Consider the following 72,089-nt stretch of genomic DNA (forward strand, 5'->3'; position numbering starts at 1 on the left):
TGCTCACGGACAAGTATTCGGGGGTTTTGATGTAGCAGTTGAATAAAGTACGAGTAAGTAAAGTGCGAGAGTAACAATTGCAGCGAGTGGCCCAATCCTTTTTAGCACAAAGGACAAGCCGGTTTGTTTACTTATAATGACCAAACGTTCTCGAGGACACACGGGATTTTAGTCTAGTGCTTTCGCTACATACGGCTAATTAATCTTCATTGTTTTGATAAGTGTTGTGTGGGTGAACCTGTGCTAATGTACCGCCCTTCCTAGGAATAATACATACTTGTGATTATACCCCTTGCAAGCATCCGCAACTACAAGAAAGTAATTAAGATAAATCTAACCACAGCCTTAAACTCTGAGATCCTGCTATCCCTCCTGCATCGATATACCAACGGGGGCTTAGGTTTTTGTCACTCCGGCAACCCCGCAATTGGCAAACGAGTACAAGATGCATTCCCCTAGGCCCATAAAGGTGAAGTGTCGTGTAGTCGACGTTCACACGACACCACTAGAAGAATAACACCACAACTTAAATATCATAACATTGAATATTACTCAACCATACTTCACTACTAACATTTAGACTTCACCCATGTCCTCAAGAACTAAACGAACTACTCACGAGACATCATATGGAACATGATCAGAGGTGATATGATGATGATTAACAATCTAAACATAAACCTTGGTTCAACGGTTTCACACAATAGCATCAATAACAAGTAGAAATCAATACCGGGAGAGTTTCCCCTATCAAACAATCAAGATCAAACCCAAATTGCTACGGCGGTGACGATGTCCAGCGGTGGAGACGACGGTGATGATGGTGAAGATGATGATGATGGTGATGGAGATGATGTCCAGCTCGATGACGGTGACGATGGCGTCGATTTCCCCCTCCCGGAGGGAATTTCCCCGGCGGATTTCAGCCCGCCGGAGAGCTCTTTTCTCTCTGGTGTTCTCCGCCCCGCAGAGGCGGCTGTAACTCTTCGCGAGGTATCCTCTGTGGCTTAGGTCTTCGGGACGAAGGATTTCGCGAAGAAAAGGAGGCGAGAGGGGCTGTGGGGCCCCCTCCTCATAGGGCGGCGCGGCCAGGCCTTGGGCCGCGCCGGCCTATGGGGTGGGCCCACCTCGGGTCCCCTCAGCTCCCCTTTCTGGCTCTCTTCATCATCTGGAAAATAGGATTTTTGGTATAATTTCCGTCAACTGTTGATCTTCCGAAATATTGCATTCTGACGGTGCTTTTTCCAGCAGAATCCTGGCTCCGGTGCTTGATCCTCCAATAATCATGAAACATGCAAAATAGATGAAATAACATAAGTATTATGTCCAAATATGAAATATATCAATGAATAACAGCAAATTATGATATAAAATAGTGATGCAAATTGGACGTATCAGTAAAGCACTCGTCCGTTGGGAACCCCAAGAGGAAGGTGTGATGCGTACATCGACGAGTTTTCCCTCAGAAAGAAACCAAGGTTATCGAACCAGTAGGAGTCAAGAAGCACGTTGAAGGTTGATGGTGGCGGAGTGTAGTGCGGCGTAACACCAGGGATTCCGGCGCCAACGTGGAACCTGCACAACACAACCAAAATACTTTGCCCCAACTTAACAGTGAAGTTGTCAATCACACCGGCTTGCTGTAACAAAGGATTAGATGTATAGTGTGGAAGATGATGTTTGCGAAGAACAGTAGAAACAAGTATTGCAGTAGATTGTATTCGATGTAAAGAATGGACCGGGGTCCACAGTTCACTAGTGGTGTCTCTCCGATAAGAATAAGCATGTTGGGTGAACAAATTACAGCTTGGGCAATTGACAAATAAAGATGGCATGACAATGCACATACATGTTATGATGAGTAGTGTGAGATTTAATTGGGCATTACGACAAAGTACATAGACCGCTATCCAGCATGCTTCTATGCCTAAAAAGTCCACCTTCAGGTTAGCGTCCGCACCCCTTCCAGTATTAAGTTGCAAACAACAGACAATTGCATTAAGTATGGTGCGTAATGTAATCAACACAAATATCCTTAGACAAAGCATTGATGTTTTATCCCTAGTGGCAACAACACATCCACAACCTTAGAACTTTACGTCACCTGTCCTCGGATTTAATGGAGGCATGAACCCACTATCGAGCATAAATACTCCCTCTTGGAGTTAAGTAACGACTTGGCCAGAGCCTCTACTAGCAACGGAGAGCATGCAAGATCTTAAACAACACATATATGATAGATTGATAATCAACATAACATAGTATTCCATATTCATCGGATCCCAACAAACGCAACATGTAGCATTACAAATAGATGATCTTGATCATGTTAGGCAGCTCACAAGATCCAACAATGATAGCACAATGAGGAGAAGACGACCATCTAGCTACTGCTATGGACCCATAGTCCAGGGGTGAACTACTCACACATCAATCCGGAGGCGATCATGGCGATGAAGAGTCCTCCGGGAGATGATTCCCCTCTCCGGCAGGGTGCCGGAGGCGATCTCCTGAATCCCCCGAGATGGGATTGGCGGCGGCGTCTCTGGAAGGTTTTCCGTATCGTGGCTCTCGGTACTGGGGTTTTCTCGATGAAGGCTATATGTAGGCGGAAGGGTAGGTCAGGGGGCGCCTCGTGGCCCCACTTCATATCTCTTCCAATCTTCTGGAAGCTTCGTTGAAAAATAAGACCCTGGGCGTTGATTTCGTCCAATTCCGAGAATATTTCCTTACTAGGATTTCTGAAACCAAAAACAACAGAAAACAGCAACTGGCACTTCGGCATCTTGTCAATAGGTTTGTGCCGGAAAATGCATAAATATGACATAAAGTGTGTATAAAACATGTGAGTATCATCAATAAAGTAGCATGGAACATAAGAAATTATAGATACGTTTGAGACGTATCAAGCATCCCCAAGCTTAGCTCCTGCTCGTCCTCGAGTAGGTAAACGATAACAAAGATAATTTCATAAGTGACATGCTATCATAATCTTTATGAATGAAGTGATTCGAAGCAATGGTAAATACAATGATTAAACAACTGAATCGTATAGCAAATACTTTTCATGAATAGTACTTTCAAGACAAGCATCAATAAGTCTTGCATAAGAGTTAACTCATAAAGCAATAAATTCTTAGTAAAGGCATTGAAGCAACACAAAGGAAGATATAAGTTTCAGCAGTTGTTTTCAACTTTCAACATGTATATCTCATGGATAATTGTCAACGCAAAGTAATATGATGAAAGCAAATAAGCAAGTATCTAAGAATCAATGCACAGTTAACACAAGTGTTTGCTTCTAAGATGGAAGGAAATAGGTAAACTGACTCAACATAAAAGTAGAAGAAAGGCCCTTCGCAGCGGGAAGCAGGGATAAATCATGTGCTAGAGCTTTTCAAGTTTTGAAATCATAAAGAGAGCATAAAAGTAAAGTTTTGAGAGGTGTTTGTTGTTGTCAACGAATGGTAGTGGGCACTCTAACCCCCTTGCCAGAAAGACTTTCAAAGAGCGGCTCCCATGATTATTTTATTTTTGGGTGACACTCCTTCCAACCTTTGCTTTCACAAACCATGGCTAACCGAATCCTCGGGTGCCTTCCAACAATCACATACCATGAAGGAGTGTCTATTTATTTTAGTTTTATTTTTGAGATGACACTCCTTCCACCTTTACTTCCTCAAGCCATGGCTAACCGAATCCTCGGGTGCCTTCCAACAATCACATACCATGGAGGAGTGTCTTTTTTGTAAAATTATGAAGGTTAATTAATTGGGGCTGGGAACCCCATTGCCAGCTCTTTTTGCAAATTATTGGATAAGAGGATGAAGCCACTAGTCCATTGGTGAAAGTTGCCCAACAAGATTGAAAGATAAACACCACATACTTCCTCATGAGCTATAAAACATTGACACAAATAAGAGATAATACATTTTGAATTGTTTAAAGGTAGCTATACGCGTACAGCACGCGTCCGTTGGGAACCCCAAGAGGAAGGTGTGATGCGTACAACGGCAAGTTTTCCCTCAGTAAGAAACCAAGGTTTATCGAACCAGTAGGAGCCAAGAAGCACGTTGAAGGTTGATGGCGGCGGGATGTAGTGCGGCGCAACACCAGGGATTCCGGCGCCAACGTGGAACCTCGCACAACACAACCAAAGTACTTTGTCCCAACGAAACAGTGAGGTTGTCAATCTCACCGGCTTGCTGTAACAAAGGATTAGATGTATAGTGTGGATGATGATGTTTGCGAGAAAACAGTAGAACAATTGCGATGAGATTGTATTTCGGATGTAAAGTATAGGACCGGGGTCCACAGTTCACTAGCGGTGTCTCTCCCATAAGAATTAGCATGTTGGGTGAACAAATTACAGTTGGGCAATTGACAAATAATGAAGGCATAACAATGCACATACATGATATGAAGAGTATTGTGAGATTTAATTGGGCATTACGACAAAGTACATAGACCGCTATCCAGCATGCATCTATGCCTAAAAAGTCCACCTTCAGGTTATCATCCGAACCCCTTCCAGTATTAAGTTGTAAACAACAGACAATTGCATTAAGTATGGTGCGTAATGTAACCGACAACTACATCCTCGGACATAGCATCGATGTTTTATCCCTAGTGGCAACAAGCACATCCACAACCTTAGAACTTTCTATCACCGTACTGCATTTAATGGAGGCATGAACCCACTATCGAGCATAAATACTCCCTCTTGGAGTTACAAGCAAAAACTTGGCCAGAGCCTCTACTAGCAACGGAGAGCATGCAAGATCATAAATAACACATGATAGATTGATAATCAACATAACATAGCATTCACTATCCATCGGATCCCAACAAACACAACATATAGTATTACAGATAGATGAACTTGATCATGTTAGGCAGCTCACAAGATCCGACAATGATAGCACAATGAGGAGAAGACAACCATCTAGCTACTGCTATGGACCCATAGTCCAGGGGTGAACTACTCACACATCACTCCGGAGGCGACCATGGCGGTGTAGAGTCCTCCGGGAGATGATTCCCCTCCCAGGCGGGGTGCCGGAGGCGATCTCCTGAATCCCCCGAGATGGGATTGGCGGCGGCGGTGTCTCTGGAAGGTTTTCCGTATCGTGGCTCTCGGTACTGGGGGTTTCGCGACGAAGGCTATAAGTAGGCGGAGGAGATAGGTCAGGGGCCACACGAGGGCCCCACACCACAGGCCGGCGCGGCCAAGGGCCAGGCCGCGCCGCCCTTCGTAAGTCCTCCGGTCTTCTGGAAGCTTCGTGGAAAAATAGGCCCCTGGGCATTGATTTCGTCCAATTCCGAGAATATTTCCTTACTAGGATTTCTGAAACCAAAAATAGCGAGAAAACGACAAGCTGGCTCTTCGGCATCTTGTTAATAGGTTAGTGTCGGAAAATGCATAAATATGACATAAAGTATGCATAAAACATGTAGGTATCATCAATAAAGTAGCATGGAACATAAGAAATTATCGATACGTCGGAGACGTATCAGCATCCCCAAGCTTAGTTCCTACTCGTCCCGAGTAGGTAAACGATAACAAAGATAATTTCTGGAGTGACATGCCATCATAATCTTGATCATACTATTGTAAACATATGTAATGAATGCAGCGATCCAAGACAATGGTAAAGACAATGAGTAAACAACTGAATCATATAGCAAAGACTTTTCATGAATAGTACTTTCAAGACAAGCATCAATAAGCTTTGCATAAGAGTTAACTCATAAAGCAATAAATTCGTAGTAAAGGTATTGAAGCAACACAAAGGAAGATTAAGTTTCAGCGGTTGCTTTCAACTTGTAATATGTATATCTGATGGATAGGTGTCAACATAAAGTCGTACGATGAATGCAAATATGCAAGTATGTAAGAATCAATGCACGGTTAACACAAGTGTTTGCTTCTTGAGGTGGGAGGAAATAGGTAATCTGACTCAACATAAAAGTAAAAGAAAGGTCCTTCAAAGAGGAAAGCATCGATTGCTATATTTGTGCTAGAGCTTTTATTTTGAAAACATGAAACAATTTTGTCAACGGTAGTAATAAAGCATATGTGTTATGTAAATTATATCCTACAAGTTGCAAGCCTCATGCATAGTATGCTAATAGTGCCCGCACCTTGTCCTAATTAGCTCGGATTACCTAGATTATCACCGCAATACATATGTTTTAACCAAGTGTCACAAAGGGGTACCTCTATGCCGCCTGTACAAAGGTCTAAGGAGAAATCTCGCATTGGATTTCTCGCTTTTGATTATTCTCAACTTAGACATCCATACCGGGATAACATAGACAACAGATAATGGACTCCTCTTTAATGCTTAAGCATTCAACAACAATTAATTTTCTCATTAGAGATTTGAGGATTGTTGTCCAAAACTGAAACTTCCACCATGAATCATGGCTTTAGTTAGCGGCCCAATGTTCTTCTCTAACAGTATGCATGCTCAAACCTTTCAACTCATGGTAAATCGCCCTTACTTCAGACAAGACGAACATGCATAGCAACTCACATGATATTCAACAAAGAGTAGTTGATGGCGTCCCCATGAACATGGTTATCGCACAACAAGCAACTTATAAGAAATAAAATGCATAAGTACATATTCAATACCACAATAGTTTTTAGGCTATTTGTCCCATGAGCTATATATTGCAAAGATAAAGGATAGAAATTTAAAGGTAGCACTCAAGCAATTTACTTTGGAATGGCGGAGAAATACCATATAGTAGGTAGGTATGGTGGACACAAATGGCATAGTTATTGGCTCAAGGATTTTGATGCACGAGAAGTAATCCTTCTCAATACAAGGCTTAGGCTAGCAAGGTTATTTGAAGCAAACACAAGTATGAACCGGTACAGCAAGACTCACATAAAAACATATTGCAAGCATTATAAGACTCTACACTGTCATCCTTGTTGCTCAAACCTTACTAGAAAATATCTAGACTTAAGAGAGACCAATCGTGCAAACCAAATTTCAACAAGCTCTATGTATATCTTCACTAATAGGTGCCAAGTACATGATGCAAGAGCTTAAACATGATCTATAACAATTGCCAAGTGTCAAATTATCCAAGACATTTTACCAATTACCACATGTAGCATTTTTCGTTTCCAACCATATAACAATTAACGAAGCAGATTATCCTTCGCCATGAACATTATGAGTAAAAGCCAAGGACATATTTGTCCATATGCAACAGCGGAGCGTGTCTCTCTCCCACAAGATGAATGCTAGGATCCATTTTATTAAAACAAAACAAAAACAAAAAACAAATAGACGCTCCAAGCAAAGTACATAAGATGTGACGGAATAAAAATATAGTTTCACTAGAGGAACCTGATAATGTTGTCGATGAAGAAGGGGATGCCTTGGGCATCCCCAAGCTTAGATGCTTGAGTCTTCTTGAAATATGCAGGGATGAACCACCGGGGCATCCCCAAGTTTAGATCTTTCACTCTCCTTGATCATATTGTATCATCTTCCTCTCTTGATCCTTGAAAACTTCCTCCACACCAAACTCAAAGCAACTCATTAGAGGGTTAGTGTACAATTAAAATTTACATGTTCAGAGGTGACACAATCATTCTTAACACTTCTGGCATTGCACAAAGCTACTGAAAGTTAATGGAACAAAGAAATCCATCAAGTATAGCAAAACAGGTAATGCGAAATAAAAGGCAGAATCTGTCAAAACAGAACAGTTCGTAAAGAAGAATTTCTAACAGGCACCAGACTTGCTCAAATGAAAATTCTCAAATTGAATGAAAGTTGCGTACATATCTGAGGATCACACACGTAAATTGGCATAATTTTCTGAGTTACCTACAGAAAAATAGGCCCAGATTCGTGACAGCAAGAAATCTGTTTCTGCGCAGTAATCCAAATCTAGTATGAACCTTACTGTCAAAGACTTTACTTGGCACAACAATGCAACAAAACTAAGATAAGGATAGGTTGCTACAGTAGTAACAACTTCCAAGACTCAAATATAAAACAAAAGTACTGTAGTAAAATCATGGGTTGTCTCCCATAAGCGCTTTTCTTTAACGCCTTTCAGCTAGGCGCAGAAAGTGTGTGTCAAGTATTATCAAGAGATGAATCATAAACATCATAATTTGTTCTAATGATAGAATCAAAAGGTAACTTCATTCTCTTTCTAGGGAAGTGTTCCATACCTTTCTTGAGAGGAAATTGATATTTAATATTACCTTCCTTCATATCAATAATAGCACCAACAGTTCGAATAAAAGGTCTTCCCAATATAATGGGACAAGATGCATTGCATTCAATATCCAAGACAACAAAATCAACGGGGACAAGGTTATTGTTAACGGTAATGCAAACATTATCAACTCTCCCCAACGGTTTCTTTGTAGAATTATCAGCAAGATTAACATCCAAATAACAATTTTGCAATGGTGGCAAGTCAAGCATATTATAGATCTTCTTAGGCATAACGGAAATACTTGCACCAAGATCACATAAAGCATTACAATCAAAGTCATTGACCTTCATCTTAATGATGGGCTCCCAACCATCCTCTAGCTTCCTAGGAATAGAAGCTTCAATATTTAATTTCTCTTCTCTAGCTTTTATGAGAGCATTTGTAATATGTTTTGTGAAAGCCAAATTTATAGCACTAGCATTAGGACTTTTAGCAAGTTTTTGTAAGAACTTTATAACTTCAGAGATGTGACAATCATCAAAATCTAAACCCATTATGATCTAAAGCAATGGGATCATTATCCCCAACATTAGAAAAAATTTCAGCAGTTTTATCACAGGCAGTTTCAGCAGTTTCAGGCAGTTTTTCACGCTTTGCATTAGAAGTGGAAACATTGCCAACACCAATTCTTTTACCATTAATAGTAGGAGGTGCAGCAACATGTGGAGCATTAGCATTACTAGTGGTGGTAATAGTCCAAACTTTAGCTATATTATCTTCTTTTTCATTTTCTTCTCTTTCCCACCTAGCACGCAATTCGGCCATCAATCTTATATTCTTATTAATTCTAACTTGGATGGCATTTGCTGTAGTAACAATTTTATTATCTATATCCTCAGGTTTAGCAGCCATTTTATTAATTAAAGAAGATTGTGACGCTGAGACATGTATGAGATTCGGTTTTCAGCATTTGCAAGTTTAGTTTGCAACCCAGAGATCTCCATATTCAGATTTTCAAGTTGATTTCCTATATTCTTCAACAAGGTAGATTGTTCATTCATAGTTTTAGTAAACAATTTATTTTGCTCATATTGTGATTGCATAAAGCTCTTGGTGGATCTTTCAATTTCTAACATCTTTTCCTCATTAGGTGAAGCATTTCTATCATAAGAGTTACCATTAGCAGGATATGGTCTAGAATTTTTATAATTGTTATTTTTAATGAAATTCACATCAACATGTTCTTTTTGAGCAACCAATGAAGCTAACGGAACATTATTAGGATAAAAATTAGTCCTACCATTCACAAGCATAGACATAATAGCATCAATCTTATCACTCAAGGAAGAGGTTTCTTCGACAGAATTTACCTTCTTACCTTGTGGAGCTCTTTCCGTGTGCCATTCAGAGTAATTAATCATCATATTATCAAGAAGCTTTGTTGCGTCGCCTAGAGTGATGGACATAAAGGTACCTCCAGCAGCTGAATCCAATAAGTTCCGTGAAGAAAAGTTCAGTCCTGCATAAAAGGTTTGGATGATCATCCAAGTAGTCAGTCCATGGGTTGGGCAATTCTTAACCAAAGATTTCATTCTTTCCCAAGCTTGGGCAACATGCTCATTATCCAATTGTTTAAAATTCATTATGCTACTTCTCAAAGATATAATTTTAGCAGGGGGATAATATCTACCAATAAAAGCATCCTTGCATTTAGTCCATGAATCAATACTATTCTTAGGCCAGAGATAGCAACCAATCTTTAGCTCTTCCTCTTAATGAGAAAGGAAACAATTTTAATTTTATAATGTCACCATCTACATCCTTATACTTTTGCATTTCACATAATTCAACAAAATTATTGAGATGGGCACCAGCATCATCAGAACTAACACCAGAAAATTGCTCTCTCATAACAAGATTCAGTAAAGCAGGTTTAATTTCAAAGAATTCTGCTGTATTAGCAGGTGGAGCAATAGGTGTGCATAAGAAATCATTATTATTTGTGGTTGTGAAGTCACACAACTTAGTATTTTCAGGAGTACCCATTTTAGCAACAGTAAATAAAGCAAACTAGATAAAGTAGATGCAAGTAACTAATTTTTTTGTGTTTTTAATATAGAGAATGCAAACAAGACAGTAAATAAAGTAAAGCTAGCAACTAATTTTTTTGTGTTTTGTTTTAGTGCAGCAAACAAAGTAGTAAATAAAGTAAAGCAAGACAAAAACAAAGTAAAGAGATTGGATGTGGAGACTCCCCTTGCAGCGTGTCTTGATCTCCCCGGCAACGGCGCCAGAAAAGTGTCTTGATACGCGTACAGCACGCGTCCGTTCGGAACCCCAAGAGGAAGGTGTGATGCGTACAGCGGCAAGTTTTTCCTCAGTAAGAAACCAAGGTTTATCGAACCAGTAGGAGCCAAGAAGCACGTTGAAGGTTGATGGCGGCGGGATGTAGTGCGGCGCAACACCACGGATTCCAGCGCCAATGTGGAACCTGCACAACACAACCAAAGTACTTTGTCCCAACGAAACAGTGAGGTTGTCAATCTCACCGGCTTGCTGTAACAAAGGATTAGATGTATAGTGTGGATGATGATGTTTGCAGAAAACAGTAGAACAATTGCAGTAGATTGTATTTCAGATGTAAAGAATAGGACCGGGGTCCACAGTTCACTAGAGGTGTCTCTCCCATAAGAATTAGCATGTTGGGTGAACAAATTACAGTTGGGCAATTGACAAATAATGAGGGCATAACAATGCACATACATGATATGAAGAGTATTGTGAGATTTAATTGGGCATTACGACAAAGTACATAGACCGCTATCCAGCATGCATCTATGCCTAAAAAGTCCACCTTCAGGTTATCATCCGAACCCCTTCCAGTATTAAGTTGTAAACAACAGACAATTGCATTAAGTATGGTGCGTAATTTAACCGACAACTACATCCTCGGACATAGCATCGATGTTTTATCCCTAGTGGCAACAGCACATCCACAACCTTAGAACTTTCTGTCACTGTCCCATATTTAATGGAGGCATGAACCCACTATCGAGCATAAATACTCCCTCTTGGAGTTACAAGCAAAAACTTGGCCAGAGCCTCTACTAGCAATGGAGAGCATGCAAGATCATAAACAACACATGATAGATTGATAATCAACATAACATAGCATTCACTATCCATCGGATCCCAACAAACACAACATATAGTATTACAGATAGATGATCTTGATCATGTTAGGCAGCTCACAAGATCCGACAATGATAGCACAATGAGGAGAAGACAACCATCTAGCTACTGCTATGGACCCATAGTCCAGGGGTGAACTACTCACACATCACTCCGGAGGCGACCATGGCGGTGTAGAGTCCTCCGGGAGATGATTCCCCTCTCCGGTAGGGTGCCGGAGGCGATCTCCTGAATCCCCCGAGATGGGATTGGCGGCAGCGGCATCTCTGGAAGGTTTTCCGTATCGTGGCTCTCGATACTGGGGGTTTCGTGACGAAGGCTATAAGTAGGCGGAGGAGATAGGCCAGGGGCCACACGAGGGCCCCACACCACAGGCCGGCGCGGCCAAGGGCCAGGCCGCGCCGCCCTAGTGTGTCGTCGCCTCGTCGCCCCACTTCGTAAGTCCTCCGGTCTTCTGGAAGCTTCGTGGAAAAATAGGCCCCTGGGCGTTGTTTTCGTCCAATTCCGAGAATATTTCCTTACTAGGATTTCTGAAACCAAAAACAGCAGAAAACAACAACTGGCTCTTCGGCATCTTGTTAATAGGTTAGTGTCGGAAAATGCATAAATATGACATAAAGTATGCATAAAACATGTAGGTATCATCAATAAAGTAGCATGGAACATAAGAAATTATCGATACGTCAGAGACGTATCAGTAGCACACGAAATATTTACTTGGAATGGCAGAAAATACCATGTAGTAGGTAGGTATGGTGGACACAAATGGCATAGTTTTTGGCTCAAGGATTTGGATGCACGAGAAGTATTCCCTCTCAATACAAGGCTTAGGCTAGCAAGGTTATTTGAAACAAACACAAGTATGAACCGGTACAGCAAAACTCACATAAGAACATCTTGCAAGCATTATAAAACTCTACACTGTCTTCCTTGTTGTTCAAACCCTTACCAGAAAATATCTAGACTTTAGAGAGACCAATCATGCAATCCAAATTTTAACAAGCTCTACAGTATTTCTTCACTAATAGGTGCAAAGTATATGATGCAAGAGCTTAAACATGAGCACAAAAATTGCCAAGTATCAAATTATTCAAGACATTATACCAATTACCACATGTAGCATTTTCTGTTTCCAACCATATAACAATTAACGAAGCAGTTTCAACCTTCGCCACGAACATTAAGAATAAAGCTAAGAACATATGTGTTCATATGCAACAGCGGAGCATGTCTCTCTCCCACACATTGAATGCTAGGATCCAATTTATTCAAACAAAACAAAAACAAGAACATAAAGACACTCCAAGTAAAGCACATAAGATGTGACGGAATAAAAATATAGTTTCACTAGAGGTGACCTGATAATTTGTCGATGAAGAAGGGGATGCCTTGGGCATCCCCAAGCTTAGATGCTTGAGTCTTCTTGAAATATGCAGGGATGAACCACGGGGACATCCTCAAGCTTAGAGCTTTCACTCTCCTTGATCATATTGTATCATCCTCCTCTCTTGATCCTTGAAAACTTCCTCCACACCAAACTCAAAACAAACTCATTAGAGGGTTAGTGCATAATCAAAAATTCACATGTTCAGAGGTGACATAATCATTCTTAACACTTCTGGACATTGCACAAAGCTACTGAAAGTTAATGGAATAAAGAAATCCATCAAACATAGCAAAACAGGCAATGCGAAATAAAAGGCAGAATCTGTCAAAACAGAATAGTCTTTAAAGACAAATTTTTCTGGGGCACCAGACTTGCTCAAATGAAAATGCTAAAATTGAATGAAAGTTGCGTACATATCTGAGGATCACTCACGTAAATTGGCAGATTTTTCTGAGTTACCTACAGAGAACACTTCCCAAATTTGTGACAGCAAGAAATCTGTTTCTGCGCAGTAATCCAAATCTAGTATGAACCTTACTATCAAAGACTTTACTTAGCACAACAATGCAACAAAATAAAGATAAGGAGAGGTTTCTACAGTAGTAACAACTTCCAAGACTCAAATATAAAACAAAAGTGCAGAAGTAAAATCATGGGTTGTCTCCCATAAGCGCTTTTCTTTAACGCCTTTCAGCTAGGTGCAGAAAGTGTGAATCAAGTATTATCAAGAGATGAAGCATCAACATCATAATTTTCACAACTTGTCACAATAGGTTTCTTAGATGCTCCATTATCTATAGTGGTATTAAGAGCTTTATCAATTTTATTCCTATAATAGTTTTTTGGTTTAGGCACCTTAGAGACATACATGAACTTTTGCTCCTTACCCACATAAGCTTTCTCCTTAAACTTAATAGAAGAAAAAGTTGAACCCAAGGTTCCCATAGCTTCTTCAAGTTCACTAATCCTTTGGGTTTGATTATCATGAATAGCACAAGCTTCTAAAATGGCAATTCTCTCATTAATTCCACCTAGAGATTTGTCAAGTTTATCAGTGCTATTAAGTAATTCTCCCAATTTAGTCTCAATACTTGGAAGATTTTGCTCTATGCATGGTCTCCAACTTTTTCATGACATCTTTAAGAGAGATATAAATTTTAACTTCATTAATAGGTGGTATTCCAAATAGACTCTCAATAATGCAACTAGCTTCTAAAGCAGGAGTGCCTAGGAAATTACCTCCCGCGAGACAGTCAAGAACATACCTATTCCAGCTAGAGATACCAATATAAAAATTCCTGAGTAGGATAATGGTGGAGTGTTTCTTAGTGCACCTATTATGAGCATCACTAATTCTATACCAAGCATCTTTTAAACATTCTCCCCCGTGTTGCTTAAACGATCGAACTTCATCTTCAGGATTACTCATTTTAGCAATAAAGCAAACTAGATAAAGTAAATGCAAGTAACTAATTTTTTGTGTTTTTAATATGGAGAACGCAAACAAGATAGTAAATAAAGTAAAACAAGTAACTAATTTTTATGAGCACCTAAAATCTTTTAAACATTCTCCCCCTTGTTGCTTAAACGATCGAACTTCATCTTCATGATTACTCATTTAGCAATAAAGCAAACTAGATAAAGTAAATGCAAGTAACTAATTTTTTTGTATTTTTAATATGGAGAACGCAAACAAGATAGTAAATAAAGTAAAACAAGTAACTAATTTTTTTGTGTTTTTGATATAATGCAGCAAACAAAGCAGTAAATAAAATAAAGCAAGACAAAAACAAAGTAAAGAGATTGGAAGTGGAGACTCCCCTTGCAGCGTGTCTTGATCTCCCCGGCAACGGCGCCAGAAAAAGCGCTGGCGTGTAGTTGACGTGGGAGTTAGAAATCTCTGTGGTGTATCTTTTCTTCAGGTCCCCGGCAATGGCGCCAGAAAAAGCGCTGCTTGTGACGGTAAAGCACTCGTCCGTTGGAAACCCCAAGAGGAAGGTGTGATGCATATAGCGGCGAGTTTTCCCTCAGAAAGAAACTAAGGTTATCGAACCAGTAGGAGTCAAGAAGCACGTTGAAGGTTGATGGTGGCGGAGTGTAGTGCGGCGTAACACCAGGGATTCCGGCGCCAATGTGGAACCTGCACAACACAACCAAAATACTTTGCCTCAACTTAACAGTGAGGTTGTCAATCTCACCGGCTTGCTGTAACAAAGGATTAGATGTATAGTGTGGAAGATGATGTTTGCGAAGAACAGTAGAAACAAGTATTGCAGTAGATTGCATTCGATGTAAAGTATGGACCGGGGTCCACAGTTCACTAGTGGTGTCTCTCCGATAAGAATAAGCATGTTGGGTGAACAAATTACAGTTGGGCAATTGACAAATAAAGATGGCATGACAATGCACATACATGTTATGATGAGTAGTGTGAGATTTAATTGGGCATTACGACAAAGTATATAGACCGCTATCCAGCATGCATCTATGCCTAAAAAGTCCACCTTCAGGTTAGCGTCCGCACCCCTTGCAGTATTAAGTTGCAAACAACAGACAATTGCATTAAGTATGGTGCGTAATGTAATCAACACAAATATCCTTAGACAAAGCATTGATGTTTTATCCCTAGTGGCAACAACACATCCACAACCTTAGAACTTTCTGTCACTGTCCCAGATTTAATGGAGGCATGAACCCACTATCAAGCATAAATACTCCCTCTTGGAGTTACAAGTAACGACTTGGCCAGAGCCTCTACTAGCAACGGAGAGCATGCAAGATCTTAAACAACACATATATGATAGATTGATAATCAACATAACATAGTATTCCATATTCATCGGATCCCAACAAACGCAACATGTAGCATTACAAATAGATGATCTTGATCATGTTAGGCAGCTCACAAGATCCAACAATGATAGCACAATGAGGAGAAGACGACCATCTAGCTACTACTATGGACCCATAGTCCAGGGGTGAACTACTCACACATCAATCCGGAGGCGATCATGGCGATGAAGAGTCCTCCGGGAGATGATTCCCCTCTCCGGTAGGGTGCTGGAGGCGATCTGCCGAATCCCCCGAGATGGGATTGGCGGCGGCGGCGTCTCTGGAAGGTTTTCCGTATCGTGGCTCTCGGTACTGGGGTTTTCTCGACGAAGGCTATATGTAGGCGGAAGGGTAGGTCAGGGGGCGTCGCGAGGGCCCCACACGCTAGGGACATGCGACCCCAGCCCTGGCCGCGCCGCCCTGTTGTGTCGGCGCCTCGTGGCCCCACCTCGTATCTCCTCCGGTCTTCTGGAAGCTTCGTGGAAAAATAAGACCCTGGGCGTTGATTTCGTCCAATTCCGAGAATATTTCCTTACTAGGATTTCTGAAACCAAAAACAGCAGAAAACAACAACTTGCTCTTCGGCATCTTATCAATAGGTTAGTGCCGGAAAATGCATAAATATGACATCAATTGTGTATAAAACATGTGAGTATCATCAATAAAGTAGCATGGAACATAATAAATTATAGATACGTTTGAGACATATCATAGCACAATGAGGAGTGTCTATTTATTTTAGTTTTATTTTGGAGATGACACTCCTCCCCACCTTTACTTCCTCAAGCCATGGCTAACCGAATCCTCGGGTGCCTTCCAACAATCACATACCATGGAGGAGTGTCTTTTTTGTAAAATTATGAAGGTTAATTCATTGGGGCTGGGAACCCCATTGCCAGCTCTTTTTGCAAATTATTGGATAAGCGGATGAAGCCACTAGTCCATTGGTGAAAGTTGCCCAACAAGAGATAAACACCACATACTTCCTCATGAGCTATAAAACATTGACACAAATAAGAGATAATACATTTTGAATTGTTTAAAGGTAGCGCACGAAATATTTACTTGGAATGGCAGAAAATACCATGTAGTAGGTAGGTATGGTGGACACAAATGGCATAGTTTTTGGCTCAAGGATTTGGATGCACGCGAAGTATTCCCTCTCAATACAAGGCTTAGGCTAGCAAGGTTATTTGAAACAAACACAAGTATGAACCGGTATAGCAAAACTCACATAAGAACATGTTGCAAGCATTATAAAATTCTACACTGTCTTCCTTGTTGTTCAAACCCTTACCAGAAAATATCTAGACTTTAGAGAGACCAATCATGCAATCCAAATTTTAACAAGCTCTACAGTATTTCTTCACTAATAGGTGCAAAGTATATGATGCAAGATCTTAAACATGAGCACAACAATTGCCAAGTATCAAATTATTCAAGACATTATACCAATTACCACATGTAGCATTTTCTGTTTCCAACCATATAACAATTAACGAAGCAGTTTCAACCTTCGCCATGAACCTTAAGAATAAAGCTAAGAACATATGTGTTCATATGCAACAGCGGAGCGTGTCTCTCTCCCACAAAATGAATGCTAGGATCCAATTTATTCAAACAAAACAAAAACAAGAACATAAAGACACTCCAAGTAAAGCACATAAGATGTGACGGAATAAAAATATAGTTTCACTAGAGGTGACCTGATAATTTGTCGATGAAGAAGGGGATGCCTTGGGCATCCCCAAGCTTAGATGCTTGAGTCTTCTTGAAATATGCAGGGATGAACCACGGGGGCATCCCCAAGCTTAGAGCTTTCACTCTACTTGATCATATTGTATCATCCTCCTCTCTTGATCCTTGAAAACTTCCTCCACACCAAACTCAAAACAAACTCATTAGAGGGTTAGTGCATAATCAAAAATTCACATGTTCAGAGGTGACATAATCATTCTTAACACTTCTGGACATTGCACAAAGCTACTAAAAGTTAATGGAATAAAGAAATCCATCAAACATAGCAAAACAGGCAATGCGAAATAAAAGGCAGAATCTGTCAAAACAGAACAGTCTGTAAAGACAAATTTTTCTGGGGCACCAGACTTGCTCAAATGAAAATGCTCAAATTGAATGAAAGTTGCGTACATATCTGAGGATCACTCACGTAAATTGGCAGATTTTTCTGAGTTACCTACAGAGAACACTGCCCAAATTCGTGACAGCAATAAATCTGTTTCTGCGCAGTAATCCAAATCTAGTATGAACCTTACTATCAAAGACTTTACTTAGCACAACAATGCAACAAAATAAAGATAAGGAGAGGTTGCTACAGTAGTAACAACTTCCAAGACTCAAATATAAAACAAAAGTGCAGAAGTAAAATCATGGGTTGTCTCCCATAAGCGCTTTTCTTTAACGCCTTTCAGCTAGGTGCAGAAAGTGTGAATCAAGTATTATCAAGAGATGAAGCATCAACATCATAATTTTCACAACTTGTCACAATAGGTATCTTAGATGCTCCATTATCTATAGTGGTATTAAGAGCTTTATCAATTTTATTCCTATAATAGTTTTTTGGTTTAGGCACCTTAGAGACATACATGAACTTTTGCTCCTTACCCACATAAGCTTTCTCCTTAAACTTAATAGAAGAAAAAGATGAACCCAAGGTTCCCATAGCTTCTTCAACTTCACTAATCCTTTGGGTTTGATTATCATGAATAGCACAAGCTTCTAAAATGGCAATTCTCTCATTAATTCCACCTAGAGATTTGTCAAGTTTATCAGTGCTATTAAGTAATTCTCCCAATTTAGTCTAAATACTTGGAAGATTTTGCTCTATGGTCTCCAACTTTTTCATGACATCTTCAAGAGAGATTTCAATTTTAACTTCATTAATAGGTGGTATTCCAAATAGACTCTCAATAATGCAACTAGCTTCTAAAGCAGGAGTGCCTAGGAAATTATCTCCCGCGAGACAGTCAAGAACATACCTATTCCAGCTAGAGATACCAACATAAAAATTCCTGAGTAGGATAATGGTGGAGTGTTTCTTAGTGCACCTATTATGAGCATCACTAATTCTATACCAAGCATCTTTTAAACATTCTCCCCCTTGTTGCTTAAATGATCGAACTTCATCTTCAGGATTACTCATTTTAGCAATAAAGCAAACTAGATAAAGTAAATGAAAGTAACTAATTTTTTTGTGTTTTTAATATGGAGAACGCAAACAAGATAGTAAATAAAGTAAAACAAGTAACTAATTTTTATGAGCACCTAAAATATTTTAAACATCTTTTAAACATTCTCCCCCTTGTTGCTTAAACGATCGAACTTCATCTTCAGGATTACTCATTTTAGCAATAAAGCAAACTAGATAAAGTAAATGCAAGTAACTATTTTTTTTGTGTTTTTAATATGGAGAACGCAAACAAGATAGTAAATAAAGTAAAACAAGTAACTAATTTTTTTGTGTTTTTGATATAATGCAGCAAACAAAGCAGTAAATAAAATAAAGCAAGACAAAAACAAAGTAAAGAGATTGGAAGTGGAGACTCCCCTTGCAGCGTGTCTTGATCTTCCCGGCAACAACGCCAGAAAAAGCGCTGGCGTGTAGTTGACGTGGGAGTTAGAAATCTCTGTGGTGTAACTTTTCTTCAGGTCCCCGGCAACAGCGCCAGAAAAAGCGCTGCTTGTGATGGTAAAGCACTCGTCCGTTGGGAACCCCAAGAGGAAGGTGTGATGCGTATAGCGGCGAGTTTTCCCTCAAAAAGAAACTAAGGTTATCGAACCAGTAGGAGTCAAGAAGCACGTTGAAGGTTGATGGTGGCGGAGTGAAGTGCGGCGTAACACCAGGGATTCCGGCGCCAACGTGGAACCTACACAACACAACCAAAATACTTTGCCCCAACTTAATAGTGAGGTTGTCAATCTCACCGGCTTGCTGCAACAAAGGATTAGATGTATAGTGTGGAAGATGATGTTTGCGAAGAACAGTAGAAACAAGTATTGCAGTAGATTGTATTCGATGTAAAGAATGGACCGGGGTCCACAGTTCACTAGTGGTGTCTCTCCGATAAGAATAAGCATGTTGGGTGAACAAATTACAGTTGGGCAATTGACAAATAAAGATGGCATGACAATGCACATACATGTTACGATGAGTAGTGTGAGATTCAATTGGGCATTACGACAAAGTACATAGACCGCTATCCAGCATGCATCTATGCCTAAAAAGTCAACCTTTAGGTTAGCGTCCGCACCCCTTCCAGTATTAAGTTGCAAACAACAGACAATTGCATTAAGTATGGTGCGTAATGTAATCAACACAAATATCCTTAGACAAAGCATTGATGTTTTATCCCTAGTGGCAACAGCACATCCACAACCTTAGAACTTTCTGTCACCGTCCCAGATTTAATGGAGGCATGAACCCACTATCAAGCATAAATACTCCCTCTTGGAGTTACAAGTAACGACTTGGCCAGAGCCTCTACTAGCAACGGAGAGCATGCAAGATCTTAAACAACACATATATGATAGATTGATAATCAACATAACATAGTATTCCATATTCATCGGATCCCAACAAACGCAACATGTAGCATTACAAATAGATGATCTTGATCATGTTAGGCAGCTCACAAGATCCAACAATGATAGCACAATGAGGAGAAGACGACCATCTAGCTACTGCTATGGACCCATAGTCCAGGGGTGAACTACTCACACATCAATCCGGAGGCGATCATGGCGATGAAGAGTCCTCCGGGAGATGATTCCCCTCTCTGGTAGGGTGCCGGAGGCGATCTCCTGAATCCCCCGAGATGGGATTGGCGGCGGCGGCGTCTCTGGAAGGTTTTCCGTATCGTGGCTCTCGGTACTGGGGTTTTCTCGACGAAGGCTATATGTAGGCGGAAGGGTAGGTCAGGGGCATCGCGAGGACCCCACACGCTAGGGCCGTACGGCCCCAGCCCTGGCCGCGTCGCCCTGTTGTGTCAGCGCCTTGTGGCCCCACCTCGTATCTCCTCCGGTCTTCTGGAAGCTTCGTGGAAAAATAAGACCCTGGGCGTTGATTTCGTCCAATTCCGAGAATATTTCCTTACTAGGATTTCTGAAACCAAAAACAGCAGAAAACAGCAACTGGCTCTTCCGCTTCTTATCAATAGGTTAGTGCCGGAAAATGCATAAATATGACATAAATTGTGTATAAAACATGTGAGTATCATCAATAAAGTAGCATGGAACATAAGGAATTATAGATACGTTTGAGACGTATCATAGCACAATGAGGAGAAGACAACCATCTAGCTACTGCTATGGACCCATAGTCCAGGGGTGAACTACTCACACATCAGTCCGGAGGCGATCATGGTGATGTAGAGTCCTCCAGGAGATGATTCCCCTCTCCGGCAGGGTGCCGGAGGCGATCTCCTAAATCCCCCGAGATGGGATTGGCGGCGGCGGTGTCTCTGGAAGGTTTTCCGTATCGTGGCTCTCGGTACAGGGGTTTTCGTGACGAAGGCTATAAGTAGGCGGAAGGGCAGGGTTGGAGGCGGCACGAGGGGCCCACCCCATAGGGCGGCGCGGGCCCCACCCAGGCCACGCGGCCCTATGGTGGCGGCGCCTCGTCGCCCCACTTCGTAATCCCTTCGGTCTTCTGGAAGCTTCGTGGAAAAATAAGACCCTGGGCGTTGATTTCGTCCAATTCCGAGAATATTTCCTTTGTAGGATTTCTGAAACCGAAACAGCCAGAAAACAGCAACTGGCTCTTCGGCATCTCGTTAATAGGTTAGTGCCGGAAAATGCATAATAATGACATAAAGTGTGTATAAAACATGTGAGTATCATCATAAAAGTAGCATGGAACATAAGAAATTATAGATACGTTTGAGACGTATCATGGAGCGGAACCCAAGCTGGTGCAGGAAGCTGGCGATGCGCTGGTACCAGGCGCGGGGCGCCTGCTTCAGTCCATACAAGGACCGAGAGAGGAAGCACACGTCATCGGGGCGCTCGGTGTCGACGAAGCCGATGGGCTGCTGGCAGTATACCTGCTCCTGTAGATGGCCATGAAGGAAGGCGTTGGAGACGTCCATCTGATGCACCGGCCACACGCGAGAGGCGGCAAGGTGCAACACCGTGCGGATCGTACCCGGTTTGACAACCGGGGCAAACGTATCCGTGAAGTCGATGCCAGCACGTTGCCGAAAGCCACGCACGACCCAGCGCTTTGTAGTGCTCGAGAGTACCGTCAGAGCCGAGCTTGTGCTTTAAGACCCATTTGCCGGTGATGACGTTGGCGCGAGGGGGCCGGGGAACCAGCTCCCATGTCTGGTTACGCTGCAGCGCATCGTACTCCTCCTGCATGGCAGCGCGCCAATGCGGGTTGCGCAAGGCGAGAGGGCGGAGGTAGGCGCACCAGCGGCGGGCGGGCCGGTCGCGGAGCCGGTTGGACCGGCCTGCTGGCTGGGTGGGCCGGCCGGGGAGCTGGTCTGACCGGGCGGCTGGCTAGGTGGTCCGGCCGGGGAGCCGGTTTGACCGGGCGGACGATCGGGCGAGGGAGCGGAGGCCACAGGACACCACCCCGGTTGGCACCGGTCTGAGAACCGGTTTCGACCGGGCCGGCCGGTCCGACCGGGTTCTGGGTCGGGGCAACGGCTGGGAGGCACTCCGCCGTCGTGCGGCAGGACGCTGTTGCCGCCAGCACAGAAGGCGGACGGGGACGCCGTGCAGACGTACTGGTCGGCGGGGTAGTGTGTAGACGGCCGCCGCACACCCGCACGTGCACGGATGAGCATGGGCCCAGGGGCCGCAGCGACGGGCAGCGAGGCGGGCGACGAAGCGGCCGATGAAGAGGCGGTCGAGGGAGATGCTGCGGGCGACGGGGGCGCCGGAGGCTCGTGTGTCGCGGGCGACTGGGGCGCTGCGGGCGACGGAGATGCCGAGGGACCAGGCGGGGCCGGCGCAGAGGGGCTGCCGTTGTTAGTCGTCAGTGCGCGGCCGCAGGAGGGCCAGCGGGCACCGGGGGCGTCGTCGGAGGTGTCACCAAAAGTCCCTGCTGAAACGGAAAAACCAACTCGTCAAAGCACACATGCCGGGAGGTGAGGACACGGTGGGAGACTGGGTCGTAACAGCGGTAGCCCTTGGTGTTGGCGGGGTAGCCGAGAAACACACAAGGGAGAGAGCGCGGCGCAAGCTTATGTGCGGCGGTGGCAGCAGTGTTAGGATAACACCGACAGCCGAAGATGCGAAGGTCATCATAGGCGGGCGGCGCACCATAGAGTAGGTGATGCGGCGTGTATGACCAACTCACATGAAACGGGCGGATGTTGACGAGGAGAGTCGCCGTGGCAAGAGCATCTGGCCAGAATCGTGGGGGCATGTATGCATGGAACAGAAGGGTGCGGACGCAGTCGTTGAGGGTACTAAGCATCAGTTCGGCACGACCGTTCTATGGAGAGGTGACAAGGTATTAACTTGTCAATGCCTATGGATTGTAGGCTAGGGTTTAGTTGGAAGTAGAGGGCAAGTAGATCTCGAAGGTTTCAGCCGAAAAGTACTCGATGATTATGAAAACTAGGGTTTGTCAACAATGATTCAATGATCTCTGTGTCCCTCGACTCCCCTTACATAGGAGACGGAGCCGAGGGATTCGTGTAATACAAGTTACATAGTCCGGGAAGGTTTCTAACTCATCCCGCAAGATTACAAATAACACTTCCTAATACAACTCTAGCTTTCCTTAAATATATCTTGGGCTCCCAAATCTTCTTATTCTTCGGGTAGTGGGCCTTCAATAAATCCCGGGTACTATCTTCGGCAGGCCCATTTGGGATGCCTATGTCAGTAGCCCCCGAGATTTTGCTTGAATCGTAGAGTCAGGGAAAATCTCCACTGTTTATTTTTATTCGACAATTTCAACTTTTTCTATATTTCTTCACATAAAATTCTATATTGTACAGGGATAATGGTAGTTGGGGCTAGTTCATCTGACGGATCAGGTACTAGTTAACTGCTCTCGTGGCAATCCTCAAAAACCTACTTCGAGATCACGTCCCTCGACATGACCTCGGGATACTGGTGTAAACTTCGACAGGCGCCGCTTAAGGTCTGACCATTCTGTCGAGTCCCAGTAAAATTTATCGGGTACCTAACGCGTCCGTTAGGATTTTTCTTCGTATCTGTTGATACGGATAAAAGTAGCAGAGCGCAGTCTTCGGCGATGCCACGCCCAGCAGAATAGATTCTGGGGTCTTACCTTCGCAAATTTACGGCATTCAGAAATTGATCGCAACTTTGGCGTTCTGAGGATATATTGTCGAGTACTCTTTCGGCTGTTGGAATAGCACATTTTATCGAGTCAAAAAATGACTTATAATGTTCTCCCGATGGGAGTATATGTAGAGTTAATTATAACTCGAAATATACTCGAAATATTGTCGAAATATACTCTTTTGCTCTTCTATCTTTCTTTTTTCTTTTCCTTTCTTTCTTTTATAATTTCATCGGGCACGCGAACAGCGTTCCCGATGGGAGTAGCCCCCAAGGCTACAGCCAAGGATTTGTTCTTGGTTGTAGGCTCCACGCCTCATGCCGTTATATTCTTTTTTTTATCTCCCGAAGTTTTATAATTCCTCGGGTGCGTGAACAGCGCTCCCGATGGGAGTAGCCCCCGAGGCTATGAACAAATATTTGTATTTGGTCATAGGCTCATGCCACTTCTATCTTGTCTGTCTAGATCTTTTTCCTTTTTCCAAAGTAGCCCCCGAGCATTTGATCAGAAACTTGTATTTGATCAAAGGCTCAATCATTATTCTTCCGTGTCACCTTTTATGAAGCTGTTGAGTCGAATTTTTCCTTCTGTCAAGATGACGTTGTTGCTGACGATAGCCACGATTGCCTGTCAAAAATTTGCGACAAGCCTTTTCTCGCCGCCATGCGGGCCCAATTAATCCACTATCTTGACACGTCGTGCAAGTGGGGAACACACGTCCTCCGCTTTTTCTAGCACGCACACCGTAACTTCCGCGACGTTGAATTACTTATTTACCCTTGATGCCACGTGGCTATCATCTGTCACACATTTTCCTTATCCAACGGTTCGTCGTTTCACCGCACCCCTATATAAATTCATCTTCTTCCTCCTTGGACACTTCCGCCCGCGCCGTCTTCCTTCTCTCATCTGCAAATTTTCCCCTTGCAAACCACAACCTCCTGAGCTCCTCGCCTCCAAACTGCGAATCCTGCGCCATTGTTGATGCCACCTCGTCGCTTGACAAGGCATAGCACGCCGGAGTCCTCCATGGCTGCCGTGGATCTTGGAACAGCGGAGTGGGAAAGATCCAAAATTTCCGCTCAGGACATCAACATGCTGAGGAAGCTGGGGATCAGCAAGAAACACCAGGCATTGCGCTTCCCCTGTGAGGAAAGCTACCCAACCCCTCCAATGGGGTACCGGGTAAGTTTTGTCGACCACCTCATCCGCGGTCTTTCCGCCCCCATTCATCCTTTTCTCCGTGGACTTCTTTTTGTCTATGGTTTGCAACTCCACCACCTTACGCCAAATTCAATCCTCCATATTTCCATTTTCATCACTCTGTGCGAGGCCTTCCTTGGCGTCCAGCCTAACTGGGCGCTTTGGAAGCGCATTTTCTTCTGCCGCCGTAATGGCTCGCCCAATGTCGCCTATAATATAGGCGGCGTTGTGATTTCTGTTCGACCCACTGTCAACTACTTCGACGTTAAGCTTCCTGACTCAGTTCAAGGATGGCGCAAGAAGTGGTTGTACATTCAGGAGGAAAACCATGGATGTGCAGAGGACAACATCCCGCCTTTTGATGGTGCCGAGAAAATTTACCGCCGCCGCTCCTGGGACGCGGAGGCCACCGAAGAAGAACGGGTGTCGACAGAAGCCCTCATGACTCGCATCCACGAGTTGCAAAATACTCGCGGCAAGGAGTTATCGGGTATCCAAATTACTGCATATTTTCTTAGGACTAGAGTACAGCCGCTTCAGGCTCGCAAATATCCTCTATGGAGATATGCTGGCAGCGAGGATGTAGATCGGCTGTCGGTGGATTTGGAGGTCAAAGACTTGGAAAAGCTTGTCCGAAAAATCTCATCTCTCAATAAAAAAGATCCTGTCCCTGCTTCTTGTCGTGTAAAACCTTTCAGTGCCGCCAATCCACTCCCCCAGGTAATCTTTGCCTATTGTCTTGTTGTTGCTTTGCTAACTGTTTTGTAACTCCCTTTCTGACGTCTCTCCCTATATTTTTTTTTTGTGCACAGGATCATCCAGATCTTGTCTCGCTTCCTCCTCTCCCTGAAGGTGGAGAAGTCGAAGAAAGGGCGATTGTCACTGATGACAATCAAGAAGCCCCATCTTTTGTGAATGAACCCGTAGATTCTCGAAAATCTGCGGGTTCTTCCGAAGGCACTGCGTCGGCACAATCTCCTCCTCCCGCTGTTTCTCCAAAAAACAAAAGGAAGAGGAAAGATGTCGAAGATTCCGGCACTTCCAAAGCCGAAGAAGTTGATCCTTTACGTCAGAAGGCAGCTTACGATACTTATCTTGAATCCCTCGTCAGCTCGTAAGTCATTTTTACTTCTCCTTATTTTTGCACTCGAAATGTTTATCTTGTCTTGCGTTTTATGCTGTCGATTTTTAATCACAGCGATGATGAGGAAGAAATACCAACTGTTGACGTGGCTCCTCGGACGAGCACGTCACATACTTTACTTGCCTCGGACACGTTAGTTGAAGGAGAAGAATCCTCGCCTCCTCAACGAAACGTCGTCACCACTACTCCGCCATCAAGCCCCCTTGCTCCTTCACCAAAAAGGACAAGGATTGAGACGATTACTGAGCCTGCCCCTCAATTGGGTAGCTCTTCTACTCTGCTCTTGGATGATGTAAGTTTTTTTTAATTTTCTTGCCGATATCTATATTTCCTCTATTTTTCTTTTGACGCCTTCGCTCCTTTTTCATACCGATGTTTCTCTTTCTTTGTTCTTCTTTGACAGCCCATGATCAAAGAGCTTATCCGCATCAGATCCCAATTCATTGGGTACCGTGAGTATGCCAACAGAACTGAAGGTAACAACTTTTATACTTGTCGTTCTTTCTGACTTTTTGCTCCTGTTGCTTGTCGCAATTTTTGATCTTTCCTTTTTTTTATTTCGACAGAGAAACTTGGAGAGGCCAACAAACGTGCCGATGCACTTGCTCAAAAACTGGAGCAAAGTGAGGTGGCTCGCAGGAAAGCCGAACTTGTTGCTAGCGAAGCCAAAGCAGAGGCTGATGAAGCCAAAGTAAAAGCTGCTAGTGTCGAGGAACTGCAAAAGAAACTTGAAGATGCTGAAACTGCTTTAAACGAGCACAAAGCCGCACAGGCTGCTCGTGAGCAGGGGATTCTCAAGCGCCTGAAATCGCAAAGTCGACGCATTCAAGGTAATATTATTGATCCCTTCTATTTTTTAGTGGACTTGTTGTTTTTTGTTTTTGACCGATGTTGATTCCCTATTGCAGGTCAAACAAACCAAGAATTTGAGCTGGAGAATCCCGACAATGATCCTCTCCTTGACGCACTTTCTTATCTGGAGCTTCATGGATCCGAAATTCGTGAGGGCGTGGCGAATGCTGATGCGGGACTGTCGGCGCTGTTCCCCTACTTCTTCCCGAAGAAAGAGGAGCCCAAGACTTTCCTTGCCCTTGCCCAGAGCTTCAATTCATCAGAGGACCTTGGACTGAAGATGCGCCAGGAAAACATGAAGATTGCTGTCGAGAGTATCTTGTTGCCCTGGTCGCTGACAGTCAACAAACTGTTGATTGGATGAAGGTTGGCGACACCGATCAGATAGAGCAGTCGAGATGGAGGTCGTTGATTAAGGCAGCCAAGCCCAACACGAAGAAAATCTTGGCCTATCTCGGGATCAAGCCAGCTTCAACTCCTAGCTCATCAAGGCCGGAGGTCTAGTTGCATGCCTCTTTGTTTTTTGCTTTTTCTGTCTCTTTTGCCCCTGTCGCCAAATTAACTGTGGCGACAATTATCCTGGTAGTCCTTTTGGAGAAACTTCTTTTGTAATGCCTATGTAAATTTGTCTAGAAATTAATGAAATTCTCTCTGGCGTTATCATTGATCCTGGCGCTTTCTTTTCCAGTTAATATTTGACAACTATTCGACCAATCCTTGCTCTGCCGATGCTTCACCTGCTTCTTCCTTCTCGAAGAAAATGCTAATCAACGATAACCCTCTCGAAGGTTCTTCAAGCAAACATTTGTCGGAAGATTTGCAAGAACTTCGACAACAGCTTCAATCCATGAAGAAACAAACTCTTGCGATGATGGAAAAATCTCGACAAGCGTCCGAGAGAGAGGAAATTGCTCTTCAGCAGGCAAAGGAAGCCATCGCTGCGAAGGATGCCGCTGTTGCTGAAGCCGCTGAAGCTTCTTCTCGCGAAAATTATATGCTTCAGCTAATGACTGATGCCAGTTTGGACATGACAGGTATGTATCCTGCTCGTAACCATGTTGGATATTATTCTCCACCCTTCGTTGCTTGATGTTTTGTTTAATGTGTCAGGCTCGTTTCTGGATATTGCTGCCGAAGACCAACGTGTTGAAGCTCGAACTACTGTTTTGCTGAGACTGGCTGCGCAACACGGGTCTAATTTTTGGGTTACTCCTGAGCGCACCCGCCAAATCGTCAGATTTCAAGATCGCGTGGCTCAGGTCCGCGATTTCCTTGACTTTTGTACGAAGACTTTATTTTTAGTTTATGGGACCATGTTCCCTCGGAACAAAATGCCAGAAACCCTTCCAGCTTTAATGGAGAAATTTCGAGATGCTCCTCGAATCCATGGCTTTGTGCGAGCTCAACTTTCTGCTGACGCAAGATTTGCCATGATGATGATAAAAATTTATCATCCAAAATTTCCCATATATCAAATTGTTCCTACTTGCCTGGCGAAGATGGCAAAGAAGAAAAGAAATGTGGGCAAGATTGATGATTTGGTGACTCCTGTTGCTAAAGATATGATGGATGAGCTTCTTCGGATGGATTCTAAGTTCTTCGTGAAGGGAAGTTATGCTGAACATAGTACTCGTCCTTCTAATGAGCGGATAACCATAGATCATGTGCTAGGTTTCCCTTGAAAACTTTTTCCTCTTCTTTGCTATATTTCTATCATTGATATATTTTTGTGTATTTGTAACACAATCTATATTGTCAAGCTGTATTTTTGATCACTGAATCCCCGAGCTTTTGGCTGGAGTCTATACTGTTTTTCTATCTCGGAGGTTTTCCCTCCTTTCATAATAAGATATCTCTGTTTTTCATTGATGGGTTGGAAGCCCCCGAGTGTCGTGGTATCACGATTCAATATTTTTGTTGCGAGGTTTTTAGACCAAGGCAATAAGTTTCTTTTGCGCATACACTATGTTTACGATTTTATTAACTTCCAATATTTGGCGAGGTATTTAGTGTACCAAGGCGAAATACTTTGGTAAGTCTAATATGTCTATATTGTATGTATTTTGAAAACTTGAAGGCATTGAGCCCCCGAGCGTGTCGAAGAATAAGAAATATATCTCCACTATCTTTATTATATTGCAGCACCGCGAGCCCACCTCATTAAAAACCTTTCCGGCCCCACTCGGTGCCCCGAAAAGGAAAAGAGTGCGTCTGAAAACTCGCGGGCGTTTCAGTACATTGTATTTTTACAGAAGAGGACTATATTTCGACTCTAGGCGTAGAACCGCCTGAGCTGTGCTACGTTCTAGGGGTTTTTCTTGGGAACTACCGTCTTCTTGTCCTTGATCCTGTATGCGCCTCCGTCGATGACTTCTGTGACAACATAAGGTCCCAACCATGGCGACTCGAGTTTTTCAGTGCGCTCTTGATTGAGTCGCAAAACTAAGTCTCCGACTTGAAAAGATCTTGGTCTCAAACGTCTACTGTGGTAATTTTTCAGGTCCTGCTGATATTTGGTTACCCTTGATAATACTTCGTCTCTAGCCTCGTCGAGTGCGTCGACGTCGTCTTCCAATGCTTTCCTGGCAGCTTCTTCATTATACTCTGTGACTCTAGGGGAGTCGTGCTCTATTTCTATTGGCAGTACTGCCTCTGCTCCATGGACAAGGAAAAACGGGGTCTCCTGTGTCGCTGTATTTGGTGTTGTTCGGATGCTCCATAACACACTTGGTAGTTCTTCTGGCCAGGTATGTCGAGCTTTTTCCAGTGGTCCTAATAGGCGTTTCTTTATGCCATTGCAGATGATGCCATTGGCTTTCTTGACTTGACCATTGGTTTGAGGATGTGCGACTGACGCGAAGTGCAATTTGATGCCTACCTCTGCACAGTACGCTTTGAACTCCTTTGACGTAAAGTTGCTGCCATTGTCTGTAACGATGCTATGAGGTACTCCAAATCGAAAGACGATGTCCTTCACGAATTTTATTGCTGATGCTGCATCTGGTGAATTTATCGGCTTTGCTTCTATCCACTTGGTGAATTTGTCGACAGCAACCAGCAAGTACTCATATCCTCCTGGCGAAGCTTTATGCAATTTGCCCACCATATCAAGTCCCCATTGGGCAAAGGGCCACGACAATGGTATTGGTGTTAGTTCTGCTGCTGGAGAGTGAGGTTTTGCGGCAAACCTTTGACACGCGTCGCAAGTTCTCACTATTTCCTTGGCATCCTCGATTGCTGTCAGCCAATAGAATCCTGCTCGAAAAACCTTGGCTGCAATAGCTCGACTACTTGCGTGGTGGCCACATATTCCTTCGTGTACATCCTTCAGAATTATTCTTCCTTCTTCGGGTGTGACGCACCTTTGCAGGACGCCTGATATACTTCGCTTGTATAATTCCCCTTTGACCACTGTAAAAGCTTTAGATCGTCGAATAACTCGCCTTGCCTCAACTGGATCATCGGGTATTTCTTTCCTGAGGATGTATGATATATATGCTTACATCCAAGGAATTTGTACCATCATCACAAGCTCTTGGTCCTCTTCATCCTCCGTGGTTTCTTTTAGGGGTGCCGAAGTTTTCTCTTCTTTTGCTTTTTTCTGCACCTTTTTGGCTTCGTGGATCTCTCCGCTATTTCTTCCCAAAATACTCCTGGCGGGATTGGGAGGCACCTGCGACCCGATGTTTGCGAGAACGTCGGCTTCATCATTGCTCGGTCGGCTGATGTGGTTTACTTCGCATCCATCAAACAGCTTCTCGAGCTCATTGTACACCTCCTTGTATGCCATCATGCTATCATTGACTCGCGTCACATTGGTTCATAACTTGCCGAGCCACCAATTGTGAGTCGCCAAAGATTTTTAGTCGAGTTGCACCGCAAGCTTTCGCCATCTTCATCCCGTGTATGAGGGCTTCATATTCCGCTTCATTGTTAGATGCGTTAGGGAACGTCATCCGAAGGACGTATTTCAACTTGTCGCCTTCAGGTGATATAAGTACTACTCCTGCGCCAGCTCCTTCTACCCTTTTGGACCCATCGAAGTTCATGGTCCAAGTTCTCGACAAATCTGGGGGTCCCGTGTTTTGTAGCTCCATCCACTCTGCAATGAAATCTGGCAGAACTTGCGACTTGATTGCCTTTCTTTTTTCATACGTGATGTCCCGAGGGGAAAGTTCTATTCCCCAAAGGGAGACACGCCCTGTAGCTTCTGGATTGTTCAGTATATTTGAGAGAGGTGCTTCATTGACTACTATTATCGGGTGTGCCGAAAAATAGTGGCGCAACTTCCTTGCCGTTGCAATTACTCCATATGCTAGCTTTTGGTACTGCGGGTACCGCTGTTTTGAAGGCGACAGAACTTCACTGATGAAATATACTGGCCTTTGCACTCCATGGAGTTTTCCTTCCTCTTCTCTTTCAATGACTAACACCGTGCTAACCACTTGGGGCGTGGCTGCAATATACAGTAGGAGCGGTTCCTTTTCCTTCGGCGCCACTAAAATTGGTGGTGTCGAGATTGTGCGTTTCAAATCCTCGAAAGCTCTGTCGGCCTCTTCGTTCCACTGGAATTTATCTCCTTGCTTTATCAGAGCGTAAAATGGTAGCGCTTTTTCTCCCAGCCTGGCTACGAATCTGCTCAAAGCTGCGACTCGCCCAGTTAACTGCTGTATTTCTTTCAACTTTGTTGGCTTCCTCATTGTTATGATAGCTTGTATTTTGTCGGGATTTGCTTCAATCCCTCTTGCTGAGACTAGAAACCCCAGAAGTTCTCCTGCTGGGACGCCAAAGGAACACTTCGTCGGGTTCAGCTTGAGGCAGAATTTGTTGAGGTTGTCGAAGGTTTCCTTGAGATCCTTGATCAGTGTTGCCCCCTTTTTTGACGTTATGATGACATCGTCGATGTATACTTGCACGTTTTTCCCAATCTGTGTCGCCAAACACTTCTGCATCATCCTCTGATATGTTGCTCCCGCGTTTTTTAAACCGAAAGGCATTGTTCTGTAACAGAACACGCCGTAAGGTGTTATGAACGCTGTTTTGGCCTCATCTTCTTCTTTCAATCTGATCTGGTTATAACCAGAATATGCGTCCAGGAAGGAAAGACGTTCACATCCAGCCGTGGAGTCGATAATTTGATCGATCCTCGGGAGGGGAAAGTGATCCTTTGGACAATGTTTATTGAGACACGTAAAGTCGACGCACATGCGAAGGACCTGTCGTGTGTTTCTTCGGCACCATCACTGGGTTAGCTACCCATGTGGCTTCTGTAGATATCTCTTTGATAAAACCAGCTTCCTTAAGTCGATTTACTTCTGATAGCATAGCTTTGCGGTTTGGTTTCGAAAAACGCCGCAGAGGTTGTTTGATTGGTCTCGCTAATGGATCCAAGTTTAGGTGGTGCTCGGCAAGTTCCCTGGGTACTCCTGGCATGTCAGCTGGACACCATGCGAAGATTTTCCAGTTCTCACGGAGGAACTTGACGAGCGTGCTTTCCTATGCGAGGTCCATGTCGTTTGCGATGGACGTCGTCTTTTTCGGGTCTGTCGGGTGAATCTGCACCTCCTTAGAATTTTTCTCGGTGTTGAAAGTTGATTCTTTGTTTGGCCTTCCAACGTCTGGCAGCACGTCATAGTCAGTCATACTCCTTGACGCCAGATACTCAGCTTGCATCCCGAAAGTTTCTGATATCCGGTGAAAATCCTTATCGCACTTATCGGCTAAGGCGAAGCTTCCTTTGACCGTGATTGGTCCCTTTGGTCCAGGCAACCTCCATAACAGGTATGTATAATGTGGTACCGCCATAAATCTAGCATATGCTGGTCGTCCCAACAAAGCGTGGTATTGTGACGGAAAATCCACGACTTCAAATTCTAGTCTCTCGATTCTATAATTTTCTCGGGTTCCAAACTGAACGTCGAGATTGATCTTCCCCAATGGGTAACTTGGTTTCTCCGGTGTGATACCGTGGAACCTTGTGTCTGTTGGCTTCAAGTTTGCTAGGGATATGTTCATCTTCCTCAATGTATCTGCATACATAAGGTGTAAGCTGCTGCCGCCGTCTATGAACACTCGAGAGACATCGAATCCCGCAATAACTGCTGGTAAAATAAGTGCTGACTGCCCTGGTCGAGGAACTTGTTGCAGATGATCTGCTATGGTGAAGCCAATATCTTGCCCTGACCAATTAAGATACTCGACAGTTGGTGGAGGCATTTTTTCTGCCATAAACACCTGTCGTGAGATTACTTCCTGAGCTCTATTGGATGGCCTTCCCTTCTGAATCATCGACACTGCTCCGTTAGAGTTGGGATCAACATAAGGTGGTGGTGGAGGTGCTGCCGCTATTCTGAGCTGATGTCGATTGTCTTCTGTAATCGCGGGAGGTGGTGGCAGGTGAATCTGGCTCCTGGGTTCTCGAGGATTTCTCTGTGCTGCCCGAGCGTTAGCGTTCTCTGCATACCTTAGCATTGCCTGGAAATTGCGACAGTCTTTCTGCAGGTGCCCTGACTGTCTTTTTCCGTTCGTCGTCGAGGAAAAAGTGCATCTGACACGGCCCATTCATCATTTCTTCGGGGGAAACGAAAGGCCTCGGGAACCTAGGTCCGCTATTTTGCCTGTTGTTGCGAGAATCGTCCCTGTTATCGCCTCGCTGCTCACTGCTTCTTTGGTAGTCATCTCTGTTGTTTCCTCCTGTGTTTGCCCGAAACCTGCCGAAATTTGTCCTGGAGCGTCATAGTTCGGGTACTGTCGAGGAAATCGTCGCCTCGGTTGATAATTTTGACCACGATCCTCCTCTGGCGACCTGTGCCTTTTGTTGTGGATGGCATCTTCTCCATCTGCCCATCTGTTTGCTATTTCCATTAACGCGGATACTGTCTTTGGATTGGTCCTTCCCAAGTCCTTGATAAAATCTCCACGCCTGATTCCTGCGACAAACGCATCTATTGCTCTCTCGTCAGATATATTTTCTGCCGAGTTTTTGATGATGTTCCACCTTTGGATATATTTTCTCATTGGCTCATCTGGCTTTTGTCGACATGCTCTCAACTCCTCTAACGACGCAGGTTTTTTGCACGTGGATCTAAAGTTCTTGACGAACACGTCCTCGAAGCTTTCCCAGCTGTCGATAGATCCTGGAGTAAGTTTCTTTATCCAAGATCGTGCGGCTCCACTCAAATGCACCTGGATGCTTTGCATAGCTGTTGCCCTGGTTCCTCCTGTGAGTTTTACTGTCTCGAGATAATCAACTAGCCAATCCTCTGGATCTTGAAGGCCATCGAATTTCTTGAAGTTGTCGGGTAACTTGAATCCTGAAGGGACTCGAGTTTTTCGGACTCTCCTCGTGAAACATGGCAAGCCGCACATATCTTCATCATTAAGCTCCAGGGATTGCCGATGTTCCCTTCTGCTTTGCCGCGCTCTATCGACCCTTGCTTGTGCTGCCGTGTCTCTTGCTCCACTTGGTCCTTCAGGTGCTGCCGCTGTTGCTGCTGCAGGTCGTGGACTATTTTGCCTTGCCGCTCCTTCGGGAGGCGTTGATACAAACTCTGTCCCCATAGCTCCAACTCCTGCTACCGCCATATTGTATAGTGTTTCCCTTGGATCACCTGGAGGTGGTTTAGATGCAAGGATAAAAGCATGTGTCGCCATATACCCAGCCTCTGGTGTCTTAGGGATGAAGTTTCCTCTTGTATCTATCGACATAAAGGACATGTCGAGGTTTTGGACTAAGTGCTCTCTTTACTGCTTCGGGTATATGTTGCAACCTTGATCTTGCTCTGTTCCGCGCCTCCCTGTGGCTATCACCCGAAGTTCTAGATTGTCGACTTAGATCTGCCCTTCTCCTGCTAGATGCAGAAGCTGCCTCCTTTCTTCTGTTTAACTCAGCTGTCTGTTTTTCCAATTCTCTTGCAGCTCGTGCGAGCCTATATTGATATGCTTGCAATTCCTCTGGTGTGGCTGTGGTGGCCATTGGTTCTGAACCGTTCATAGCTCTCGCGGCTCTATCCCACGCTGCTTGCGAAAGTTGAACTCTGTCTCGCGGCTGTGGCCCAACGTATTTATTGCCCAGGCCTTGTCGCAAGTTGGAGGGATCGACGTATGGATTTCCCAGGTCGTCGAAAGCCTCAGATGTTTCCTCTTGATCTTCAATGGCATAAATCTGATGATATTTTGTATTCAGATCTATGTTGGGTTTGGTGACATCATCGTTGAGATTGATGAAGACCTTGCCCACTGTGATAGATTTGTCGATGAAGTCGTAACTGTCGACATCGCTTGAGCCATCGCTTGTATATGAGTCCGCGGATGACTCAAACGACATGTCGCCGAAGATCTTGGCGAGTTTCTCTCTTGCTCTGGTGCTGACGTAGCGTGTCGACGAAGTTTCTTCTTCTCCTGATTCGGTTGACGATGTATAGCTTGAAAAATCGGAATCGACCGCCGATGATCCCGACGAAATCGGAATTTCGACACGATACGATCCTTCCTTCTCGACGCGAAAGCGAAACTTTCCGAACGTCATCTCCATAGGCTCCGCCAGATACGCATATGCATCCAAACGGGGGGGTGGGTGAGGAACAAAATCGACAAGACCAGCAGCGATCTGTTTACCTCGATCCATTGCGTTGCTTGCGGTTGATGATGTCGAAGATCTTGAACGTGCCATCGAGATCAGATCCTTACGCCTCTAGTTCCCACAGATGGCGCCAATTGACAAGGTATTAACTTGTCAATGCCTATGGATTGTAGGCTAGGGTTTAGTTGGAAGTAGAGGGCAAGTAGATCTCGAAGGTTTCAGCCGAAAAGTACTCGATGATTATGAAAACTAGGGTTTGTCAACAATGATTCAATGATCTCTGTGTCCCTCGACTCCCCCTTACATAGGAGGCGGAGCCGAGGGATTCGTGTAATACAAGTTACATAGTCCGGGAAGGTTTCTAACTCATCCCGCAAGATTACAAATAACACTTCCTAATACAACTCTAGCTTTCCTTAAATATATCTTGGGCTCCCAAATCTTCTTATTCTTCGGGTAGTGGGCCTTCAATAAATCCCGAGTACTATCTTCGGCAGGCCCATTTGGGATGCCTATGTCAAGAGGTGTATGGACACGTGAGGCGGAAGATGGCGCCATGGGTGGCGAGAAGTGAGCGAATGGTGATGTTGTCGAACTCTTTGCCGTTGTCTGTTTGTAAGGTGGTGAGGGTGGCGGCAACATCGGATTTACGACGAAGGGGAAAAGTCCATACAAAATGCGAGTAATCATCAAGAATCACGAGATAATAATTATAACCAGAATTACTCGGAACATGCGAGGTCCAAACATCACTATGAATAAGTTGAAACGGAAAAGACGCGACTGTGGAGGAGGAGCTAAACGGGAGACGAACATGTTTGCCTAGACGACATGCTTCACAAGAGTGTGCATCCATTTTATTACAAGTAAAGGAGAAGCCTTGCATTATTTGACGCAGAGTGGCGGAGCTAGGATGGCCAAGGCGGGCGTGCCAGAGGTCGACACCGACGGAGAGAGCGAGTGGGCTGCCGGCGGTGTTGGAGACCGAACCAACAGGGTACAAATTGTCGGGGCTATCACATCAGTGGAGGAGCATCCGAGTACGACCATCCTTGACAGAAAAACCAAAGGCGTCAAATTCCACAGTCACAGAATTATCAAGACAGAAAGACTTAACGAAAACAAGATTTTTAATCAAGTCAGGAGAAACAAGAACGTTATTTAGAGAGAGAGGGGTGGAAGTGGAAGGAAAAGAGACGGAACCGATGTGAGTTATGGGAAGAGCATGGCCGTTGCCAACGATGATGCGAGAGGAAGTGGAAGCAGGTGTAGAAAACGAGATGTTACCGCGGTGCGCAGCCATATGCGCGGAGGCGCCGGTGTCCATGAACTAGTCGCCACCGCCACCATACGCCCCAGCGGAGGGGACGCTCTGGAGGGCGGTCAGGAGCGCGGGGTCCCACGGGGCCGAGGTCGGGGGGGCGTAGGCCGAGGCGGGCTGAGGCGCCACGTAGAAAGCCTGGTGGGTTGCCGGGCGCGGCCCCACGATGCCTGGGTAGGGGGCGCACGGCACGGGCATGGTGTAGGCATGAACGACCCCGGTCCACGGGTTGTGACCGGCGGTCCATGGCGGAGGGGCGGTGTACTGAGGGGGACGAGGCGCGGGGGCGGTGGCGTTGGCGCCATGATTGCCACCGCTGTTGCCACCACCGCCACGGCGACGACGGCCGCGGCGACTACCGCCAGAAGTAGCCATCGGCCCGGTCCAGGGGCCGGTCTGGTCGGCCTGGGCGCCGGCTGGGCCGGTCCACAGTCCGGTCTGGCCGGCCTGGTGACCGGACTGGCCGGTCCACGGCCCGGTCTGACTGGGCGGCTGGCCGGCTGCGGGGAAACCCGGCGGCGGACCCACGGGGTGAGGCGCAGGGCGCGGGAGTCTGGGCACCACGGGAGAAGCAGGCGATGAAGGCGGTGTGGGCCGCCCGAGCCCGGAGATGCCTGAGGCGGCGCTCCTCGAGGCGCAGGTAGGCCACGGCCTGCTCGAAGGTGGGTGTTGACGCGTAAAGCACACGCCCGTTGGGAACCCCAAGTGGAAGGTGTGATGCGTACAACAGCAAGTTTCCCTTAGTAAGAAACCAAGGTTTATCGAACCAGTAGGAGTCAAGTAGCACGTGAAGGTTGTTGGTGGCGGAGTATAGTGCGGCGCAACACCAGGGATTCCGGCGCCAACGTGGAACCTGCACAACACAATCCAAATACTTTGCCCCAACTTAACAGTGAGGTTGTCAATCTCACCGGCTTGCTGTAACAAAGGATTAAATGTATGGTGTGGAAAATGATGTTTGCGAAGAACAGTAAGAACAAGTATTGCAGTAGATTGTATTCGATGTAAAAGAATGGACCGGGGTCCACGGTTCACTAGTGGTGTCTCTCCAATAAGATAAAGCATGTTGGGTGAACAAATTACAGTTGGGCAATTGACAAATAAAGAGGGCATGACAATGCACATACATATCATGATGAGTAGTGTGAAATTCAATTGGGCATTACGACAAAGTACATAGACCGCTATCCAGCATGCATCTATGCCTAAAAAGTCCACCTTCGGGTTAGCATCCGCACCCCTTCCGGTATTAAGTTGCAAACAACAGACAATTGCATTAAGTATGGTGCGTAATGTAATCAACACAAATATCCTTAGACAAAGCATTGATGTTTTATCCCTAGTGGCAACAACACATCCACAACCTTAGAACCTTACATCCTTGTCCCAGATTAAATGGAGGCATGAACCCACTATCGAGCATAAATACTCCATCTTGGAGTTACAAGTATCAACTTGGCCAGAGCCTCTACTAGCAACGGAGAGCATGCAAGATCTTAAACAACACATATATGATAGACTGATAATCAACATAACATAGTATTCCATATTCATCGGATCCCAACAAACGCAACATGTAGCATTACAAATAGATGATCTTGATCATGTTAGGCAGCTCACAAGATCGAACAATGATAGCACAATGAGGAGAAGACGACCATCTAGCTACTTGCTATGGACCCATAGTCCAGGGGTGAACTACTCACACATCAATCCGGAGGCGATCATGGCGATGAAGAGTCCTCCGGGAGATGATTCCCCTCTCCGGCAGGGTGCCAGAGGCGATCTCCTGAATCCCCGAGATGGGATTGGCGGCGGCGGCGGCGTCTCTGGAAGGTTTTCCGTATCGTGGCTCTCGGTACTGGGGTATTCGCGACGAAGGCTTTAAGTAGGCGGAAGGGCAGAGTCGGAGGGCTGACGAGGGGGCCACATGCTAGGGTGGCGCGGGCCCCCCTTGGGCCGCGTGTCCCTAGTGTGGCGGCGCCTCGTCGCCCCACTTCATGATCCTTTCGGTCTTCTGGATGCTTCGTGGAAAAATAAGACCCTGGGCGTTGATTTCGTCCAATTCCGAGAATATTTCCTTTGTAGGATTTCTGAAACCAAAAACAGCAGAAAACAGCAACTGGCTCTTCGGCATCTTGTCAATAGGTTAGTGCCGGAAAATGCATAAATATGACATAAAGTGTGTATAAAACATGTGAGTATCATCATAAAAGTAGCATGGAACATAAGAAATTATAGATACGTTTGAGACGTATCAAGCATCCCCAAGATTAGTTCCTACTCGTCCTCGAGTAGGTAAACGATAATAAAGATAATTTCTGAAGTGACATGCCATCATAATCTTGATCAATACTATTGTAAGCATATGTAATGAATGAAGTGATTCGAAGCAATGGTAAAGACAATGAGTAAACAATTGAATCATGTAGCAAAGACTTTAGAGAGACCAATCATGCAAACCAAATTTCAACAAGCTCTACAGTATTTCTTCACTAATAGGTGCAAAGTACATGATGCAAGAGCTTAAACATGATCTAAATGAGAACAACAATTGCCAAGTATCAAATTATTCAAGACATTATACCAATTACCACATGTAGCATTTTCTGTTTCCAACCATATAACGATTAACGAAGTAGTTTCAACCTTCGCCATGAATATTAAGAATAAAGCTAAGAACATATGTGTTCATATGCAATAGCGGAGCGTGTCTCTCTCCCACATAAAGAATGCTAGGATCCAATTTTATTCAAACAAAACAAAAACAAGAACATAAAGACGCTCCAAGTAAAGCACATAAGATGTGATGGAATAAAAATATAGTTTCACTAGAGGTGACCTGATAATGTTGTCGATGAAGAAGGGGATGCCTTGGGCATCCCCAAGCTTAGATGCTCCAGTCTTCTTGAAATATGCAGGGATGAACCACGGGGGCATCCCCAAGCTTAGAGCTTTCACTCTCCTTGATCCTATTGCATCATCCTCCTCTCTTGATCCTTGAAAACTTCCTCCACACCAAACTCAAAACAAACTCATTAGAGGGTTAGTGCATAATCAAAAATTCACATATTCAGAGGTGACATAATCATTCTTAACACTTCTGGACATTGCACAAAGCTACTGAAAGTTAATGGAACAAAGAAATCCATCAAACATAGCAAAACAGGCAATGCGAAATAAAAGGCAGAATCTGTCAAAACAGAACAGTCTGTAAAGACGAATTTTTCTTGAGCACTTAACTTGCTCAGATGAAAATGCTTAAATTGAATGAAAGTTGCGTACATATCCGAGGATCACGCACGTAAATTGGCAGATTTTTCTGAGTTATCTACAGAGAATACTACTCAAATTCGTGACAACAAGAAATCTGTTTCTGCGCAGTAATCCAAATCTAGGATCATCTTTACTATCAAAGACTTTACTTGGCACAACAATGCAATAAAATAAAGATAAGGAGAGGTTTCTACAGTAGTAACAACTTCCAAGACTCAAATATAAAACAAAAATGAAGAAGTAAAATAATAGGTTGTCTCCCATAAGCGCTTTTCTTTAACGCCTTTCAGCTAGGCGCAGAAAGTGTGAATCAAGTATTATCAAGAGACGAAGCATCAACATCATAATTTGTTCTAATAATAGAATCAAAAGGTAACTTCATTCTCTTTTTAGGAAAGTGTTCCATACATTTCTTGAGAGGAAATTGATATTTAATATTGCCTTCCTTCATATCAATAATAGCACCAACAGTTCGAAGAAAAGGTCTTCCCAAAATAATGGGACAAGATGCATTGCACTCAATATCCAAGACAACAAAATCAACGGGGAAAAGGTTATTGTTAACCGTAATGTGAACATTATCAATCCTCCCCAAAGGTTTCTTTGTAGAATTATCAGCAAGATTAACATCCAAATAACAATTTTTCAATGGTGGCAAGTTAAGCATATTATAGATTTTCTTAGGCATAACGGAAATACTTGCACCAAGATCACATAAAGCATTACAATCAAAATCATTGACCTTCATCTTAATGATGGGCTGCCAAACATCTTCTAACTTCCTAGGAATAGAAGTTTCACGATTTAATTTCTCTTCTCTAGCTTTTATGAGAGCATTTGTAATATGTTTTGTAAAGGCCAAATTTATAGCACTAGCATTAGGACTTTTAGCAAGTTTTTGAAAGAACTTTATAACTTGAGAGATGTGACAATCATCAAAATCTAAACCATTATGATCTAAATCAATGGGATCATTGTCCCCAATATTTTGAAAAATTTCAGCAGTTTTATCACGAGCGGTTTCAGTAGCTTTAGCGGTTTCGAGCGTTTTTCACGCTTTGCATTAGGAGTAGAAATATTGCCAACACCAATTATTTTACCATTGATAGTAGGAGGTGTAGCAACATGTGAAGCATCAACATTACTAGTGGTGGTAATAGTCCAAACTTTAGCTACATTATTCTCTTTAGCATTTTCTTCTTTTTCCCACCTAGCACGCAATTCAGCCATCAATCTAATATTTTCATTAATTCAAACTTGGATGGCGTTTGCTGTAGCGAATGACTTAATATCTTTAGTTTCATTAGGCATAACTTTGAATTTTAAAAGATCAACATCAGCAGCAAGACTATCAACTTTAGAAGCAAGAATATCAATTTTACCAAGATTTTCTTCAACAGATTTGTTAAAAGCAGTTTGTGTACTAATAAATTCTTTAAGCATGGCTTCAAGACTAGAGGGTACATTCCTATTATTGTTGTAAGAATTACCATAAGAGTTACCATAACCATTGCCATTATTAGAAGGATATGGCCTATAGTTGTTACTAGAATTATTCCGATAAGCATTGTTGTTGAAATTATTATTTTTAATGAAGTTCTCATCAACATGTTCTTCTTGAGCAACCAATGAAGCTAACGGAACATTATTAGGATCAACATTAGATCTACCATTCACAAGCATAGACATAATAGCATCAATCTTATCACTCAAGGAGGAGGTTTCTTCGACATAATTTACCTTCTTACCTTGTGGAGCGCTTTCCGTGTGCCATTCAGAGTAATTAATCATCATATCATCAAGAAACTTTGTTGCGACGCCTAGAGTGATGGACATAAAAATACCTCCAGCAGCTGAATCCAATAGGTTTCGTGAAGAAAAATTCAATCCTGCATAAAAGGTTTGGATGATCATCCAAGTAGTCAGTCCATGGGTAGGGCAATTTTTTACCAAAGATTTCATTCTTTCCCATGCTTGAGCAACATGCTCATTATCCAATTGCTTAAAATTCATTATGCTACTTCTCAAAGATATAATTTTAGCAGGAGGATAATATCTACCAATGAAAGCATCCTTACATTTAGTCCATGAATCAATACTATTCTTAGGCAAAGTTAACAACCAATCTTTAGCTCTTCCTCTTAAGGAGAAAGGAAACAATTTTAATTTTATAATGTCACCATCTACATCCTTATACTTTTGCATTTCAAAAAGTTCAACAAAATTATTAAGATGGGCAGCAGCATCATCAGAACTAACACCAGAAAATTGCTCTCTCATGACAAGATTCAGTAAAGCAGGTTTAATTTTAAAAAATTCTGCTGTAGTAGCAGGTGGAGCAATAGGTGTGCATAAGAAATCATTATTATTTGTGCTAGTGAAGTCACACAACTTAGTATTTCCAGGAGTACCCATTTTAGCAATAGTAAATAAAGCAAACTAGATAAAGTAAATGCAAGTAACTAATTTTTTTGTGTTTTTAATATAGAGAACGCAAGCAAGACAATAAATAAAGTAAAGCAAGTAACTATTTTTTTGCATTTTGATATAAGAAAGCAAACAAAGCAGTAAATAAAATAAAGTAAAGCAAGACAAAAACAAAGTAAAGAGATTGGAAGTGGGAGACTCCCCTTGCAGCGTGTCTTGATCTCCCGACAACGGCGCCGGAAATTTAGCTTGTTGACGCGTAAAGCACACGCCCGTTGGGAACCCCAAGTGGAAGGTGTGATGCGTACAGCAGCAAGTTTCCCCCAGTAAGAAACCAAGGGTTATCGAACCAGTAGGAGTCAAGGAGCACGTGAAGGTTGTTGGTGGCGGAGTGTAGTGCGGCGCAACACCAGAGATTCCGGCGCCAACGTGGAACCTGCACAACACAATCCAAATACTTTGCCCCAACTTAGCAGTGAGGTTGTCAATCTCACCGGCTTGCTGTAACAAAGGATTAAATGTATGGTGTAAAAAATGATGTTTGCGAAGAACAGTAAGAACAAGTATTGCAGTAGATTGTATTCGATGTAAAAGAATGGACCGGGGTCCACAGTTCAATAGTGGTGTCTCTCCAATAAGATAAAGCATGTTGGGTGAACAAATTACAGCTGGGCAATTGACAAATAAAGAGGGCATGACAATGCACATACATATCATGATGAGTAGTGTGAAATTCAATTGGGCATTACGACAAAGTACATAGACCGCTATCCAGCATGCATCTATGCCTAAAAAGTCCACCTTCAGGTTAGCATCCGCACCCCTTCCAGTATTAAGTTGCAAACAACAGACAATTTCATTAAGTATGGTGCGTAATGTAATCAACACAAATATCCTTAGACAAAGCATTGATGTTTTATCCCTAGTGGCAATAGCACATCCACAACCTTAGAACTTTCTGTCACTGTCCCAGATTAAATGGAGGCATGAACCCACTATCGAGCATAAATACTCCCTCTTGGAGTTACAAGTATCAACTTGGCCAGAGCCTCTACTAGCAACGGAGAGCATGCAAGATCTTAAACAACACATATATGATAGATTGATAATCAACATAACATAGTATTCCATATTCATCGGATCCCAACAAACGCAACATGTAGCATTACAAATAGATGATCTTGATCATGTTAGGCAGCTCACAAGATCGAACAATGATAGCACAATGAGGCGAAGACGACCATCTAGCTACTGCTATGGACCCATAGTCCAGGGGTGAACTACTCACACATCAATCCGGAGGCGATCATGGAGATGAAGAGTCCTCCGGGAGATGATTCCCCCCTTCGGCAGGGTGCCGGAGGCGATCTCCTGAATCCCCCGAGATGGAATTGGCGGCGGCGGCATCTCTGGAAGGTTTTCCGTATCGTGGCTCTCGGTACTAGGGTATTCGCGACGAAGGCTTTAAGTAGGCGGAAGGGCAGAGTCGGAGGCCTGACGAGGGGGCCACACACTAGGGCGGAGCGGGGCCCCCTTGGGCCGCGCGGCCCTAGTGTGGTGGCGCCTCGTCGCCCCACTTCGTGATCCTTTCGGTCTTCTGGAAGCTTCCTGGAAAAATAAGACCCTGGGCGTTGATTTCGTCCAATTCCGAGAATATTTCCTTTGTAGGATTTCTGAAACCAAAAGCAGAAAACAGCAAATGGCTCTTCGGCGTCTTGTCAATAGGTTAGTGCCGGAAAATGCATAAATATGACATAAAGTGTGTATAAAACATGTGAGTATAATCATAAAAGTAGCATGGAACATAAGAAATTAGGGATTTCTATTTTCGTGCCCTCGGTTCCTTAGTTGTGCTCTGTTTTCCCCAGCTCCTTAGTTTTTCCTCAGTTTTCCCCAAGTCCTTGTTTGAAACCCGCAAAAGCAGCTCTGACGGCAGGAATCCGTTAAGTTGACCGTTCCGTGCTGACGAGTGGGGTCGTGTTGTTTGTGGGGTCGCGTCGTGTGGGGCTGGTAGGAAGGAACCGCGTGGGACAGGACGAGACCATGTTTGTGTGGCCGTAGCGTGTGGAGCCGTGTGGGTCCGGGACGTGGGCACGAGTGGTTTCTGTCTCTTTCGCCCAGATTAGCAGTTTTCAATGTACCTTTTTCCTCTCTCTCGCTCGATCTCATTCCTATTTGATAGCCCAAATTGGTAGCAAATCTAGAGCAGCTTCTCCTTCTATTTTTAACGCCATTCATTTCTTTATGCCTTCGTTTTTACCCAATCAGGTAGGAAATCTAGGGCACAAATCCAGAGAAAATATAGGATAAGCTTGCATAGAGCAGCCAACATAGCATAGATATATTCACGACAGATCCAACAGTAGTACCGATAGAACCCTATAACATAAGCTACATTTTACATGAATTTAAGCTGCTCTACAGATAGAGCAGTCACATATAGAGAGTGCAGTAGGCATGTTCAACGCCTCCAGGTTGCGCCTGTGACTCGCCTGGAGGTTGCGCAGGTGAATCCCAAGTGCTTTGTGTTTGGCCATGAACGCATGCACATTCACCGTCGTTCCAACTCTAGCGCCGCATCTGCCAATGGATTCAGCATGGTTCACCAGGCAGTTGAAGTCGGTGGCACGGAGCTTCCTGTTGCAGAAGGGGCACTTGTAAATGCCTCGAGCAAAGGGCCCATCGTAATGGCCGGACTGCAGCCTCCTGAGGACGTGACGAGTCTTGGTGTGGAAGGACTCGTCGTCGCTGTCGACGTCGCTGTTCTGCACCTGTCACGTAGCACCAAAGATCGTGCAAAAAAAACGGAGTCAATTGCAACGATGATGGAACAGAGACTGAACAAAGATCATGCATGATTATATGGGCTCGAAAAAAAGAGGTAGCCTCAGTTACATTGGACACCTTATATCCAGGTTTTGAGTCAGCAAACCAAACATCATGCACAACAAATTTGAACACACCAATTGTTTACTGACCAAACCCTGAATCAATTTGTGCCCAAATATTCATCATCATCGGCACAAATTTTAAACAAAAGCAAATCACAAGCACTAATAACGCAAGATCTAACACAAAAGGATTGGACTAGGAACAGAGGAACCCTAATAACGCTAGATCTAACATAAATGGATTGAACTAGGAACAGAGGAACCCTAATAACGCTAGATCTAACACAAAAGGACTGAAATGGGATAAGAACAAGGGAGCAAAGGGTTACCTCCGGCTCATCGTCGACGATGCTGGTGTTGTAGGGGTTCTCCGGCGTGACGTACGACACTGGTTCGTATGGGTCCCAAGCGACGGGGGCCTGGACGGTGGCGGCGGCCGATACACCGACGGCTGATGCGCCGGCTGCTACATTGGAAGCAGCGACAGGGGCCTGGACGGGGGCAGCGGCCGATGCGCCGGCGGCTGATGCGCCGACAATGGGCATCTCATTCTTCTCCATCGCCGGCGGTTTTCGTCGGGGTTTTTTCTTCGGTTGTGGAGAAGATGATGGGACAGGAGAGGCGGTTGCAGTGAGAACGTGCGTCGAGGAAGAGGAAAAGGGCTCTATAAAGACGAAGGTGGCGTGTACCGCAACACGCGTCCGCTATGCATGGCTGCAGGCGTGCACCGCGACACGAGTCTAACCCCGGGACGTTTGGTGTACTCGGTTATAACCTCGAGCCTTATATAGAAATTTTATCTGTACTCAGTTTTCCCCTCGAGTACTTAGACTGGCAAGTGCAATATACTCAGTTTTACCCTCAAGTAGCTAGTCAACAGAGAGTCAACAAATGAGATTAACATATCTAATTGAGTCAAAAAAATTCAAAAAAATAAAAACATAGTGGCACCTACTCATGGAGTCTTCCTACGCAACCTGCCACCAAGAAAACCTTAACAAACATATATAAATCAAGTTTTTCCACAAATTGCCACTTCTCAGAATCACTAGTGTAGCTATGAAGATGCATGGTTTTCCACTCAAACCCCTTTGCAAAACATCTTCCCCAAAAACATAGTTTGTCTAAATGATGCCATAATTGTCACACTCATGTATATTTGAATTGCAAATAATGTGATGTAGCCCAATATGAATTATATTGTACAAAACACGCATTTTTCATTTTGTAATTCTTTTTGTTTGAATCCCTTACACTACAAGAAATATGTTGACTTGCGACACTTCATTTTTGTCACTGAATCGTCATTATATTTAATCTATGACGTTTTTATGACAAAAAATAGATTGTCAAAAATGGAGCATCAGTAATTAACCAACATGACCTTCTACTTGAAATCGTCATGATGGTTTACGACGATATTTCATCGTCATAACATCTATGACGATCTAATATCGTCACGGGCGATCAAGCCATGCCACATCAGATCCTACGTGGCCACTCTGATGTGGCAAAATTATGACAAAAACAAATCGTCGTAGATCAAAATCAGTCCAGTCCATTTCACTGATCTACATGGGCCAAGCACAATAATTCTAGCCTTTTTCTCCCTGTCTTTGGACCATTTCTCCTTTCGGGCTTAGCCTTTTTACCACCTTATTTTTCATTCTTTCTCTTTTGGGCCTTAATCTTTTTAAAGCCCTTTTATTTTCTATATGCTTTGGCCTTTTGCAGTCCATTTATTTTATTTTCGACCTTTATTTTTGTATCTGGTCCCACATGGTTCCTGGTTCCACTAGTTAGATTCTTGCATTCGCTTTCAACTGGTCAGATTTCCATTTCACACTTTCAAAACACATAAATCTATTTAATACAGAGAAGAGAACATATGAAATTCATCTAATAACACTACAATTTTACAACGTCTATTACAACCCAGATTTGCCTAATATTACAATATAATATACTCTTTGCAGAGTTAAGCTTCACAGCTTCAAATTTCTTAGGCCTCCAGGTCCTGAAAAGAGTGAACTGCCACATGTTTTAGTCTAATGAAGCAAATATCTATAACTAATAAAATTAAAACAAAACAATTAGTAACAAAATACAAAGACAAATCGGCAAGAAGCTAGGTCTGAATCACTTAGGAAAGCACATGCTCATTCGGTTGGGCATGCAAATCATGTTGTTGCCACGTATTAAAAGTTTTCTATGGTGCTTCTGTTGCACAATCAATAACAACATAGAAGCATAATTACATGCTCTAAAATTTTGTTGCAACGATAGTGCAAACGAAAATTTTGTTGCAACGATAGTGCAAACTAAAATTTTGCAAATCATGTTGTTGCCACGTATTAAAAGTTTTCTATGGTGCTTCTTTTGCACAATCAATAACAACGTAGAAGCATAATTACATGGTCTAAAATTTTGTTGCAACGATAGTGCAAACTAAAATTTTGCATGATCAATACCTGTCTGGCTGTCTCGAATCATACCAACTTCAGGGATCTAATACAGTTTGCCTATTAACTATGACAGACGAATGGGTCAAAAATAAATCTTCAATCACAAGCTATAGCAATTTTGTAAGACTGAGATATGCATAACGGTATCATAGTTTCCAACAAATAAATCTAGCTCGTTTTGGAAACCTTGCATCTAAGTTAGCATACACACACCAGTAAATATGATGCTAGTTTAGAAACAATTTAGAAACAATCCAAAAAAAACAGCGGCATAGTCAACCGAAGTGCACCAATATAATCTGACAAATTGCACCAACACATAGTGCGCCAAAAAAATGAGATAAAAAGAGGGATAGCACCTAATGCACAATTGTTACTCGCATACGTACACAGGAGAAGCGCTTCCAGGGGAGGAAGACAAAGGAACTGTGCCTCAGGTGCTCAAACTTACAGTGCGACCTCGCGCTTCTCCTTACCTTCGATCCAGCAACCAAAACCATTAGATCTGCAACCACATCTAGGGAAGGAAAGAGATGGCAGCCACAAAATGAAAAGACAGACCGCGCAAGAATCCAATGCCGCTCTAAGTTGGAAGCATCATTATCCACCACAAAAAGTGGCATATATTGACAACAAGAAATAAAAGGGACAAATGCACGAATTGATATTAGCCACCTGGAGATTGTACTACTTGCCAGAATATACAAATAAGTATTTACTATTACATGTGTGTATGGCTATGCACTAGCATCTTGAAACCAGACTTATGTTTCTTATTAAGACAAACTAAACTAGACTTATGCTTCTACTTGGTCCCCTCAGGGAGAAGCTTGTCATGCTCAGAGAGGACAGATGTGAAATTTAAATCACAAATAATAAACTGATGGCAAACAGACTAATGTTGTAAATACAAAATATTCCATATGAGTGTTATGGCAGTAGAAAAATACACTTATGAGATATCAGGACATTTATTTTCAAACAAACTACCCAAGCCACAAACAATCATCTTAAAACCCTTGAAGCCCCATATGTTTAGATTAGAACTCATCGCTATGAAGAATTGGACGTAGTTGCACTTACTGTCAGCAGATTTAGTTTTGCTAAAGCATAGCTACAGCAAAGGTAGACATGGTATATTTTGGTGTTGCAGTATTGTCATGATATAGAAGATAAGATTATTTTAGTAGCAAGGCATTCTATCATGATATAGCAGATACATTGCAAGATCTGTCACTATGTAGAATAAAAAACTGCATAGATCGCCGTTATATAGAATAAACAGTAATCTGATACATATATGCAGTTGTCTCAAACATGAATAGAATTGATTACCAGATTTAAAATGTATGGAACATCAGCCAGTAGTGCAATCACTTGATCAATCCTAACAAACAACAGGTTTTCGATTCCCTCATGAACTCGAATCAGACACAGCAGAAAAATGAAGCTCTCCATTCTAGTGCTCTAGTGACAATTAATAATATAAATGGAGTGCTATGAGGGTTACTGCAACTCCTAAAAGAACAGTCCTCACGAAAAAGCTCAATATTGGTGCTTGGCTATAAAGGTAAAACAGCAATAATTGATCGAGAGAGAGAGGGATTTCATCTACAAACCCATTCAGCAAATTGAAGAGATTGGTTCCAAAATTTAGGGGCAGATGGGGGAACAAAGAGAGCGGACACACCGCTGGAGCAGAGACAGGCGCCGAGGACTGACCTACCGTCGTGCGCTCCAGTCGCCTTCGTCCTCTCGTCTCACCTTCACCACCTACAGATGCGGTTCATGACCTGGGAGGAACACACAAAAACGAATGGTTAAAGAGAAATAAATGGCGAAACCAGGAATCTAACAAGCGCAAACGAGAGGGGAGCGAGGAATTGCTCCTGGAACTAAGAATGGCGAGGGGAGGTTGTCCTCGGCCGTGGATCTAGCGTGGTCGAGCGCGGAGGTGTGCAGAACCATGGGCGGCGGTGGATCCCGCAAGGGGATATTTCGGGGAGCGGTGCCGGCGCTAGATGACGGGAAGTGGCGAGCTCGCGAGAGCCGCCGCCATCGCGGTGTCGTCGACGCGGCCTTGCGACATCGAAGTACCCTGCCCCGCGTGGCCGCTAGTGGAGGTGCTGGAAAGAGGAACACGAGCGATAGAGCCATAGAGGTCGCATGGGCTTTGGCGGGCGCAACATTGCTGACAAAAATGGTGGAGGCGGCTGGGTGTGGTAGCGCTGAGGGAGGATGAATCTGGGCAAAAGGTTTGGCGACGGGGGCAGCTATGGATAGGAGAGACGCCTAGGGTTAGGAATTTAGAATTGCACGAAAATACCCCTAGTTATTACGGTGCTGCAACAGGACTTGTGGGGTGTTTCGGTCATTTTCCGTCCAAAGAGGGGTAGGCTGGAGAAGTTGGCGCCGAAAGGAAAAAAATTCGTTGGAGTGGAGGGAAATTGGATTTTGCGAGAGAAGTTTGCAGCAGCGCACGGATTATTTGCACTTTACTACATACCTTTTCAATTAAAAATGACTTGGGTTAACCATCTTACACAGACTGAATGGTATATCACCAAAAATAATGTTGATTTAGCTGAAAGAATTTTAGGGACCGTGCATAAAAAAGGTTAATTTTGAATCGGATCAATGAAGATGTTGCCCAAACTAAATCAACTCCCCAATCTAAACCTTCAATATGAACCACTTGCTCTCGCGATTCTAACCAAGCGCATTGTTCATGGCGGGACCTCCTCGATCCCCTCCCATGGCGGGCCCCGCACGCCACATGGAGAGCAAGCGTGGAGACCTTATACACAGGTACGACGATCTTAATTCGTCGCAATCGCCTAGAAATAACGTCGTAGACCGCGTGGCTCGGGTTATGATGATTTCATGTTAGGAAATAATGACGTTTATATTCACATCGTCGTAATTTCCTAGGGTTTTGGTCCCCTCAAAACAGCTAACGACTATTCAGTGCGAAATCGTCATAGCATCATGACGATTTTATCCATGGTCACTGAGAAAAGGTCACCAGTCAACACATTTCTTGTAGTGTTAGTCTATTTACTATTTATGTGCCCTTGGATTGTCAGTACTACTCAGTTTTGCCCTCAAGTTCTGTCACAAATGCTCTCAGAAGCCCAAACTTATCCTGATTGGTTGAGCCGTTGTCACACGGATCGACTCCACGAACCGTTGATCAACTGATCTAACGGGCAGTATACCCCTCCCCGTCTCTTCGTGGCCACCCCTCTCTCTTCGTGGCCACCCCTCTCTCTCTCTGTCGGTGGATGCATTATTGTCACCCCTCTAACAATTATCAACTATCTTTCACTTTCCTTTTTCTTTTAGGGGATATAGTTTTGGCATATAGTTTTAGTAATTTGAAACGGCCCAAAAGTGGTATAATTTTGGTATAAACATGAGGCATACATATTTGCGGATTTCGGTGAATGCATTATTGTCACCCCCTAACAATTATCAACTATCTTTCGCTTTCCTTTTTCGTTTAGGGGATATAGTTTTGGCATATAGTTTCGGTAATTTGAAACGGCCCAAAAGTGGTATAATTTCGGTATAAACATGAGGCATACATATTTGCGGATTTCGGTGAATGCATTATTTTCACCCCTCTAACAATTATCAACTATCTTTCGCTTTCCTTTTTCTTTTAGGGGATATAGTTTTGGCATATAGTTTCGGTAATTTGAAACGGCCCAAAAGTGGTATAATTTCGGTATAAACATGAGGCATACATATTTGCGGATTTCGGTGAATGCATTATTGTCACCCCTCTAACAATTATCAACTATCTTTCGCTTTCCTTTTTCTTTTAGGGGATATAGTTTTGGCATATAGTTTCGGTAATTTGAAACGGCACACACTAATATAGTTCGGTGAGCAATGATAAGAATCCCTTGTATAAACATGAGGCATACATAAAGCATTCCAATATAGTTGGTAATTTTGGTGAATGCACACACTAACCATGAAAACAACTACAAGTACATGTAACTGAATAATGAATTTGTAACAAGGTATCCCTTGTAACAACTTCTAGCGCCTAGTGAGCAATGATAAGAATCCGCTCGCAATTATACAACAGAAAAAACAACCAGCCATCAGATCAGCTTGCTTCTTCAACTCGATCAGCTGCCTTAACTGCTTGTTCATTTTCTTCAGTTCTCCCTTCACTTCCACCAGTCCTACATTGGGAGCATTAGGCATAATCGGAACGGCTCCTCTCTCGCCGCATTCTCTACGACAAGTCCCCCTCCCAAATTGCGCTCCCCAATAGCGCCAATTGATTCCTGCAATTGAAGCCTCCGAACGTACACATCGATCCACTCGAAATGCCTGCATTTCTTCAGGATCTGAAAACAACAACGAGAACCCTAAATCCCAAATTCGAGGGAATAACAAGAAAATCGAGAGAAAACAGAGAAATTGGAGCGAGATCTAACCTTATCCCCCTCTCTATATGGCAAGCACTCGCATGCAAGGAACTCACGTCCACGGTTGCCGTTCTCGTCCGTCTTACAGATCGACCGCTTAAGAGGCTCCTGGCGTGGGCAGTCAGGGCATCTTGTCAAAGGCACGGGTCCATACTGCGGCCATGAAGAACGGGCGGTCGAAGAGAAACTAGACATCACCCGCCTGCCGGAGAAGGGCTGCCGCTGGCGGAGAAGAAGAACAATGGGGCGCGGGGAAAGAAAGGGGAAGCAATGGCACGGGAACGGGCGCGGGGCTGGCTCGGGCTCCCATTTTGCAACGGTCACCTGGGTAAGCTGTGGGTCCAGCGCACTTAACGTGGACAAGTTGTGGGTCCCACGATGATCTGGATAAGTGAAGATGTGTCCACTGCGGGGCACCAATAGCGGCCCCACTTGCCAGCACCAACCAACGTCAACTAACGGGATTCCTTCCATCCGAGCTCCTTCTGCGGGTTTCAGACAAGGTTTTGGGGAAAACTGAGGAAAAACTAAGGGGCTGGGGAAAACTGAGCACAACTAAGGAGCCAGGGGCACGAAAATAGAAATCCCAAGAAATTATAGATACGTTTGAGACATATCAGTGGGCGTGGTGAGGAGCGTGAGGTTGGAGGCGGCGTTGCTGAGATCCTCGCCGAGACCTGCCGACAGGGTGGAGAGCATGATCTTGTCATCGATCGGGAACTCCAAGTCACGGAGCTCGTCGGAGAGGCTCTTCAGCTTGAGGGCATACTCGTTGAGAGATAGGTCGTTCTGGTGGGTGCCGAAGAACTCCTGCTGGAGGAAGGTGACCCGCTGGATTTTGTTGTCGGTGAAGAGACCGGTGATCTTAGCCCAGACCGTGTGGGAGGAGTCGCCGTCGCGGACGACGGTGCGGAAGATGTCGTTGGAGACGGTCTCGTAGAACCAGCGGATGATGGTGGCATCGATCGCGAGCCACTCGGGGTCGTGCGGCATGGCGAGGAGGTCGATGGTGTCGTCGACGTGATCGAGGAGATCATACTCGCGGAAGAGGAGCCCGAAGTACGTCTTCCACGGGAAGAAGTTGGCAGCGGTGGTGGAGAGCTTCACCGGCACACGCTCGGCGATGGGGATGTGTTGACGCGTAAAGCACACGCCCGTTGGGAACCCCAAGTGGAAGGTGTGATGCGTACAGTAGCAAGTTTTCCCTCAGTAAGAAACCAAGGTTATCGAACCAGTAGGAGTCAAGGAGCACGTGAAGGTTGTTGGTGGCGGAGTGTAGTGCGGCGCAACACCAGGGATTCTGGCGCCAACGTGGAACCTGCACAACACAATCCAAATACTTTGCCCCAACTTAACGAGTGAGGTTGTCAATCTCACCGGCTTGTCTGTAAACAAAGGATTAAATGTATGGTGTGGAAAATGATGTTTGTATGCGAAGAACAGTAAAGAACAATGTTTGCAGTAGATTGTATTCGGATGTAAAGAATGGACCGGGGTCCACAGTTCACTAGTGGTGTCTCTCCAATAAGATAAAGCATGTTGGGTGAACAAATTACAGTTGGGCAATTGACAAATAAAGAGGGCATAACAATGCACATACATATCATGATGAGTAGAGTGAGATTTAATTGGGCATTACGACAAAGTACATAGACCGCTATCCAGCATGCATCTATGCCTAAAAAGTCCACCTTCGGGTTAGCATCCGCACCCCTTCCAGTATTAAGTTGCAAACAACAGACAATTGCATTAAGTATGGTGCGTAATGTAATCAACACAAATATCCTTAGACAAAGCATTGATGTTTTATCCCTAGTGGCAACAGCACATCCACAACCTTAGAACTTTCAGTCACTCTCCCAGATTTAATGGAGGCATGAACCCACTATCGAGCATAAATACTCCCTCTTGGAGTTACAAGTATCAACTTGGCCAGAGCCTCTACTAGCAACGGAGAGCATGCAAGATCATAAACAACACATATATGATAGATTGATAATCAACTTGACATAGTATTCCATATTCATCGGATCCCGACAAACACAACATGTAGCATTACAAATAGATGATCTTGATCATGATAGGCAGCTCACAAGATCTAACATGATAGCACATGAGGAGAAGACAACCATCTAGCTACTGCTATGGACCCATAGTCCAGGGGTGAACTACTCACACATCAATCCGGAGGCGATCATGGTGATGAAGAGTCCTCCGGGAGATGATTCCCCTCTCCGGCGAGGTGCGGAGGCGATCTCCTGAATCCCCCGAGATGGGATTGGCGGTGGCGGCATCTCTGGAAGGTTTTCCGTATCGTGGCTCTCGGTACTGGGGTTTTCGCGACGAAGGCTTTAAGTAGGCGGAAGGGCGGGGTTGGAGGCGGCGCGAGGGGCCCACCCCATAGGGCGGCGCGGGCCCCACCCAGGCCACGCTGCCCTATGGTGGCGGCGCCTCGTCGCCCCACTTCGTAATCCCTTCGGTCTTCTGGAAGCTTCGTGGAAAAATAAGACCCTGGGCGTTGATTTCGTCCAATTCCGAGAATATTTCCTTTGTAGGATTTCTGAAACCAAAAACAGCAGAAAACAGACAATCGGCTCTTCGGCATCTTGTCAATAGGTTAGTGCCGGAAAATGCATAATAATGACATAAAGTGTGTATAAAACATGTGAGTATCATCATAAAAGTAGCATGGAACATAAGAAATTATAGATACGTTTGAGACGTATCAAGCATCCCCAAGCTTAGTTCCTGCTCGCCCTCGAGTAGGTAAACGATAACAAGGATAATTTCTAAAGTGACATGCTATCATAATCTTGATCAATACTATTGTAAAGCATATGTGATGAATGAAGTGATTCGAAGCAATGGTAAAGACAATGAATAAACAACTAAATCATATAGCAAAGACTTTTAATGAATAGTACTTTCAAGACAAGCATCAATAAGACTTGCATAAGAGTTAACTCATAAAGCAATAGATTCTTAGTAGAAAGTTTTGAAGCAACACAAAGAAAGATATAAGTTTCAGCAGTTGCTTTCAACTTCAACATGTTTTTATCATGGATAATTGTCAACACAAAGTGATATGATGAATGCAAATAAGCAAGTATGTAGGAATCAATGCACACGGTTGACACAAGTGTTTGCTTTTAAGACAGAAAGAAGTAGGTAAACTGACTCAACATAAAGTAAAAGAATAGCCCTTCGCAGAGGGAAGCATGGATTGCTATATTTGTGCTAGAGCTTTTATTTTGAAAACATAGAAACAATTTTGTCAACGGTAGTAATAATTCATATGTGTTATGTATAAGATATCTTATAAGTTGCAAGCCTCATGCATAGTATACTAATAGTGCCCGCACCTTGTCCTAATTAGCTTGGACTTACATGGATTATCATTGCATAGCATATGTTTCAACCAATTCAGTGTCACAAAGGGGTACCTCTATGCCGCCTGTACAAAGGTCTAAGGAGAAAGCTCGCATTGGATTTCTCGCTTTTGATTATTCTCAACGTAGACATCCATACCGGGACAACATAGACAACAGATAATGGACTCCTCTTTAATGCATAAGCATACAACAACATATAATATTCTCATATGAGATTGAGGATTGTTGTCCAAACTGAAACTTCCACCATGGATCATGGCTTTAGTTAGCGGCCCAATGTTCTTCTCTAACAATATGCATACTCAAACCATTTGATCATGATAAATCTCCCTTACTTCAGACAAGATGAACATGCATAACAACTCACACGATATTCAACAAAGGTGAAATAGTTGATGGCGTCCCCAGGAGCATGGTTACCGCTCAACAAGCAACTTATAAGAAATAAGATACATAAGTACATATTCAATACCACAATAGTTTTTAAGCTATTTTTCCCATGAGCTATATATTGCAAAGACAAAGAACGGAATTTTAAAGGTAGCACTCAAGCAATTTACTTTGGAATGGCAGAGAAATACCATGTAGTAGGTAGGTATGGTGGACACAAGTGGCATTGTTTTTGGCTCAAGGATTTTGGATGCACGAGAAGTATTCCCTCTCAATGCAAGGCTTAGGTAAGCAAGGTTGTTTGAAGCAAATACAAGTATGAACCGGTACAACAAAACTTACATAAGAACATATTGCAAGCATTATAAGACTCTACACTGTCTTCCTTGTTGTTCAAACCCTCACCAGGAAATATCTAGACTTTAGAGAGACCAATCATGCAAACCAAATGTCAACAAGCTCTACAGTATTTCTTCACTAGTAGGTGCAAAGTACATGATGCTAGAGCTTAAACATGATCTATTTGAGCACAACAATTGCCAAGTATCAAATTATTCAAGACATTATACCAATTTACCACATGTAGCATTTTCTGTTTCCAACCATATAACAATGAACGAATCAGTTTCAACCTTCGCCATGAAAATTAAGAATAAAGCTAAGAACACGTGTGTTCATATGCAACAGCGGAGCGTGTCTCTCTCCCACACAATGAATGCTAGGATCCGATTTTATTCAAACCAAAACAAAAATAAAACATAAAGACGCTCCAAGTAAAGCACATAAGATGTGACGGAATAAAAAATATAGTTTCACTAGAGGTGACCTGATAAGTTGTCGATGAAGAAGGGGATGCCTTGGGCATCCCCAAGCTTAGATGCTTGAGTCTTCTTGAAATATGCAGGGATGAACCACGGGGCATCCCCAAGCTTAGAGTTTTCACTCTTCTTGATCATATTGTATCATCCTCCTCTCTTGATCCTTGAAAACTTCCTCCACACCAAACTCAAAACAAACTCATTAGAGGGTTAGTGCATAATCAAAAATTCACATATTCAGAGGTGACATAATCATTCTTAACACTTCGGGACATTGCACAAAGCTACTGAAAGTTAATGAAACAAAGAAATCCATCAGACATAGCAAAACAGGCAATGCGAAATAAAAGGCAGAATCTGTCAAAACAAAACAGTCGGTAAAGAAAAAAATTTCTGGGGCACTAAACTTGCTCAGATGAAAATTCTCAAATTGAATGAAAGTTGCGTACATATCTGAGGATCATGCATGTAAATTGGCGGATTTTTCTGAGTTACCTACAGATGGAGCGGCTCAATTTCGTGACAGTAAGAAATCTGTTTCTGCGCAGTAATCCAAATCTAGTATCAACATTACTATCAAAGACTTTACTTGGCACAACAATGCAATAAAATAAAGATAAGGAGAGGTTGCTACAGTAGTAAAAACTTCCAAGACTCAAATATAAAAGAAAAATGCAGAAGTAAAATGATGGGTTGTCTCCCATAAGCGCCTTCTTTAACGCCTTTCAGCTAGGCGCAGAAAGTGTGAATCAAGTATTATCAAGAGATGAAGCATCAACAACGGGGTTTGGAGTTTTCTCAACTATGCATTGTATCTTATCTATGTAAGTTTCAGAGGCTCCTTTTTCATTACTTTTAGGCTTACTATTCTCATCAAACAAATTTTCAGGAACAAGCCAAGCATAGTTATTTTCTAGAGCTTCATGCATTCCTAGGAGCTTACTAGGTATCGGTACTTTAATCTCTCCCCCATCATTAACATTATTAGTGTACTTTATTCTATCCATGTCCACCTTTTCAAGTGTTTTTGCAAAGTCGGTGAACAACCCAAGCCTCTTATGCTTAATAAAAACTTTTCTAGCTTCTTTAGCTATATCACCAAATTCTCTAAGAAGGACATCTAAAACAAAGTTTCTCTTTTCTCCCATTTCCATATCAGAGAGTGTAAGAAACATATGTTGAATTATAGGATTGAGATTAACAAATCTAGTTTCCAACATCTGTACTAAACATGCAGTAGCACTTTCATAAGTAGGAACAGCTTTTACCAAGGGTGTATCTTCAAAATCTTCATCCATACTAACATGAGTGAAAAATGCTTCTATATTATCTCTTCCAATGATAGACCCTCGTCCTACCAGTATATCTTTTAGAGTGGACTAAGGAGGAAACATGATGAAATAAATAAAAGGTAAATAAAGTAAATGCGAGTAACTAATTTTTTTGTGTTTTTAATATGGAGAACGCAAACAAGATAGTAAATAAAGTAAAGCAAGTAACTAGTTTTTTTGTATTTTGATATAAGAAAGCAAACAAAGCCGTAAATAAAATAAAGTAAAGCAAGACAAAAACAAAGTAAAGAGATTGGAGGTGGAAGACTCCCCTTGCAGCGTGTCATGATCTCCCCGGCAACGGCGCCAGAAAAAGAGCTTGTTGACGCGTAAAGCACACGCCCGTTGGGAACCCCAAGTGGAAGGTGTGATGTGTATAGCAGCAAGTTTTCCCTCAGTAAGAAACCAAGGTTATCGAACGAGTAGGAGTCAAGGAGCACGTGAAGGTTGTTGGTGGCGGAGTGTAGTGCGGCGCAACACCAGGGATTCCGGCGCCAACGTGGAACCTGCACAACACAATCCAAATACTTTGCCCCAACTTAACAGTGAGGTTGTCAACCTCACCGGCTTGCTGTAAACAAAGGATTAAATGTATGGTGTGGAAAATGATGTTTGTATGCGAAGAACAGTAAAGAACAATTTTTGTAGTAGATTGTATTCAGATGTAAAGAATGGACCGGGGTCAACAGTTCACTAGTGGTGTCTCTCCAATAAGATAAAGCATGTTGGGCGAACAAATTACAGTTGGGCAATTGACAAATAAAGAGGGCATAACAATGCACATACATATCATGATGAGTAGAGTGAGATTTAATTGGGCATTACGACAAAGTACATAGACCACTATCCAGCATGCATCTATGCCTAAAAAGTCCACCTTCGGGTTAGCATCCGCACCCCTTCCAGTATTAAGTTGCAAACAACAGACAATTGCATTAAGCAACACAAATATCCTTAGACAAAGCATTGATGTTTTATCCCTAGTGGCAACAACACATCCACAACCTTAGAACTTTCTGTCACTGTCCCAGATTTAATGGAGGCATGAACCCACTATCGAGCATAAATACTCCCTCTTGGAGTTACAAGTAACGACTTGGCCAAAGCCTCTATAATAACGGAGAGCATGCAAGATCATAAACAACACATAGATGATAGATTCATAATCAACATAACATAGCATTCAATATTCATCGGATCCCAACAAACGCAACATGTAGCATTACAGATAGATGATCTTGATCATGTTAGGCAGCTCACAAGATCCAACAATGATAGCACAATTAGGAGAAGATGACCATCTAGCTACTGCTATGGACCCATAGTCCAGGGGTGAACTACTCACACATCACTCCGGAGGCGACCATGGCGGTGAAGAGTCCTCCGGGAGATGATTCCCCTCTCCGCCAGGGTGCCGGAGGCGATCTCCTAAATCCCCCGAGATGGGATTGGCGGCGGCGGCGTCTCTGGAAGGTTTTCCGTATCGTGGCTCTCGGTACTGGAGTTATTCTCGACGAAGGCTTAAGTAGGCGGAAGGGTAGGTCAGGGTGCGCCACGAGGGCCCCACACGCCAGGGCCACGCGGCCCAAGGCCTGGCCGCGCCGCCCTGTTGTGTGGGCGCCTCGTCGCCCCACTTCGTTTCCCTTTCGGACTTCTGGAAGCTTCGTGGAAAAATAAGATCCTGGGCGTTGATTTCGTCCAATTCCGAGAATATTTCCTTACTAGGATTTCTAAAACCAAAAACAGCAGAAAATAGCAACTGGCTCTTCAGCATCTTGTTAATAGGTTAGTGCCGGAAAATGCATAAATATGACATAAAGTATGTATAAAACATGTAGGTATTGTCATAAAAGTAGCATGGAACATAAGAAATTATCGATACGTTGGAGACGTATCAACTATCGAGCATAAATACTCCCTCTTGGAGTTACAAGTATCAACTTGGCCAGAGCCTCTACTAGCAACGGAGAGCATGCAAGATCATAAACAACACATATATGATAGGTTGATAATCAACATGACATAGTATTCCATATTCATCGTATCCTGACAAACACAACGAGCATTACAAATAGATGATCTTGATCATGATAGGCAGCTCACAAGATCTAACATGATAGCACATGAGGAGAAGACAACCATCTAGCTACTGCTATGGACCCATAGTCCAGGGGTGAACTACTCACACATCAATCCGGAGGCGATCATGGTGATGAAGAGTCCTCCGGGAGATGATTCCCCTCTCCGGCAGGGTGCCGGAGGCGATCTCCTGAATCCCCCGAGATGGGATTGGCGGCGGCGTCCTCTCTGGAAGGTTTTCCATATCGTGGCTCTCGGTACTGGGGTTTTCGCGACGAAGGCTTTAAGTAGGCGGAAGGGCAGGGTTGGAGGCGGTGCGAGGGGCCCACCCCATAGGGCGGCGCGGGCCCCACCCAGGCCGCGCGGCCCTATGGTGGCGGCGCCTCGTCTCCCCACTTCGTAATCCCTTCGGTCTTCTGGAAGCGTCGTGGAAAAATAAGACCCTGGGCGTTGATTTCGTCCAATTCCGAGAATATTTCCTGGCTCTTCGGCATCTTGTCAATAGGTTAGTGCCGGAAAATTCATAATAATGACATAAAGTGTGTATAAAACATGTGAGTATCATCATAAAAGTAGCATGGAACATAAGAAATTATAGATACGTTTGAGACGTATCAGGATGTCACGGATGACGGCGATGGAGGGGCCGGCGAAGGGGTTGCTGATACGTCTCCAATGTATCTATAATTTCTTATGGTCCATGCTAGTTTTATGACAATACTCACATGTTTTATATACACTTTATGTCATTTTGATGCATTTTCTGGCACTAACCTATTAACAAGATGCCGAAGCGCCGGCTCTCGTTTCTGCTGTTTTTGGTTTCGAAATCCTACACAGGAAATATTCTCGGAATTGGACGAAACAAAAGCCCACGGTCTTATTTTCCACGGAGCCTTCCAGAAGTCCGAAGAGGAGACGAAGAGGGGTGACGAGGCGGCCACACCCTAGGTGGGCGCGGACCCACCCCTGGCCGCGCCGCCCTATGGGGTGGGCCCCTCGAATCCTCGAGCGTCCCCCGACTCTGCCCCTTCGCCTATATATTCTCTCCGTCGCGAAAACCCTAGTACCGAGAGCCACAATACGAGAAAAGTTATTGTGACGCCGCCGCCGCCATTCCCATCTTGGGGGATTCAGGAGATCACCTCCGGCACCCTGCCGGAGAGGGGAATCATCACCGGAGGGCTCTACATCACCATGCCCGCCTCCGGACTGATGCGTGAGTAGTTCATCCTTGGACTATGGGTCCATAGCAGTAGCTAGATGGTTGTCTTCTCCTCTTGTGCTATCATGTTTAGATCTTGTGAGCTGCCTATCATGATCAAGATCATCTATTTGTAATGCTACATGTTGTGTTTGTTGGGATCCGATGAATATGGAATAATATGTCAAGTTGATTATTGATCTATCATATATGTGTTGTTTATGATCTTGCATGCTCTCCGTTGCTAGTAGAGGCTCGGCCAAGTTGATACTTGTAACTCCAAGAGGGGGTATTTATGCTCGATAGTGGGTTGATTCCTCCATTGAATCCGGGACAAGTGATGAAAAGTTCTAAGGTTATGGATGTGCTGTTGCCACTAGGGATAAAACATCAATGCTTTGTCTAAGGATATTTGTATTGTTTACATTACGCACGGTACTTAATGCAATTGTCTCGTTATTTGCAACTTAATACTTGGAAGGGGTGCGGATGCTAACCCGAAGGTGGACTTTTTAGGCATAGATGCATGCTGGATAGTGGTCTATGTTCTTTGTCGTAATGCCCTAAGTAAATCTCATATTAGTCATCATGACATGTATGTGCATTGTTATGCCCTCTCTATTTGTAAATTGCCCAATTGTAATTTGTTCACCCAACATGTTATTTATCTTATTGGAGAGACACCACTAGTGAACTGTGGACCCCAGTCCATTCTTTTACATCTGGAATACAATCTACTGCAATCATTGTTCTCTGCTGTTCTTTGCAAACAAACATCATTCTCCACACCATACGTTTAATCCTTTGTTTACAACAAGCCGGTGAGATTGACAACCTCACTGTTAAGTTGGGGCAAAGTATTTTGATTGTGTTGTGCAGGTTCCACGTTGGCATCGGAATCCCTGGTGTTGCGCCGCACTACACTCCTTCACCAACAACCTTCACGTGGCCTTCATCTCCTACTGGTTCGATAAACCTTGTTTTCTTACTGAGGGAAACTTGCTGCTGTACGCATCACACCTTCCTCTTGGGGTTCCCAACGGACGTGTGCTTCACGCGTCATCAAGCTAAATTTCTGGCGCTGTTGCCGGGGAGATCAAGACACGCTGCAAGGGGAGTCTCTCACATCCAATCTCTTTACTTTGTTTATTGTCTTGCTTTACTTTATTTTATTTTATTTTCTGTTTTGTTTTCTTTCTTTATATCAAAAACACAAAAAAATTAGTTACTTGCATTTACTTTATTTACCTTTTGTTTATTTTATCATGCTTCCCCCTAAGTTCACTTTGAAAGATATATCAGTAGGGCATGGGTCTATCATTGGAAGAGATAATATAGAAGATTTTTTCACTCATGTTAGTACAGTTAAAGACTTTGAAGATAGATCCTTGGTAGAACTTGCTCCTACTTATGAAATTGCTACTGCCTCTTTAGTGCACATGTTGGAAGCTAGATTTGTTAATCTTAATCCTGTAATGCAACATATGTTTCTTACACTCTGTGATATGGAAGAAGGAGAAAAGAAAGATTTTGTTTTTAGAAACCCTTCTTAAAGAATTTAGTGATTTAGCTAGAGAAGCTAGGGAAGTCTTTATTCAACATAAGATGCTTGGCTTTTATACCAATTTTGCAAATACCCTTGAAAATATGGAAAAAGATAGACTAAAGTACACTAATAAAGTCAATTGTGAGGGGGAGACTAAAGTACCAATACCATATAAGCTCCTAGGAATGCATGAGGCACTAGAAAAGAATTTTGATTGGATTGTTCCTGAAAATTTGTTTGATGAGAATAGTAAGCCTAAAAGTAATGAAAGGGGAGCCTCTGAAACTTACATAGATAAGATACAATGCATCGTTGAGAAAACCCCCCAACTCTGATAATGATGCTTCTTCTTTTGATAATACTTGATTTACACTTTCTGCGCCTAGCTGAAAGGCATTAAAGAAAAGCGCTTATGGGAGATAACCCATTATTTTATTTCTGCAATTTTTGTTTTATATTTGAGTCAAGGTGCTTGTTACTACTGTAGCAATACTTTTGTATCTTTACCTTATTGCATTGTTGTGCCAAGTAAAGTCTTTGATAGTAAGGTTGATACTAGATTTGGATTTCTGCGCAGAAACAGATTTCTAGCTGTCATGAATTTGAGTAGATCTCTCTGTACGAAACTCAGACAAATCTATGAAAATTCATGAGTAATCCTCAGATATGTACGCAACTTTCATTCAATTTGAGCTTCTTCATCTGAGCAAGTTAAGTGCCTCGTAAAAATTCATGTTTACGGACTGTTCTGTTTTGAAAGATTCTGCCTTTTATTTCACATTGCCTCTTTTACTGTGTTGAGTGGATTTCTTTGCTCCATTAACTTTCAGTAGCTTTGGGTAATGTCCAGAAGTGTTGGGAATGATTGTGTCCTCTCTGAACATGTGAATTTTTGATTATGCACTAACCCTCTAATGAGATTGTTTTGAGTTTGGTGTGGATGAAGTTTTCAAGGATCAAGAGAGGAGGATGATATAATACGATCAAGAAGAGTGAAAACTCTAAGCTTGGGGATGCCCCCGTGGATCATCCCTGCATATTTCAAGAAGACTCAAGCATCTAAGCTTGGGGATGCCCAAGGCATCCCCTTCTTCATCAACAACTTATCAGGTCACCTCTAGTGAAACTATATTTTTATTCCGTCACATCTTATGTGCTTTACTTGGAGCGCCTGTATGTTTTTATTTTTGTTTTTGTTTGAATAATTCGGATCCTAGCATTTCTTGTGTGGGAGAGAGACACGCTCCGCTTGTTCATATGAACACTGGTGTTCTTAGCTTTACTTTTAATGTTCATGGCGAAGGTTGAAAACCTCTTCGTTTATTGCTATTTGGTTGGAAATAGAAAATGCTTCATGTGGTAATTGGTATATTATATTGAATAATTTGATACTTGGCAATTGTTTTGAGCTCTCAAATAGATCATGTTTAAGCTCTTGCATTATGTAGTTTGAACCTATTAGTGGAGAATTACTGTAGAGCTTGTTGAAATTTGGTTTGCATGATTGGTCTCTGTAAAGTCTAGATATTTTCTGGTAAAAGTGTTTGAACAACAAGGAAGACAGTGTAGAGTCTTATAATGCTTGCAATATGTTCTTATGTAAGTTTTGCTGTACCGGTTCATACTTGTGTTTGCTTCAAACAACCTTTCTAGCCAAAGCCTTGTACTAAGAGGGAATGCTTCTCATGCATCCAAAACCTTGAGCCAAAACTTATGCCATTTTGTCCACCATAACTACCTACTATGTGGTATTTCTCTGCCATTCCAAGTAAATTGCTTGCGTGCTACCTTTAAAATTTCATGCCTTGTCTTTGCAATATATAGCTCATGGGAAAGTAGCTTAAAAACTATTGTGGTAAAGAATATGTCGCTTATGTATCTTATTTCTTATAAGTTGCTTGTTGAGCGGTAACCATGTTTCTGGGGACGCCATCAACTGTTACACTTTTGTTGAATATCATGTGAGTTTCTATGCTTGTTCGTCTTGTCTGAAGTAAGGGTGATTTGCCATGAGTTGAATGGTTTGAGTATGCATATTGTTAGAGAAGAACATTGGGCCGCCAACTAAAGCCATGTATCATGGTGGAAGTTTCAGCTTGGACATTAATCCTCAATCTCTTATGAGAATATTATCTGTTGTTGAATGCTTAAGCATTAAAGAGGATTTCATCATCTGTTTTCTATGTTTTCCCGGTATGGATGTCCTCAAGTTGAGATCTATCAAAAACGAGAAATCAAATGTGATCTATCTCCCTGGACCTTTGTACAGGTGACATAGAGGTACCCCTTTGTGACACTTGGTTGAAACATATGTAATGCAATGATAATCCATGGAAATCCGAGCTAATTAGGACAAGGTGCGGGCACTATTGGTATTCGATGCATGAGGCTTGCAACTTATAGGATGTTTTATGCATAACACATATGAATTATTACTACCGTTGACAAAATTGTTTCCATGTTTTCAAAATAAAAGCTCTAGCACATGAGTAATCCTTGCTTCCTCTGCGAAGGGCCTTTCTTTTACTTTATGTTGAGTCAGTTTACCTACTTCTTTCCATCTTAGAAGCAAACACTTGTGTCAACTGTGTGCATTGATTCCTACACACTTGCTTATTTGCATTCATCATATTACTTTGTGTTGACAATTATCCATGAGATATATATGTTGAAGTTGAAAGAAACTGCTGATACTTATATATTCCTTTGTGTTGCTTCAAAACCTTCTATTGAGAATTTATTGTTTTATGATTTAACTCTTTTGGAAGTCTTATTGATGTTTGTCTTGAAAGTACTATTCATGAAAAGTCTTTGCTATATGATTCAGTTGTTTAGTCATTATCTTCACCATTGCGTTGAATCACTTCATTCTTCTCATATGCTTTACAATAGTATTGATCAAGATTATGATAGTAGCATGTCACTTTAGAAATTATCCTTGTTATCGTTTACCTACTCGAGGGCGAGTAGGAACTAAGCTTGGGGATGCTTGATACGTCTCAAACGTATGTATAATTTCTTATGTTCCATGCTAGTTTTATGACAATTCTCACATGTTTTATATACACTTTATATCATTTTGATGCATTTTCCGGCACTAACCTATTAACAAGATGCGAAGCGCCGGTTCTCGTTTTCTCGCTATTTTTGGTTTCGTAAATCCTACACAGAAATATTCTCGGAATTGGACGAAACAAAAGCCCACGGTCTTATTTTCCACGGAGCCTTCCAGAAGTCCGAAGAGGAGACGAAGAGGGGCGACGAGGCGGCCACACCCTAGGGGGCGCGGCCCCACCCCTGGCCACGCCGCCCTATGGGGTGGGCCCCTCGAGCGTCCCCCGACTCTGCCCCTTCGCCTATATATTCTCTCCGTCGCGAAAACCCTAGTACCGAGAGCCACGATACGAGAAAAGTTACTGTGATGCCGCCGCCGCCAATCCCATCTCGGGGGATTCAGGAGATCGCCTCCGGCACCCTGCCGGAGAGGGGAATCATCACCGGAGGGCTCTACATCACCATGCCCGCCTCCGGACTGATGCGTGAGTAGTTCATCCTTGGACTATGGTCCTTAGCAGTAGCTAGATGGTTGTCTTCTCCTCTTGTGCTATCATGTTTAGATCTTGTGAGCTTCCTATCATGATCAAGATCATCTATTTTAATGCTACATGTTGTGTTTGTTGGGATCTGATGAATATGGAATACTATGTCAAGTTGATTATAGATCTATCGTATATGTGTTGTTTATGATCTTGCATGCTCTCCGTTGCTAGTAGAGGCTCTGGCCAAGTTGATACTTGTAACTCCAAGAGGGGGTATTTATGCTCGATAGTGGGTTCATGCCTCCATTGAATCTGGGACAGTGACAGAAAGTTCTAAGGTTATGGATGTGCTGTTGCCACTAGGGATAAAACATCAATGCTTTGTCTAAGGATATTTGTATTGTTTACATTACGCACAGTACTTAATGCAATTGTCTGTTATTTGCAACTTAATACTGGAAGGGGTGCGGATGCTAACCCGAAGGTGGACTTTTTAGGCATAGATGCATGCTGGATAGCGGTCTATGTTCTTTGTCGTAATGCCCTAAGTAAATCTCATATTAGTCATCATGACATGTATGTGCATTGTTATGCCCTCTCTATTTGTAAATTGCCCAACTGTAATTTGTTCACCCAACATGTTATTTATCTTATTGGAGAGACACCACTAGTGAACTGTGGACCCCAGTCCATTCTTTTACATCTGAAATACAATCTATTGCAATCATTGTTCTCTGTTGTTCTTTGCAAACAAACATCATTCTCCACACCATACGTTTAATCCTTTGTTTACAGCAAGCCGGTGAGATTGACAACCTCACCGTTAAGTTGGGGCAAAGTATTTTGATTGTGTTGTGCAGGTTCCACGTTGGCGCCGAAATCCCTGGTGTTGCACCGCACTACACTCCTTCACCAACAACCTTCACGTGGCCTTCATCTCCTACTGGTTCGATAAACCTTGGTTTCTTACTGAGGGAAACTTGCTGCTGTACGAATCACACCTTCCTCTTGGGGTTCCCAACGGACGTGTGCTTCACGCGTCATCAGTTGCTGCTACCGGAGCGGGAGGAGTTGAAGGGGCCGGAGCCGGAGGAGGAGAAACCGGCCATGGCGGAAGCGGTGGTGGTGGTGGGAGGCCGAAGCGGCTAGGGCGAGGGTTGGGGTGGAGGCCGGCGGCGCCCGGGGTGTGGAGCGGTGGCAGCTAGGGATGGGAGGAGGAGGGCCGGCTGCACCCAAGGAGGAGAGGGGCGGCGGCTAGGGCTAGGGAGGGGAGGGGGACGACGGCGCCCTAGGGGAAGGGGGTGGCTAGGTCAGGGCCGAAGGGCCTCTGATACCATGTAAAAAGGTATTGGAGCTTGCACAACAACAATAAGGCCGGCTGCTCATGTATATATAGGAGGACACATGTACAATTACAGGTACAACCCTGACAAAACACGGGGACCTATACCTAGTACAACATGTTACTCAACAGAAGCCGCCACGAATTCACCTTTATAGTCCCGGAGTACAGCCCCAATTGCTCCTGCTTTCGCGTCTTCATGAAAGGATGCATCCACGTTTAGCTTGATATGTCTTGCCGTCGGCCTCATCCATCGCACATCTGTTATATTGCTTATTTTCCCATAGACCTTTGCAGCATTGGCCACGATAGATAGAATTGAGAACTTACATCTATTTAAAGGCGGAACTGTCTCCTATCCGCCGGCGCATCCACCAGAGATACCAGCACGTAGTCAGAATGACCACCTTCAAGTTAACCGTCTCAAAACCTTGTATGTTATTATCATTGTACTGTATAATATGTCCCAGAATCGCATATCCTTCTCTGTCAATTGTCATAGCTTCAGCTATCACTTCCTCAAGTCCCAACGTACTGTAAGACAACATTTTTAGTTCTAGTTTGAAGGTAAATTTCCACCTTTGATTGGTTGGCGGCTGGTCTTCAAAGATCTTGTTGTTGTAATCCTCTATAACTTAGAATTTCATCCCACTAACTATTTCTCTAAACATACAGCTATGTTGTCTGATGTCTACGCACGCTTCTTTTCCTGTAGACAGTGTTGGGCCTCCAAGAGCAGAGGTTTGTAGAACAGCAACAAGTTTCACTTAATTGAATCACCCAAGGTTTATCGAACTTAGGGAGGTAGAGGTCAAAGATATCCCTCTCAAGCAACCCTGCAATTAAGATACAAGAAGTCTCTTGTGTCCCCAACACACCCAATACACTTGACAGATGTATAGGTGCACTAGTTCGGCGAAGAGATAGTGAAATACAAGTAATATGGATGATTGTAAGTAGTAATTGCAATCCGAAATAAAAATTGCAGCAAGCAAACATGTAACAGAACTTGTTGGAAATGGTGTTTCAATGCTTAGAAACAAGGCCTAGGGATCATACTTTCATTAGTGGACACTCTCAACAATGATCACATAACTGAATAAATAAATGCTACTCTTAAACACTCTCTTGTTGGATAACAAACACCATTCATTGTGTAGGGCTACAAAGCACACCTCAAGCCGGAGTAAACAAGCTCCACAACTTCATAAAGGAATCACACACGATGAGCACACTGTCACCGTCACACCGTGGAGAGTGAATCCGGAGTTCATATTAAAGTAACCTCTAGAGTGTATAATAGACCGTTGCAATTTAGACCGAGTACTAACATAGCATACACACTGTCACCAATAGCTATGAAAGGGGGAATATATCACATCAATACTATCATAGTAATAGTTAACTTCATAATCTACAAGAGATTACAATCATAACTATGCCAAGTACTACATGATGCACACACTGTCAACTTTACATCATGGAGGTGGAATAGACTACTTTAATAACATCACTAGAGTAGCACATAGATTAATATTGATACAAAGCTCATGATCACATAAAGATCACACCATGGGAGAGACAGATGAACCACATAGCTACCGGTAGAGCCCTCGGCCTCGGGGGAGAACTACTCCCTCCTCATCATGGGAGACAACAATGGCGATGAAGATGGCGGTGGTGTCGATGGAGATGACTCCGGGGGCAATTCCCCGTCCTGGCGGCGTGCCGGAAAAGAGACTTCTGTCCCCCGAAACTTGTCTTCGCGATGGCGGCGGCTATGGAACTCTTCGTGGAATATCTTTGATCGTGGTAGGGTTTTCGCGACGGACAGAATATATAGGCGAAAGGGCGGAGTCGGAGGAGCCAGGGGGTGGCCTCCCGACCTGGTGGCACGGCCAGGGAGGGGCCCACGCCCAGGTATGGTGTGGGCCCCCCTTGGCCCCCCCTCCGGTCCTTCTCTGGCTCTCCGGGTCCCCGTCAGCAAAATATTGACTTCCGTCTTCGTGGGGTCCCATTCCGAGAATATTTCCTGTGTAGAATTTCTGAAACCAAAAATAGCAGAAAACAGGAGCTGGCACTTCGGCATCTTGTTAATAGGTTAGTTCCGTAAAATGCATAAAAACGATATAAAGTGTATATAAAACATGTGAGTATTGTCATAAAACTAGCATAGAACATAAGAAATTATAGATACGTTTGAGACGTATCAAGCATCCCCAAGCTTAGTTCCTACTCGCCCTCGAGTAGGTAAACGATAACAAGGATAATTTCTGAAGTGACATGCTAGTATCATAATCTTGATCAATACTATTGTAAAGCATATGAGATGAATGAAGTGATTCAAAGCGATGGTAAAGATAATGACTAAACAACTGAATCCTATAGCAAAGACTTTTCATGAATAGTACTTTCAAGACAAGCATCAATAAGTCTTGCATAAGAGTTAACTCATAAAGCAATAGATTCTTAATAGAAGGTTTTGAAGCAACACAAAGGAAGATTTAAGTTTTAGAAGTTGCTTTCAACTTTCAACATGTATATCTCATGGATAATTGTCAGCACAAAGTAATATGATGAGTGCAAATAAGCAAGTATGTAAGAATTAATGCACACATTTGACACAAGTGTTTGCTTCTAAGATGGAAAGAAGTAGGTAAACTGACTCAACATAAAGTAAAAGAAAGGCCCTTTGCAGAGGGAAGCAGGGATTACTCATGTGCTAGAGCTTTTCAAGTTTTGAAATCATATAGAGAGCATAAAAGTAAAGTTTTGAGAGGTGTTTGTTGTTGTCAACGAATGGTTGTGGGGACTCTAACCCCCTTGTCAAACATACTTTCAAAGAGCGGCTCCCATGAAGGACGTTATCTCTACCGAAAAGGTAGATCATCCCTCTTCTCTTTTGTTTACACATGTACTTTAGTTTTATTTATGGATGACACTCTGATACGTCCAATTTGCATCACTATTTTATATCATAATTTGCTGTTATTCATTGATATATATTTCATATTGGGACACAATACTTATGTTATTTCATCTATTTTGCATGTTTCATCATTATTGGAGGATCGAACACCGGAGCCAGGATTCTGCTGGAAAAAGCACCGTCAGAACGCAATATTTCGGAAGATCAACTCGGGAAGGAAATTATACCAAAAATCCTATTTTTCAAGATGACGAAGGAAGCCAGAAGGAGGAGCCAGGAGGAGCTAGGGTGGGCCCACACCCTAGGGCGGCGCGGCCCAGGCCCTGGCCGCGCCGGCCTATGGTCTGGGGGGCCCACGACCCTTTTCGCCTCCTTTTCTTCGCCAAGCCCTTCGTCCCGAAGACCTAAGCCACAGAGGGTACCTCGCGAAGAGTTACAGCCCGCCTCGCGGGGCGGAGAACACCGGAGAGAAAAGAGCTCTCCGGCGCGCAGGAATCCGCCGGGGAACTCCCTCCGGGAGGGGGAAATCGACGCCATCGACACCGTCATCGAGCTGGACATCATCGCCATCACCATCATCATCATCTCCACCATCATCACCGCCGTCATCACCGCTGGACACCGCCACCGCCGTAGCAATTTGGGTTTGATCTTGATTGTTTGATAGGGGAAACTCTCCCGGTATCGATTCCTACTTGTTGTTGATGCTATTGAGTGAAACCATTGAACCAAGTTTATGTTCAGATTGTTATTCATCATCATATCACCTCTGATCATGTTCCGTATGATGTCTTGTGAGTAGTTCGTTTAGTTCTTGAGGACATGGGTGAAGTCTAAATGTTAGTAGTGAACTATGGTTGAGTAATATTCAATGGTGTGATATTTAAGTTGTGGTGTTATTCTTCTAGTGGTGTCATGTGAACGTCGACTACATGACACTTCACCGTTTATGGGCCTAGGGGAATGCATCTTGTACTCGTTTGCCAATTGCGGGGTTGCCGGAGTGACAGAAACCTAAAC

Source organism: Lolium rigidum, chromosome 3, assembly GCF_022539505.1.
Source record: "Lolium rigidum isolate FL_2022 chromosome 3, APGP_CSIRO_Lrig_0.1, whole genome shotgun sequence".
Lineage (NCBI taxonomy): Eukaryota > Viridiplantae > Streptophyta > Magnoliopsida > Poales > Poaceae > Lolium > Lolium rigidum.